Genomic DNA, 72,089 nt, shown 5'->3' on the forward strand with positions numbered 1-72,089 from the left:
AAAAAAGTGAAAGTGAGATGTAACCATCCGTTTTCAGATTATTTGGCATTATCACGGTTTATCTTAAGAGTTACATCCTCAGGACCCACCATAGGCTTTCTTTCAGGCTCTTGAACCACAGCTGCTACAGTCCTCTGCAAGTGGACCAAGGAGAGACATGGAGGAGATATTCAGAGCATCTTCTTCCGCATCCTCCTCATCACTTTTCTCATCGCTCTCCTCCAGGACTTCATCAAACAGCTCATTTATCACCTCAGAGTTAACGGAACCATCCACGTCCTTCTCAATCTCACACACTTCATCTGCTTCTTCAATGTCAATGAATGTTCATTATCAAAACATGTAATGGGAATTAGTGATATAAAGTTTCAAAATAAATCCATCATGATTTTGGTGGTAATAAAATTCAGAACAATTGTGAATATCATAATGTTCAAGAGATAATACAAAATATAATTCACTTTTACTCAATAGATATTCAATATACAAGATGCATAATGAACAATTATTTTAAAAAGGCTAAATAACATATACAGCAAAAATATTTAATAAAGCCCGGGACGGGACTAGTTTTACAGGAGGTCCTTAGAGAAATCGGTGTTTCACAGATGTACTTAGTGATTGTAATCCCGTCTGAATCTGCCACGTCTGTGTTTTTCTCACACAACCTCTGTGATATTTCCAGAGCAAATTACCTACTGTTTTTCAGCAAACTCAGTGATCCTCTGAGAAAACTAATCCCGTTCGAATGCCAATGTCTGATTGCCAGTGATATATTTTTTTTTCACAACGCGTTTCCTTGGCCGTGTGTTTTGGCCAATATGAATTACCGTAGATGCTCTTACCACACGCATGGTTGATACGTTTGATTCCCAGCAAAGAAAAAAAATATAACTATAATAAAATCAAGAGCTAAATCATGTAAACTGTTAAGACTGGTTATTGTAATATCAGCGTCAAGTGAGATCACTCATGCTCATTTCTAAACTCAATTACATAATTGTTTATTACATATATACCATTTATAAAAAAAAAAAAAAAACACAGTTAAACTAAAGTAACCACACATTAACATGGTTTTGCTACTAGCGTAACCATGATATTTGCAGTAAAACAAATTATACTAATAGTAATCAGTCCAAATTACTATATGCAATGCACAAATTCAGAGGGTGTGATCTCGGAATCACCCAAATGTACAAAACGGACCCTCCCACCTCTGTAATAAACACGTAGATGTTAGTCCCATCCGAATTGGTACATAAAAATTACAGACCTCGGGTGATAAGAATCGAAACTCAAACGTAGTTTAGAAAACTAGTCCCATCCGAACAGGGTTTTAGTCTGGTCTTTGACACTAAAGAGTGCTAAACAAAACATTTAAAACTGTTAAAGCAAACAACAACATAAATATGAAGAAAATAAGCAGTCTATAGTACAACTGAACAAAAGTCTATAGTTTTTCCCCATACCTTTCACTTCCTCTTGTTCTTTTACAATAGGAATCTCTTCTTTAAATTCAACTTCCTTTGCAGGGCTTGAAAGAGCACACTCCTTCTCTAAAAGATGGAAATCTATTTAACTATGCATATTCCAATAAATTTAAGGACCACTATAATGTTACTGTGAATAAAATGACAAGAAAAGGCAGCATATGGCAGATATGGCTGATAAAACATAACTGAACAGAACAAAGAAAAATATGAGTGGAATGCTGCTTTAGAAGAACACATTTAACTATATTATATGGTTTTTATAATAAAATACCTTTTTCACTGTATTTAGAAGGGCTGTTGAGTACTTCAGGCACTAGCACAGAAGGTTCATTATCATACACTGGCACAGAAGTCTGACTCAGTACTGATGGTTCACTTTCCTGAGGATTTTCAGGGTCATTCTTGACCTTACTAAGATCATTGTTGCTCCTCAACATGTTGCCTTTTTGAAATCGATTACGAATTTGTGCCAGTTCTGCCTCTCGCTCCTATTGATAAATAAATAAAACATTAGTGCTGATGTTCATATGCAATTCAACAAATACAGTATACCCTTTAATTAGTTAAGAATACATGCCAGTTTCTGCTTCTGAGTAAGGACAGCTGTGGTGGAGGTGGACTGGGCACACCCCAGCCTCTCCTGGAGCAGCCTGGTCTTGGGGGTGGCAGAGGGAGTAGCCACAGGTGTGTGGCCTTGACCTCCTAATGTAGAGGGAGAATTCTGGTTGCGCTCCTGGCACTTTTCTCCAAAACGCTCCAAAAATGACTTAACCCCTACTAAAGATCAACATAAGCAAATAAATAAATTCACAGATGTAAACTTCAATGAAGAAAAAAATGAGCAGAAGAACTCCACTGACCAGTAGTTCCAGCTAGGTCTCTTTGCTGTAAGAGTGTCGTGTCCTTGGTAAATCTCTCACAACTCTGATGTGTGACAGTCACATCAGCAGTAGAAGAGGGTTTAGGGGTCAAAATTGGTTTTGCAGGGCCTGAATTGAGTGCTGCTTCAGAATTCAACTTAGATGGGCCCTGGTTCCTCAGGGGGCTCTGAGAGACGTAACCTCTGTGGGGACTGGAGGCAGATGCATTCAGAGATTTAAGTGGACTGGAGGGCTGAGTGGAGGAGTAAATCTTCAGTGGGCTGGAAACAGGAGAGGGATTTGCTTGAGCCAGTCTTGACTGAGGAAACTCGGTCTTCTGAGGACTAGGTGGAACCGCTCTGGTTGACTTGACTGGAGAATAAACTGTTGGCTATAAGAACAAACATATTTAAAGAATATTTGAAGAGCATATTTAAAAACCATAAGACCCCCCCCCCCCCCACTAAAGACAATCAAACTACTGTAAACCCTCAATACTACCTTACATTATAAAAAGGATAGAACAGAATCGGTTGTAGACGTGACTCACCTGCTGACCGCTGTTAACAGACTTGTGTGGAGCTGGTTGGGCAGTCTGAGGTCGTTCCACAGCAGGACTTGGCTTGGAAATGTTGCTCTTCACAGTACTGACTGGTGGAGCAGGATGTGATAGTGCATTGTCCCGGCGAGTCGGCGGGTGTCCAAGGTCATCTTCCCAGGAACCAATTGTGGCAGCAAGGTTTGCCAGTCTACCCTTTCTTCCAACAGGGAGCTCAGAGCTTGTTGGAGTAGCAGGAGGGAGATCCTCTTTGTGAGACTTCAGAGAAGATAAAACTACACTCTCTGGGATTGCGTCGGAGGTCACTGAAAGCACAATTTTGTGTTTAATACATTGATTCTTATTCATCACCCCAAGAGTCATATTATTCACTCCGATCACATATTGTCTATATTTTTGTCAGCTTTTTTAATGGATGATGATGATATCTTCGAGAGAAATGTATCCAATGGCCGAAATATAGAGCTGATGCATTTGATATCACATAATTCAATATACAATAACACATTCATAAGTTTGCTTATTTTCTGTTATATTTAAAAAAGTATAGTTTTTCCCTTTCTATTATTCCTTTTCAGAACAGAAAAGCCTGATATCAGCCCTGATGATATATCAGTTAACCTCTGTTAAATGGCACAAATGTCTGATGCAGTCACCTCAAATACAGACCATTTAAAAATGATCCTGAACCAATATATCGGTCTTATCACGTTTAAGTCAATATAATGAATGTAACTAAGTTCTGTGCATTCAGGATGTGATTGGGAGCTGCCTACCCTCAGAGTCCCAGTACTGCCTTTGCTCAGCCAATCTCTGCAGTCGAGATCTCATACTGGTGATTCTGGGATTGGTGCATCTTTCGGTGTCTCTTTGGCTCCATCTAGAGCGGCATGCTTCATTAGATTATCAGTGCATTTTGCTGGAGACTGAGGAGGGCGCATCAACTTTTCAGTGTCTGAAAGAGGTTGAGTGGGCAGCACCTCTGGTTCTGATGGACAATGAGCAGACGTTTGCTCCATGCGCCTAGGACGAACACTGCTTGGCACCAGGGGTGGCTTCTTGTCCGTCATGGGCTCAGAGGCGGTCACATGCGGAACCACTGTTTGTTTGTTTTCTTCAGAAAGGAGAGCATTTTCATCTGAACAGCGACGCTTTTGAGGGGGATGGCTTGGAAGAGGGAAGTGCTGTCCAAACAAGAAGAAAAACTTACTTTTAGGATATAGAAGTAATGAAAGATCTAATGTTCATATGTCAAAACAGGTATGCAACAAAATAACATTTCAACAAAACAAACCTTTTTCAATGGTCAGCTCACTTATGACACTGTTTGTGTCTGTAAGTGGCTCCCTTGTCCTTTTAGCCACTGGCAATTTGGCTGTCGTTGGTCTCTCCGCCATCTTCCTCTGCAGATTTTCTCTACGAGCACGTGTGCGCTCTAACAGTTTCTGAACGAGCAAAATTACATATTAGCATTGCAAAGTGCTCATTACATTACTAAGGCCTATATGACAGTGCTAAAGAGAAACAGATCTCTTAAAACACAACATTTCAGTTCCTTTTTGCACGCATGGGCCCCATTTATCAGCACAGCTCATGTGTGAACAAACCAGTAGCTAATTCTCCCAGAACATCTCACACTCATGATTAACAGCCTTGTTACTGAGCAAGACCAAACACATTCCTCCAGTGTGGCTGTTGGTTGGCTGTCTCCCAGGGAATGAGTGGAAATTTCAGTTAGTGAGGAGTTCATGTCCATGGAATTTTGTCATGTGACCCCCAGGAGATGAATCCTATTGGCTACAGTCAAACCAGGCTTCCTGTATACAACCAGCCCAAGTTTTTTTTTTTTCTCTCCATTCTGTCACCGATGGAGTTTTGGTTCCTTGCCACTGTTGCCTCTGGCTTGCTTAGGATACTTAATATCCAGCGATATCTTCGACTTGATTGCACAGATAATATTTAAACTGAACTGAGCTGGATGACGACATCATTTAATTCAATAATGAACTGCCTTTGACTGAAAATTGAGTGTTTACTATTGTCATTTTGCATTATTGACACTATTTTCCTATAACACTGTGAAGTTCCTTTGACACAATCTGTATTGTTAAAAGCGCTATATAAATAAAGGTGACTTGACAAGTTATGGGCGCAGCCCTGACAGCTATTCCCCTCCCCCTCCTCCTATTCAAAAGTATGACATATAACGTTTCATGGAGAAAGATGTTAAATTCAAATATCATAAGGACTGAAAGTAAAGGCTTTATTAAGAGCCGACTTTGCATTTTAAGACACAAACGTTTAAAAACGATATTTTAATGATATTTACAGTCAGTCAAGCACCGTAGATACAGAAATACAAAACAGACAAAAGAGATTATAAAATCACACACTCACACACACACACACACACATAACAGATGTAACGTTAATTTTAAAAAAAGGCAAGTACGACTGGACTCAAAAACAATAATGGTCATAAAAAAAAGAACAAAATACATCTAATATAATACATAAAGCAACAGTTTGTTTAAATTCTGCTGAAATCTAGTAAACGTAAGGTTAAAAGTAATTCTGGCTTATGACGTTATATGATAGATTATGAGCAAGTAACGTACAGAAGAATTAGCTTTACACAAACGTTAAAATCTAAATAAAAACTCCAAATCGATATTGTATAACCTGATAATTAACTTAAGTAAATAAACAATAAGTTAATTAGTAACAACAGAAACCAGAACTTTAATGCTATCTAAAGATAATGGCAGTTGGTGCACAGTGGACCAGCGTTAGTTTATTTCAATACCTCCTTAATTAACTATCGATTAAATAAGATGTTATAAAGCGCACTCACCTCCGTGAATGGGTCCATCGCGACTTAAACCAAAGCACAGACCTCTTTGTTTTTCCTCTTTATTTGTCTGCTGAGGGAGCAAAGTCTCTCCACTCTCTCTGTCACGCCACGCGCCCCTCAGCTGTTTGAAATTTTTGAATTTAGCGCTTGCTCAGTTCTCGCTGTAGCCAACGGTCACGGACACGTCACTGCACACGAGCTGAACCAATGAGAGCATAGTCCGTTAACTCAGCCACGCCCACCCACTCACTTCACAAGAGAGTCGACAAAGCGCTTCCATTTAAAACTAGCGAAGGTGTTCAAGGAGTTTACAGATTTGTTCATTATTTGTGTGTGCACTAAATTTAACAGCTCTTAGTGTTTACATTTTTAATTTCATTTGGTCTTTTTTGTACACGTTTAGGTACTATTTTTTGTGACACTGATTGATGACATTTAAGGGCTGTTACTTAATGTTTACTTTGTAGTGAATGTTACAGACATAATTCACCATTGTTAAGTGTAGTTCTGTACACTGTGTTCTGCATAACTGTTCAGGGATCGTGGTCCCTTTAAATGATCGGAATGCGTGATGACGTAACACGCCGGTCAGCGCCATTATTCTTTTATTCTGTTTTTGCTCAGAAATAAACGACACACGCATTCGTGTGCTCAAAGTGAGAAGTTGTCTCTTGCAAATTACTGCAATTTCCACAACTTTATAAACTTTTTTTGGTTTGGCTACCTTACAGTTAACATTTCATGTTCCTGACAATGTAAATCAGTTGAATAATACGTGTATGAATAAGTGTATGTTTTATATGGATAAATGAAGACATCTACAAAGTGTTTTTTTTTTTTTTTTTTTTTTTATTAAATGACACACACACAAACACACACACAGCTGTTAAAAAGTTTGGGATTGGGAAGATTGTTTTATGTTTTAACAAAGTCTCTTCTGTTCATCGTTGCAGCATTTATTTTACTAAAATACAGAAAAAAAGTAATATTGTAAAATAATATTACAATTTAAAATGACGGTGACCCTGAACCATAAAACCATAAGGGTCAATTAAGTTTTTATATATTTACGGTAGGAAATGTACTAAATATCTTCATTGAACATGATCTTTACTTAATGTCCTAATGATTTTTGGCAAAAAAAAAAAAAAAAAAGTTGTCTATGATTGTCTATGAGTTGTCCATTGGCATAAATATATAGCGACTTAAGATTGGTTTTGTGGTCCAGGTTCACATATACTTTAAAATATAATTTATTTGTAATGCAAAGCTGATTTTTTAGGCTTCTTCAGTATCACATGATCCTACAGAAATCACTCTAATATAAGGATTTATTATCAATATTGGAAACGGTTTGCTGCTTTGTTTGGAACCTGTGAAACTTTTTTCCAAGATCATTTTGATGAATAAAGTTAAATAGAACAGCATTTGTTTAAAATAGAAATCTTTTCAAACAGTATAATTCTTAAATATCAATTGCACACATTCTTGCTGAATAAAAGCATTAATTTCTTTCAAAAATAAAATAAAAAATAACTGACCCCCGACTTTTGAAAGGTAGTGTATATTGTTACAAATTTTTTATTTTTTATTTTGAACAAATGCTGTTCTGTTTAACTTTTTATTCATCAAAGAATCCTGAAAAAAGCAGGCAAAACTGTTTTAATATTAATAGCAAATCAGTATATCTAAATGATTTCTGAAGGATCATGACACTGAAGACTGGAGTAATGATGCTGAAAATTCAGCTTTGCATTAGAGGAATAAATTATATTTGAAAGTATTTTACAGCTGATGTTACTCTCTGAAGAACATAATTAAAATGTAAAATTATAAAACCAGTTGGTAGACGACTGCAGTTAAATGCTTTTCCAACTCGTCATTATTTTCTAAACTAACCAGCATGATCCAGCAGATGGCACTGCAGACAACGACAGACCAGCCCAGATTTGTGCAGTCTGGATAATAGGAATTACATCTTTGTACTAAAATCACTTAAGAGATCAACACGTAAGGACTGTGGCTTCCTATTTATTTAAATTATGCATTAGAACTCAACACATAAATTAAGTCTGGAGTATAGGCTTAAGCTAATAATGGCTTCATAAATCACTTTCTGAAACACATATTAAATACAGATGAATAACTCATGAACTAACTCAAATAAACTAGATTAATTTAAAACCAGAATTAACATGGCAGAAGTTGCCTATCGAACATGGAATGAACCAAGGCTATCCCCCCACAGGGATTAAAAAGTAGCCTACTCCATGTGTACAGTGAAGTATACTGCTGTATATTTAATGTTGTTGGCCTATTTTTCTGATAGAGGTCCCGAACGTCTTGTTCAGAGAGATGGCATCATGGATTCTAGCAAACACATAAAAAAAAATCAAACCTTACCAACTCTACTAGAAATCTTACAATGGGACCTGGGAGACCTGGATAGATTGTGTAAAGAATAATGGTCTGTTAGGTGTTTTCCAAACTCATCAGCCATTATAGAAGAAGAGCGGTTATCTTGGCAAAAGGTTGCAAAAAGTATTAAATGAAAGTGTGCATTAAATTTAGCCAGTGTGTATTAAAAAACAAAAACAAAAAAAATCATAATCTAATTTAATTTTAGGGTTTGGTATTCGTTTATTTTATATATATATATATATATATATATATATATATATATATATATATATTCGAAATGATTAACAGTGCAGATATATATATATATATATATATTTACAGGCTTTTTTCATCATATTTACAAAGGGTGCAAATACTTTTGATATATAAAGACTAAAAACACAATGTTAATCTGAAGTTAAACCTGCCTCCCGGTAGGTTTAATTTAAACCTCAATTTAGTAGCTCTAGTCTTCCTTCGGGAAATCATTAAATTTTAGACTAGACTAAGTACAAGACTATTTAAAACCATGACAGAAAGCAGATTTCTGTTAATCTGGTTTAAAGGGCCATTTTAGTTTAGGACTAAGCTTAATCTCGGTCCTGGAAAACTGCCCCGTTGTGTCCTACATCTGACTCTTCATATTACAGACTCCAGTGGATTATGTCAGCAGGTGTAGAGATGGAAAATAAATAGGTCATTTCCACCATGTGACTGACTTAAATATTTCAAGAGTTTAGTCATCTTCCATCTGCACTATCACTCTTCACATTAGAAATGGGTTTCCTTTATGCACGAGTCAGGACCTTTCTGGCCAGAAAATCCTCAGAGTCAAATAAGTCATATTTGGTTTGTCTTTAAATGACTATCAAGGGCCGTACATTCTGGGTGATGTACTGTTTGACCAGACACGTTTTTTTCTCTCACCTTTCTCTTTTATAGAAATCTCAAAGATTGATTGATTGATTTCTTTTTCAGTTGCAGGTGTAAGTACATGTCACTTGCGCCAAATTATCTTTCACATTATCTTCCGGAATGATTTCGGATGTTATCTTGAAGGCGGCCGTAAAAATCAGTCATCACAAAGTGACTCATCTACCAAGCACAATAAATAGCTAACATATTACAGGAAAGAACACAATGAAAATAGGCAGAATCAATTGCAATTCATTTATTTGTCTTCAAACCAAGATGAAGTGGGGGTGTTTTCAAAATGAGCACAGTGATTAAAACAATAACAATAAAAAAAATGTAATTAAATAAACCCAGAGCTGACAGGTCTCCTGCATCTCACTTCCTTCAGTGTTTGTGGGCTGAACAGTAGGGTGACAGATAAAGTGTACACTTTATGTGTGGGTGTCACAGCCAGGCCAACAAATTAAGCTTTTTACGGAGCAGCCAGCAAAAAGCAGCTATAGAAAGCGAGTGCCTAAGTCAAGCCAAGTATCCTCCTGTATTTGAATTTGGATGTAGGACCGTCCTACGGGTGAGGATTTTTCTAAGCTGGACTCAATATTGCACTCCCCAAAGATTAAGATAACTAGAGAAAATAACATGGCTCCACAAAAAAAAAAAAAAAAACCCCACCCACACTCCTGACAAGACACTAATTATGGAGAATAAATGCAGCTGACATATTTAAAACCTAGGCTAACCCTAAATTAAAAGATTTCAAAGGGGGCAATTGCTGCATTGGAGAGGAACTTCTTAAAAATGATGGCGCAAAAACACTTCAGAGTTGTTTCTGTAACAAAATTGGCTGTTGTGTGTGGAAATTATAACAAAAAGAAAAAAATAAGATAGATAAAAGATACATGCCAAACAATAAAAGTCTTAAAAAAAAAAAAAAAAAAAAATCAACATTGACAGCAAATGTAAATCTTTTCATCATGGTTCAAAGTACTCGTTCTGAAATAACACAAAATAAAAAGTCATCAAAGGATTGGAAATTTGGGAAATCAGGGGAACTGGTGTATATTCTTGCCCATGACTGTTAACGCTGGTTAAGGAACCAGGTTGTGGGCTCATCTGTGTGCTTTGACCCTTCTCATTGATACTGCTGGTGAATCCATAGATTAGCTATCATTCATTACATCCCTGTGATTGATTAGCCATGATTCATTTGATAAAATCACCACAATTATAACCCACAGCTTTTGCTCCCCTTTACCCTGGTTCAACTTCCCACAGGTGTTTTGAAGGACTGACAGAATTGACGCATTACTGGACACAGCAGTTGGGACCGTTGGGATCCTTGAACCGCAGACGCATCTTGGGTCTGTATTTTTCAAGGTAAAGAAGCTGTTTGGAGTTGAAGGCTCCACGTCTCTTCCTTAAAAAAAAAAAAAAAAAAAAAAAAATCTATTAGTGCAGTTTAAATCCGCGAAAGGCTGGAATATATTTCTTTTTATATGATTTATGTGCTAATTTTGAAGGAGTAAATGCTAGTTGCAGGTAGTCTGCAAATGTTGGGAAATTTGAGTTGACAGATCATGCAGAGAATGAGGGGCACATATTTATTAATCTAATAGCTAATAGTCTAATAGCAGCGAGGTATGTATTTCTGTGTATGTTTATGTTCAGAACTACTTCAGAAAGTTTAGTGTATGATGTCCAGTTTTTTATTCTAACCATCTGCAAGTTGTCAAACGTATGATGTCTGGTTTTTAAAAACTGTTCAGATTTAAAAAAGGTGTGTAGTGTATTCCAACCTTAAAACAGAAGTTAGATTGTCAAATGTATATCAATGAGAAAACATACAAAATACTTACTGTCTAATAAACTGCACCGCATCTTCATACTTCATCCCACACTCGATTAAGGCTAAAGCCACCAGTACAGGTGCTCTATGAAAACAAGATAAAACAGATTCAATACAATGCAAGTTTTCAGTGAACAAACTTACAGCTTGATGAAAAAAACAAAAAAACAAATATAAAATAAATAAAAAATTATAAAAACGTTTTTTATAAAAATGTGTATATTTTTTAAAAGGTCATTCATTCTTCCACCTGCATCAACAATGATCAAATCAGTGTCCCATCTTTGGGAGCTCCTAAACAAGTTTGCTTGTGTTCACAGAGAAAACTGTATTCTGAGCTGCTTGTTTATGTAAAGAGGTCAAGAGCTGAGAAGGCAGTCTGTAGTTGAGTTCACACACACACACACACACACACACACCCCCTCTCTAAAAAATGCAGAACAAACAACAACAACAACAAAAAACACTTCTGCGCTTGGAGAGCAGAATGACCACAGGCTCGTTTAAATGGTGCTGCTGTTTTTTTGTTTGTTTGTTTTTTCGCTAAAGGAACTGGTGTAAACTGAGCTCAGGAAAATGAATGCAAGAGTACAGAGTACACTGTACTGCCCACAATGTTGGTTACACCAAACTAACACAAGCAGGTCACAGACCTTTACCTTCTCAAGTTTAGACTGGTTACTGTTTTGTGTGTGTGTGTATCAGCAGTTGTATACAGAGGTGAAAGAGGCTGAGAGTTTGAGAACACAAGTGGAGCTCATATGCAGGTTACTTTTTACACAACCACACAGTTTCGACTGGTCATGGGTCGCTTGAGCAACTAATGGACTCAACTATCTTAACTAGAAGTCCAGTATAATGAGGCAGGTTTCGGATTCACCTGACTTGGAGTAAGCCTTTACATAAGCTGCTTGGTAACTTTACCATCATGAGAATCCATTACATGATAAAAATAATGTTCAAAATGTTACAGTTTTTTGATCAAATATAGAAAGTTATTTCAAGATGATACAGATGTCCTATCATTTGAGCTAACAAAGGAGGGACTAACACTTGCTCAAATCTCTCAAGAAGCACATTGACAACTAAAACACTAACCGGCCCAACCCTGCAACACAGTGAACAGCAATGCAGCATTTTGGCTCCTCTCTGAACTTAGTCTTCAGCAGGTTTAACCAATCATCTACAATCTGGGTTGGGGGCGGAGCTCCGTCATCAAAGGGCCAGTCCTGCAGCAGTGAAAAAAAAAAACAACAACAACAAACTCACAAACAGCAATTTAATGTCTTGTGTATTGCTCAGAGCACTAGAGAGAACATTTTCAAAGTAAAACAGCTGAAGAACTTGAAATGTTTCACACTAGGCCTTGCAGAAATTGCCTGTGGAGCAAGGCATTGTGGGAGAGCAGAACATTCTCATGAACAGTTTTTGGGCAGAAGGCCACAGAGATCTGGCCTCTTCCCAGACAAACCACACAACTAGCGAAACAGGGTTAAGAGGAGAAGAGAGAAATATGAGGAGACAAAACAGGAGAGGACAGACCAAGGAGAATAAGATATAATGTGAAGCCGGAAACAGGATCAATAAGGAGAGCCATCAGGAGGAGTGAAGAATACAGAGGAGTTCAGGGCACGATGGATCGTGTTCACCAAAACAACGTGAAGTCTAATTTCATCCTAACGGAGTATAGTAGTTTTCTGGTAAATCCATTTGCATCACTAAACACAGCTCAGGACAACATTAATTATCAACCGTTTCTTGTAGTTATCGCAGTCTGCTTTGCATTTCCTCTTCAAATATCCCTAGATCTGAGCGTGTGAGAAGATTGGTGCTTGGGAACACTGAAGAGAAAGCGTGTGTGGGCGAGTATGACAGACAATGGAAACGTACTGGCTGGCAGCTCCATGTCTACGCAGCTGTCTGGACCGCCGTGCTTCTACTGACCCGAAGACAACTTCAGCTCACAGCAGTCTCTCACTTTCTATGCTACTCAAACATGCAAACCATAGTTCCAAGGTGCACTGTATTGAACAGTAGATATATAAATCTTCACTCGGGTATAGGGTTACTGCAGTTAGACAGATGCCATGACTGTAACCACCCTAACATGACAGTGAATTTTTAACTACTCAGTACCTTCTCTTTAAGGAAGTAAGGATATTGTTCCCCTTCTAACACCTTTCCTTCCTTATAATGTCCAAATAATAATCTGCAGGTCATGGAAAATGATCAAATACATAAAAGGGAACAAAGTCATGGGCTGAAATTTCCTCTTTTAAATGCGAAACTTGGGTTTGCCTAAATCTCCAGATATAGTGGCGGTAAATATATCTTTTGTTTACCAAACTAGCATGTAGAGTAACAGGTGAGCAGAGAGGGTAAATAAACTGTCAGGCCTATCTAGGCTTTTCCAGTAGGGTCAGAACAAGATAATTTTGAGTATAAATAAAGACATAACACGCAGAGTAAGTTTTTTTTCCCACAGGTCACTAAGGAGATGTCTTTGTTACACACACACCCGCATACAGCACTTGTTGGTGACATCAGAAGAGCTATGGGTGAAACGACTTGCATGATCTGAAGAGGAAAAGGAGCATGTTTGAGATTTTGCTTGTTCAGTTCCCCTTTTGAGATCAGATCACAGAAAAGACCACTGGGACAAAGCAATATATAAAATTTGCTGCACAGTTGATGCAACCCACAATATCATACGATACCCAATTTCACGGGAAAAATTTTAAGAAGCTGAAGCATGAATGTTTTTGTAATGTGACAACAGTGTCATATACTTCAGAAATGCTTCTCCCATGCTGACTGGATGTTCAAGAAACATTTATTATTATTATTAATGCTGAAAACAGTTGTACTGCTTCATATTTTTGTGAAAACTGTGACTGGGTTCTTTGATAAATAAAAAGTTTAAAATAACAACAATAATGTTTTACTATAAATTTGTATGAATTTACTAGTAAAAATATAATAAATGTATTTAAAAAAAAAAACTTTTGAACTGTAGTGTATAAGAGTTCAATATTTACCATTTAAACATGTAAAGAATAAAAGGCACAATAAACATTAAAAAACAGGGCTTAACAATAAGTATGGCTTGGGGCCAGTGTGGGAGTTTTGGACTAGCTGAAAAAACGATTAGTTGCCCTTTTATGCTAGTGAATTACTACCAATGGGAGTTCCCAAGAGTGCAGCACAGGCATACATGTGCCTTTTTATCAACCAAGGGCAGCTGATCTTGCAGAAAAGCACTGTGTCATTGAGTGTGGAAAATGAGTGCCTTTTCTCCCCCCCCCCCGCTAAACACTGTTCACCTCAATTAGATTTACTCACCAGGACCTGTATGCCCTCCTTCTCCACTGGTGCTTTGTCATAGGTGGCTTCACATACTCTTACCAGTGTGTTCACCCCAAACTTCTTCAACTCCTAAGGACAGAGGAGGCAGAGTGAAACGCGTGAAAGAGAATATTTGGGTTTCCCCTTTCAAGCTCATTCACAAAAAGAGCATCTAGATGGCTCTCTTACCTCAGTGAACTTGTTGAGAGTGGAGTTGGTGGGGTTGTGTGTGATGAGGAATCTCATGCAGTCATAGGAAATCTCAACAGCGGCAGGGCGGTTCATGTTGGCAAGACGTCTTTAAAACAATTACAATGAAGTACTTATAATTCCTGTTCCTTTGTTTCTTTAAAAAAAAATCTTTGGCTCAGTTTTCAGCAGTATGAAAAAATAAATAGACAAAAAATATATATATATATTGGGTGAAATGGAGGGTGGACACTAGACTACTAGAAGTACAAACTAAAGTCAAAAGGATGGTGATCTAGTCCACAATGTTCAAAGGATGCATAAAAAAAGGGATGAGAAACTTGAAAGGAAAACTAAAGAAAAAGGAGACTATCCCTCAGTCATCCAATTGAGACAATTGAGATTACCCCATTCAGGAGAAGAGTTTCTGATTGGCTACAGGGAGAAAAAGCTGTAGGGAGGAAGTGAGGCGGGTGTGTTTGCGGACTACACGGGATCACAAAAGGGTATAGAAGAGACAGACTGGGCCCAGTGTGCTGGCTGTCAGGGAGGCTTCTGGGTAGCGTAGTCCCGCGGGTGGCTAACAATTCACTTGTCCACGAAGGTAAGGTGCTGAGCCTGGCAGAACTCTCCGTAGATGGTCACAAACGCCATATATGTGTGATCCGAATCAACACAGAAATGCTGGAGAGGGAGAAAGAAGATAAAGTTAGAGCAGAACGAAAACATTGAATTAACAGTCATTTAGACATCCTTTTAAAAACCCTATCAACATCTTAAGAGTACTACTGCTCAGCTCTGAATGATGATTCATCCTTTCTCCTGCGTAAGCCAGTGACTCGTCCCATTGAGTGATAACAACAAGTCTAGGACATCATGACACCTATGTCACAATGCAGCACAAAGTACAATGTCTTGTGTATTGCAAATGCAACATTTGCCTCACAAATGCAGTCTCTCAAATCAAAAGCTGTGCACACTCGAGAAAAACAGAAGGGTAGAGCAAAAGAGAAAGCCTGACATGAAAAAAGCACAAAAAGGACAATACAGTGAGGGCTTGTTCCTGAGTTTCTGAAAACTCTAAAGTAGTTGCAAGGATTAAAGTCAGGCAAAGCTTCAAACTGCCTCAACTGTTTCACGGTCCCACGCATCTCTACTCAACACGCCACCCCCATCCATTCTTAAAGGACACCCATCAAAGTAACCAAGTCATCTTGGCTCCCTGTTCTTCAACAGACTGAATAACCACATTAAGAAAAAACTAAAACAAATAGGACACACAATGAGAGTCTTCACGATACGAGACTTGGACATGTCGAGACAGACACGGTTTAAAAAAAAAAAGGAAGATCAGAGGATTTGGACTGTCAACAAGTTGCAATTCTCAGTAGGAAAGAGGCAGTCTCGAATGCTAGATCCAAAAGATGAAGCTAAATAGACGGCACCAAAAGGAGAATAAAGTGGCCTCTTCAAAAGAGAAAAAGCAGCAAGACTAGGAATGTGATTATCTTATCAAAAGAAGACCAAAGCTAAAAAGCTCTTTTTTTAAACCATCCCCAGGGTCCTGATGGTAAACCAATGATTCGGACAGGATAATTGAGCTGGGCAAGAAAGCACAAGCACACAAAGGAATAGGACGAGTGGAAAGAGATGCTACTGTGACGCTGAAGTGCAAATAAGACAATGACCCCGTTTGCACCTGATATTTATCATCAGATCAGTCTTGGTTGAGCGGACCATAGCGTTTACATTAATATTAACATCTGTCTCTTGTGGAGTCTGTGTGATAGACAAAGTTTGGGAGTCTTTCAACTGATTTGAAAAACAAGATTAATAAGAAACAGCTCAGTGTTTGACCTGCTTCTTTATTAAACAAGGCTCCAGACTTATTCTTCCCACTTGTCGCTCTTTTGCGACCAATTTTCTGTCTGAGCACATGATTTGGTTGCTATATATATATATATTTATTTTTTTGCACTACAACATGGGATTAATCAATGCATGCATTATCATAGTTTATAGTATTTTGGAAACGAAAGTGGTTAACATTTAACCCGTTCTTTTTCATCAGTATTATCTGTGATTTTAATTGTGTGAACGGGAGTTCCTCTTTTGCGGTGTTATAAGCTGGGCTTTGGCAATTTGGGATCTTGTCATGTTTTACAAGAAAAGATAATTGTCTGTTTTGCTTAAAAGGGGGGGGGGGGGGGGGGTGAAATGCTCCTTCACAACTCCAAAAAGTCATTAGTTTTATTATATTCATAAGAGAAAGATAGTCTGTACCGATTTTTCCCGGAAAAACACGGCCGACTGGAGGCGTGACGTGTGGGCGGAGCTAAAGAATCACGAGCGCCAGAAGGCTTTTGCGTTGAAAGCGTTTGGAAGCTGTGACTTTACCGTGAGGAAAAAACCAACCAAACCAAACCATGGCTAACAGTCAGATTCAGCCGTTTATTTATGATCCAGAATCAGATCCCGAGGCTGAAACTGAACGAGAGCAGCAGCAGCAACGACTCGCTTCGAACGGGGCTCGAACCCGGGTCTCGGCATGGGAGGGGACGCACTAACAAGAAGGCAGAGATGTTTGAAGCAGTTTTACTCACAGCATGCGGTTCCAACACACGATCGTGGCCCTTTTCGTTGGGATTGCATCATCCTTAAGAAATAAACGATGTGCAAATCCGTCGTCAAACTGGGCCTTGTTTGTAAAACAAGCATCTTCGAAATGCAGGGAACAAACACAAACAATTGCACAACTCCGTTGATGCTCTGTAAAAATAAACTCCATTCACTGGTCCCTTAATGCTGTTTTTTTTTTTTTGGTAATCTGTGCAGGGTTGTCTTGCCCTGGCAACCAAAAACACACTACTTTTGTGACATTTCGCGACACTCTCGCTCTGATCAGTGAATGCCTCTGCTCTCAGTGCTCTGCTCTACGGGAGCATGCGCTCTTTCGACAGAAGTGCCCTCAGGACCCATATAAGGAAATTCCGCTCCATCTAACGTCACACAGAGCCATACTCGAAAAAAACTTTCCGAAACTTGTGACAAACCGGAAGGAGTATTTTTGGAACAGAAATACTCCTTCAAACGTACAACTTAATTTTTGAAACTTTGTCCATGTTTAGCATGGGAATCCAACTCTTTAACAGTGTAAAAAACTCAGTATGCATGAAATAGCATTTCACCCCCCCTTTAAATACACCTTTTCACTTTTTAAGACTAAAACAAAAGATGGATTCGTTGTTATTCTTAATTTAAAAGCACAACAATAAAAAACTAAGATACAATGAAAAACTAGCTTACAAAACGTTTATAAACAAAAACAAATAGATGAGGCATGACACACAACGCATGCTGTACCGACTAATAAATTACAGAAGGTTTAGCAAACAATCATAATTAAAAGAGCCTCCTCTGGTTGAAGAAGCGGTCTTTTACTGTACTTTAGCTTGAAAACCATCCATTGTTTCCTCAGTGTGTGTGTCATCTTTGCTGCGCACACCTTCACAGTCCTGCCGATGAATCAAACATAAACCAGGCTCTACAATTGAAGCGCTGTGCAGCTCAAATTAGTAGTGCGGTTTTATTAAGCTTTTCACTTTCGTTACCATTTGATGTTTCTCATATGCAACAAATGACAGTGCTTACGAGTTGAACAATGCAGAGGTCGCAAAATAGGCAGAAAAAAAAACAGTTGCAAAATGTGACCATTTGGTTGCAGTCTGGAGTCCTGTTAAATGCTGATATTTTTAGACGAACAGTTTTCAACACTGATCTCCAAAAGGCATGTAAAAACCAAGTGTAAGCAATGCACATAAAAGTTCTATAAGAAGCCATGCAGTCAGGGATGCAGCTGTGTGATACAGCGTTCCTATCAAGGCCCTACTTCCTCCTCTTGCTCTACTTTTACCAGAAACTCATGCAAATCAAACCACATTCGCAAGCCACTCCTGTAAATACTACTACAAGAACAGATGGGGGGAAAAAATGAGTGCAAAGTAACAGACGTTGAGACAGAAAGAAAATAAAAGGCAGATAGGCAGAAAAAAAAACAAGTTTTGCTTACAGAGCACAAGGGGCTTTCTGCCATTCATTTCTCTTAGTAATCGCATAGCCAGCACTAACACACTACTCAATCTTCTCTCACAAGACCTATCTAGTGTTTAGAAGTCACACGTTTAAACTAGGCAGAACTGGAACTGTCCGGTAATACATTCAGTTTCTCTTTAACACCAGAGGCGAGCCAGTGTGAAGCCTCTGCTGTGTCACACGTACACCCTGCTCAGTTCCCCTGCCGCTTATACAAACACTCACACACATCAGCTGCCTTGTGCATGAACGAATAGAGCACTGGAAAAAAGGAAGACTTCTCAGAAATGACAGTTTCATGTTGCCCACTGTTTTGTGAAATACTGCTTCTTGTTATCTGGGTCATCTAGGTCACTGGGTACAGAGCTCTGTCTGTCTGTCTGTCTGTCTGTCTATCTCTGCCATGCCTTACTCCATCTGAGCCCTCTTTCCCTCGACCCTATGCAGCTGGGAATGTCTGAAAGGCCATATGGCTGCTCTTTTCATAATCTAGGAGTGTCATGTACACAATGATAATGAGCGCTCTATCTGAGAACACAGCAGCCCAAACAGGTGATAGAAGCGGTACGGACTGTTTTACGTAGTGTGACTGAGCAAATCCCATATTGTAAGAGCAGAAGTGAGGATCTTAATCTAACTGAATCTGATTTGGCTAAAAAAAAAAAAAAATTTAATAACAGGAACTGTTGCACGAAATTGTGACTTATGTTGTGATATAAACCCTAAGGTAATAGGGGTCTAATGAGTGTGAATGTGCACATACTGTATAACTTAACTATTTATGGCTTTTTTAAAAAAAAAAACATCTAAAAGCAGCACCTGAGCATGCTAACCCAGCCAGTGAAACCGATTACGGGGCTTTAGAAAGGTTTATATGCCAACAGCAAAGCACTGATCCTTTTCAGATCCCTCTGATTTGAGTAACAAATTCAGCTGGGACATTGGAGCTGTTTTCATTCTTCATGATAATTTTAGTCTGAAACCTGCTGTAGATATGGGCCAAAAGGTCTGTGTATGAATGCACATAACACAGCATGTAAGAACACAGAACTAGGCAATGATTAAAGCAACAAACTGACTCACTTATGAGAAATGAATCTGAAAAAAAAAAACTGAAAAATACAGCGATACATATGCTACCTTCATTTATTTGACTGGTTATTTATTTCTACTTCTTGTAGCACTCTTTTCTTTCTTTTTTCTAGAGTACAGTCTGAGCTGCTGACCAAAAGCTGGACCTGTATCAGAGTCAGTTGCAAGGCTCTCTCCTTCAGAGCTGTCAGAGTATGACTCTGTGAGATCACAGGCCTTGGGCTGAGGGACAGAGAGAGAGATGCAGAGAAAACCAAAGATAAGAACTGTGCCAGCTCATGCTTTGCACAAACCTCTGGCTGGCTATATCACACACTAGGGTTATATTAACAAGTTACAGCAACTGCATGTAGCCTTCAAGTATATCTCAAATAAATAAACATTGCATCACATTTTTTTCCAGTAATTATTCAGACAAATTATATAAATAATACTACAACATCTAACAACCGTACTATCAAATACACTAAGAAACATTGAGAAACTGGAGAAATTTCATTAAAATGATCAAAAGAGGCCGTAAAGATTGTTACAAAAGTTTTGTGTGGTTCTTTTGAGTTTTCTATCCATAAAAAAATAAAAATAAAAAAGAAATTGTGGAAACCATGAAACATTACAACAGCACTGTTTTCCACATTGATGGTAACCAATGTTTCTTAAGCACCTAATCACCCTGGAAATCAGATTGGAGTGATGACTGCCAGAAATTCAGCTTTGACATAACAGGAATGAACCACATTTTTAAATATTAAAATAGAATCATTATTTTAAATTGTAATATTATTTCATGATAGTGTTTTTACTGGATTTCTGGTCAAATAAATGCAGCCCCATGCTTTTCAGACTTCCTGCAACAGAGACAGTGTCATGTTCAACTAAGCATCTCATCAAGACATAATTGACACATACACATGTAATCCACCCAGCTGAGAGCAAACATCCACCCATGAATCGACAATTCACAGAAAAACTCCCCCGCCTGACGCATGCTATTCCCAAAAAACACAGAACGGATGCATGCGAGCACAAGGAAAATGCCCCTCAGGTGACAAGGATTCCCTGGAGATTTACCATCGATTGCTACTTCAGTCTGCTTGCCAGTAAGGTGAACATGAGCATACTGATCATCTGTGACTCCTGCACGAGAACATGAGAATGTGTAAGTGTTGACACTTGCCACTCTTCACCACAAATGTGCAAAAGTTTCACTTGTCATTTCAGTCTCACTAGAACTTCCGCAGCTTCAAACATGCACCGCTGTTACACACGCTCTACTTATTTTTAGGCATGGAAATATTGTATTCAAATATTTTGGCTCATCAAAAAAATTCTATTAGAATAATCACATTAATATAATTAGAATAATGTTATTTATTGAAAGATGTTATTTTTTAATAATCAAGTGTGTGTCACCATTTCTGAACTGAACATTTGTGCACAACCCTATTCCTTTTCCACAACAAAGTATGCGGAAGATAACAAACAGTGAGGGAGTAAAGTGTGAGGATACACCTGCTCAGGCCTGCATGATTTGTTGGTGTGACCATGCTGTACTGACTCAGTGGAGGCCACATAGTAACAAAGGTCAGTGGCAACTCAAAAAGCAAGAGCAAAAACATCAATGCTCCATCTAGATAAAAGAAGATAAGAGCAAGTTCATCCTAAGCAAGATGGCAAAGAGGGCATTAAGCAAATACCACAAGCAGTAAACTTAACCCCAGCTCCAGAAATGTTCATACGCAGTCACGCAGGTTTCCACAGGCTATGCCACAAGCAATAACATCATAACAGCTGCCAAGATGCTTCAATTAAAATGGTATGACGTGTAATAGAAAAAACAAGTTGGATCATGTTGGGCCACCACAAATGCACACCTGAGAATGTAAGTACACATTCCTTAACTGAATATTGTAATATGCAAAAAGCTTTGAATTAAATTCCCTGAATTGAAACCACCAATGAGTTTCACACAGCTTTGTTTGCTGCATTCCAGGACATTACAGATGAAAAAGGTGGGTCTATTGACACTCTTATGAGATCAGAAAAAGAGGTTTGGCTGTGCAGGTGTAACTAGTGCTGGCACTGCCATAAAGAAATTCACATTGTTTAACAAGTAGTAAAAACTGAATGTTGTTCGGCTGATAACATACAGGTAGGGCTGAGCAGTACATTGAATATTCACAATAATATTCCCAGGAATATAAAACTGAGCAACAATGAATATGCTGTTGACCCAAATGCACCTTTTAGTTGGCTATTACGTTTCCGGGAAAAAAATGGTTGTGCCATTTTTTTTAATGTTAAAATGTTCTGCTAAAATACATTTGGATTTAGTATTGTCACGATACCAAAATTGTTGTTTCGATACCGAGACATAGTCAAGAATTGCGATTCTGATACTTTTTCGATACTTTTCCTGAATTTGAGATACACTCTCAAATATCATTGCTGTGCTTTATATTATAACCAGGACAACATTCTCATCATATAACACACTAAAAAATGAACTTCTGAACAGCAGATATATTAAACATTTGAACAAAATATGATATATCAAAATATAAAAAATAAATTAGAGCAATGACATTTAAGGTAAAGAAAGAATAAATTTAGCAGCATTATCTCAGTTATCATAAGAAACATAAGAGTAATAAATTTATCTTGACTCTGAACTTTGAATAAAAATATGAACTGCGATTATATTAAACAATGTTTCTGAACTCAGAAGATTAAATGCCAAAAGATAAATATCAACTTAAGCAATGGCATTCAAGTAAAAAAACAACAACAAAAAAAACAAATAAAATTTAGCAGCAATAACTCAGATATTGTACCTCATTCTGTCAGTTGTGCAACCTTTTCTTTCAGAGGAGAAAACTCAGCCAGTGAGCTTTAGTGAGCGTCATCTTTTTCTACCAGTCGTGGATCGGCGGCCACAGTATCACTTGTACTCGCACATGAAGCTAGTGATGCGCGGATCAACCAGCTTTTTCCAACCAGCGGGTCCCGCTTTTATGAAATTATTTGGCCCGCCCCTGCCCGCAAATAAAGTAACATTTCTTTACCCAACCCGACCCTCGCTTCACGGAAGATACGTTTCTACTTGGACCTTCGTATTGTAACCTTATCAAAGAACCTAATAAAATATGAAAATATATATTCCAAATATTTCTCGTTCACTGAAGTTCCTCCCTCCACAGCAGCACGCGAGCAAGGCGCTATTATCAGCGCATGCGCAAATTGTTAACAGCTCTGTGAACTGTTTCATCCTGTCAGAGTTACTCAAGATGTGATGGAGCATGTGATTGGTTGAATGTAATGAACCCATACGCCCTTCACTGAACGAGATCGAGAGATCTTCTCATTTGTGAACGACTAGAAGGAACTGATACATCTCGTTTATGAACGAAATGAATGCGTATACAGGGTCAGTGAGCCAAGCATGTAAATCTCGATCAGCAATCAGCAGATACAAAGCGCAGTTATTGGGGCTGTGCAGTTACGCTCGTTTTCATATTTTGCATACAGAACACGTTAACTCCACATTTAATCCCCGATTAATGTGAATATTATATATGAAACCTCGTGCTTTGTTCATCTGAACAACTTATTTAAACTATTTAATGCTATTATGCACACATTTTTAGTAAAGCCAAATCAGTTTAGTAAAGCCCCTAATGCAGCCATCTCGCTGTAGTGCTTTTTTGCTGCGTGCATGAGGAGAAAAAAAACACAGACGTCCACAGGGAGGCACTGGAAGCGTGCGTTGCACACACCATCATGAAATATGTCTCTTACAAATCTGGAACACAGTCATTCTTTGAAGTATCGATACTAATAAATTTAGGAATCGTGACTTTTTAATTTCCGAGAATCGCGATACTTTTGAAGTATCGGTGCACGGTGCAACACTATTTGGATATAGTTATTGCGGTTTATTAAGTTTTGTTTCAATGTAGAATCACTGAATATTAATGAAGCATTTTTTGAAAAGAAGAAAACCTCTGAGAAAAAATAATTCTACTGCAGGGTTTCCCACACATTGATTTATTTGTGGCGGGTCAATCAAAATTGACTGCCACAAATAGATTTAGCAAAAGGCTTTAACTTCATTAGCCGCGTTTCCACTGTCAGGTGCCAGGGCCAGTCGCGTTTACACTGTCACTTCCAGTGCTTGATCGTGCCTTGTCGGGGCTAACTTTTTTTTTTTTTTTTTTTTATCGGTATCGGAATCAGCCATGAAAAATCATGATCGTGCATCCCTAGAATTAAGAAACATTAATAATCCTGTTTCATTACAGGATAACACAGTGTGAGAATAAATGGCCCATCTCCCCAGGTGTTTTTTAAGTTGCTAAGAGGAAATGTCAAAGTAGCTCACTTTCAAATAATTAACATGTCTGAACCACACCATGTAGAAAATAAAAGACAAAGGACATAAAATAACCAATGGACCATAGGGGTCCATAAATAACACTTCCAGTTCAGAATACAACACACGTTATGCTATAAAGGCCAGAAATATAAATCTGTGTGAATCATACTTAATGGCCTATAAATACACCCGAGGTAAACCCTGAATGCCACACAGATACTCAAGGCCTGTCTGTCTGCTGAAGAATGCTGGAGAAGGGCTCATTAAATCATAGTTTCATTTCCTCACCATGGATAAATGCTTTGCATTTATGCATAATTATAATATGGCATTGAAGTTCAGCCAGCTCACAATGACAAAAACCTTTTTCATTGAAATGTAATTTATCATGCTTGATAAATTGTTTTAAATTTGTTTTAAAAGTTTGATAATTAGTATAAAAAAAAATCCAGGTATTAAAAAGTTATTTTGAAAACAGCCAAAAACAGTGGTTGTTCAATAAATTCATTTATTTTTATTTTTTAATATGCAGGCCTTTTGGAATATCCTATCAGGATCTGGTTAACTGAACTACAAAAATACTCTATAATTGATAATGAAAAGTGTTATGTAAACTATAAACAGTAGATACAGATATATAGTAAATAATCTACACTACAACGGTTGTCGTCTAAACCAATTTATAAAGGGTCAAAAAAGTTGTAAGGTACCATGGTAGAGCTGCACGATTAATCGTTAAAAGATCGCAATCTTGATTCAGACACCCTCTCGATCTCATTTCTAAATGACAATGATTACCTGAGTCTATTAAACCTTTGACAAAGTCTTACCGGATCGTTAAAAACCATGTTCGCACTGGATTGTATGCAATTTATGTGTCGATGAATGAATTTTTCATTCAAGAGAATCGTTCAAAAACGCTGATTCATCCAGTAATGAAACAAGTAGGGGTGTCCATGGTTAACCGGTTAACCGATTAACCGTTAAAAATTGCGTAACCGAGTGAAACATTTTGCTCGGTTACGTGACGTCAATGGCGTGCATTGAATTTAGTTGTAATACATTTTTGCACCACCAGAGACCGCCAGAGCGCTCCCAGACATTTGTAATGTCCACAAGAAGAAGTCATTTTTCTAATATGAAGCGGGCAAAAAAAAAAGTACAGCGTTGGAGCACTTTAAAATTGAGAGTGACGGGGCAAAATGCAAGTATTGCAATACAGTGCTTAGATATACTTCAAGTACAACCTCGTTGTTGTAATCTCAACAGCCAACACCCGGGCATCATTAGGCCGGTCAGGACTCACTGGATACGTGGCGATGAGCGAAAGCATCTCAGCTGCGTGGCATGTTTGTTTTTAATTCGGCTCCCATGTTAACAGTTAGAGCTTGCCGACTGTCTGCGTGAGACGCGCGGCTCAGGCGCGGCTCGACGCGTGCATGCTAGAAATAGAACTGACGCCTTGTTGGAAGCGTTTCCAGGCAAAATATAATAGGAAAATATGTTTATATGTCATTTTGTACACAAATACATATTAATTCATGACATTTTGATATTTGAAAGTCTATAGGTTGACATAAATTCAGATATAAATGTAATTAAAAAAAAATAATTATCGATTTTCAAATATTGTACCTGTCAAACATATAGTCATAGCCTTAGCGAGGCGGCCGCGGAGCCTGCTTGTTACCTTCGCCTAAACACGGAAAGTTACATAACCATTACTAGAGCCTGTTCCTTTATAACATAGCCAAAGGTCGGTGTATATTTGCTTTATACATTTTAGGCTTATTCTCAAATACAGATTGTGTTAGTGGGCGGGATTATTAGGTAGTTTTAATAGGACAATTTGACCGGAGAGATTAAATTTTGTCGGACATTTCTTTTTTTTCATTTTTTTGGCCAATGTCTGGAAATTACCGGACAACGGAAACACTGGCGCACACTATGGTTAACCGATTATTAACCGCTAAGGGCCTCGGTTAACGGTTAATGAAAAACTTGAAAACGTGCAGCCCTAGAAACAAGTGAAGTAGGTTTTTGAGTGAGTCGTTGAACCATTTAAAATTGGGGTATTAAATATACTATATATACAAACCTGCATTTATTTGATCCAAAGTACATCAAAAACAGTAAAGTTGTAAAATATTTTTACAATTTAAAACAACTGCTTTCTACCTGAATGTATTTTAAAATGTAATTTATTCCTGTGATGCAAAGTGGAATTTTCAGCATCATTATTCAATGTCACATGATCCTTCAGAAACTATTTGAATATTCTGATTTGCTGTTAAAAATGTTTTTTTTTTTTTTATCATTGCAAATTAAAAGTATTAATTTATATACTTGTGATAATGATAATAGTAGTAATAATAATAAAAATAAATATTTCTTGAGCAGCAAATCAGCATATCAGAATGATTTCTAAAAGATCATGTGCTGTATTTTGGATAAAATAAATGTAGGCTTGGTAGGCAGAAGAGAATTATTATTAAAAAATCTTACTGTTCAAAAACGTTTGGACTGGTAGCCTAGTGTATATTAAAATGTTTAAGAATTCATTCAGATTAAATAGACACTTTTAAATAGACTGCAGCAATAATATTTTGTAACACACATATTTTATTTAGTTCAGAATGGTGGGAGAATCGTGATCTCTATAGAAGACCAAAAAAAATCGTGATTCTCAATTTATCCAGAATCGTGCAGCTCTATACCATGGTTATGCTTTTTGTGTCTCTGTACACAAAAAGAAATGCTGGTTTATACACAGAATCTTATTTGTGAATTTGCACGCTGTAACAGGTATAGGAAAACTGACTGACGTGTCAACAAGACTGCACCATGCAATCACACAAATTAAACTTTGACAAAACACTGTGTGACTTTTGACTGCATCAAAGTAGTTTGATAAGCCATAATATCTTACAAATCGGATCATTTTGAGGTCAGCTCCTTGGTCCAGACACAAACAGGGGTCTTCATTTTTTGATGCCAAAAGCAGGTGGTATGAAAATGTGCATAATATTAATAATAAAAAAAACTGCAGGGTGCTGGGAAGGGAGAAATCTGCTGCCAAAGCCAGGTGCTCAGTGCAATGCTAATCTCCATCAACAGAGAAGGCAATACGGTATAGCCAGAAGCCATCATCATTCTTATTTTGTGCTTTGCCATAGTCACAATGTTCCTCAAACAGCCATTTTAAAAGGGAAATAATTAAATAAGGTAGGCTATATATGTTTAATGCACCTGCTGCTTTAATCTTCCCATTCAGATGTCAAACAATTAGATTTAAAAAAAATGGCCATGAGATAGGAGTGATTGCAAGTTCAAATGCACCTTGAAAGCTGCCTGTGGTCAAGTTTAGAGACGCACAGAAATGACTGCTTTGGCAGAAATGTGCTTTGGTAAGCTTATGAGCAAAAACAATGTTCTTAATTAGGGGTGCTCTGATTGATCAATTACCAATCACTATCAGCCGATAATCGCTTTGGGATGTTTGATCGCTGGTCTCTATAAAGGCCGATCTAAAAAAAAAAACGATCTCAAGCTAATGATGCATCTGCCTCGAGAGATTTGGCATGACATGCAGCGGCACCGTCACCATCTCAGTCCAGCGTGGATTAAATAATTATAATGCTGAAGGTGAGGTACAATTTATACTTCTGCAATAAATAACTTAAAGTAATTTGAAAACTTTCTGAGAGATATAATTTCACAAAATATTATTTATCTGTGTAATCAATTAATGGCAACTGCTCAGTCTTCTATTTGTACATTTGTAAAGTTGAAAACTCAATACAAAAAAGTAATTAAGTACCATCTTTTTGCATTTATTATCAATGTTGCAATTTTAGAATTTAGATTTTGTATTCACACATTTAAACATGTCTATAGTACATGTAGAATTTAATAAAGCAACTTAGGTTTACCCAACTCTTGTACCAGAGACATAATGAAATTGCTTTAGATTTTTATTTGCATAATACCTTAGATTTATACTAGCATTAAGAAATCAAGTTGGTACCCTTAGCCTTGGCACAATGAAGTCACTTTAACACAATCATGAATTACAAATAATATTTTGAATCAACATGATTATTTTTAAGTAGTCTAACGTGAATGAAATATTTTGGTTTGGCAAGGAATAAGTCACTGAGAAAGAGAGGAAAATTATGTCAGTAGAACACATTTTGATCATGCGGGACCGATGTACACATTCAAATTCAGTAAATTCAAAGCACTTTTTTTTTTTTCAGTGTAGCAGACTCCTGTGTGAAAGCACAATGAGAGTTTGTGCCGCTTCTTCACCACTTACATACCACACATGGTCTACATATACACTGCAAACGGAGTATGTGTGAACTTGGTGTAAAAGGCCGCCTCATATACAGCTCACGAAATCAGGCTTGCACGGAGTGTTAGCTATCGTGAGATAAATATATTTTTTTTTTTTAAATGTCTAAAAAATGCCTTTAAAAAGGCCTACACTTTTTCTGCATGTTCAATTCAAGTTGCAACAATGGATGACAAAACTAATGTGCAAAATAAGGTAAAACCTAATAACCCATCAAAAACAACAACAAAAAAACAACAACGTCATCAACCACCATATTAGCGTTTTGAAGAATCACTCAATGTAGACAAGAAGCTGCTCGGTGGAAACTCCACTAAAAAGGAGGGAACTCCTATAAATGCTTCCACAAACCTGCCCATTTCCTGTGAGTCTGATGCTAATACCACTGTGACTGTAAACCAAACAGAATGACTCAAACGACAAGGCAGACAGTTCATGTTATTCAAAACATAAATCTTGATGATTGACTGTCTTCTCAAAGGCCACATCATGCAGCTTTTATGGAAGCCATGCAGAGGGAGCAGATGTCTGTCAGGTCAGGATGAGACAGTGTTAAGCACTGTGCTCATTCATCAAGGGATAGCATAACTCCTGCTGGGCTTGCAATGCTGGCTCAAAGGCTATAACAACTCCTTCAATATTAAAGCAGACAAGCAGAAAAGACAGTGGGAGGAATGGGAGTCATGCTGTTGCCAGTTGTGTAGATGTTTTAGAAGAGCCTGCTGTGAGGCACAACTCAATCCATGTTTGTTAACAAGCTGTGAACTTCTGCTACCAGTGACATTTACCACGCTGCCCAGTAAGAGGGGCTACTGACAGCTCTGTTCATCCAAAATGCCAAACAAGCTATAAATATGGTCTAAACAGGTCTAATGCTGATCAAAAAAGCCAAGTTTGTACTTCAGTGTGTTGAAAAGTTATCATGGCTTCATATGACACAGTCTTTATATTAGTTAATAATGAGAAAGAATTCAGCGGACTTGCCAAAAAATAGGGGTGCTCCGGCTTTACTGACGAGATGCACATTAACGATCGGCCGATCGTGATCGGAGCACCCCTACCAAAAAAGCACCAGGTCTCTGGAGCAAAGCAGAATCATGCTGAAGGTCAATTTATTGTGGCAATGTTCACACAGCAGCAGAATACAATCGTACTGTATTCGAGTTCTGTATTCGAGTCATTAATACACATGCATTCACACACATTCAGGTTATTTATTTACAACCACATTCTATATCCATTCCAAACTCACAACAAACCATATTTTATGCAAAGCCCTGTGATGTAAACACAACCATACTAGGCAACTAGAGCCATGAGTATACAGGGAAGCTCACAGAAAATATCAGCTGTGCATAAGTATAGATCAGCGGTTCTTAATTCCAGTCCTCGCGTCTCCTCCTCTGCAAATTTTGTATGTTTCTCTTATGCTTCAGACTATTCAAACGTAAGTGCCCTTCGAAGTGGACATCACAGGATATTCCGCCAAGATTCCAGTTCGAAGCGAATGCATGTGTTCCACTCAAAAGTGCATTGAAGTGTGCGAGACGTGAATTTAAATTGTATTTATTTACAGAGGTATATGATGTCACACTTGTCCGTGTGTGAAGATGTTGCAGCACAAATCAATGAATGAATGTTCCGAAGTGAAGTATCTTCAACAGATGTCCCCTGCTCAGGGAGTAGGGAGCAATGAACACTGTGTAGGGACCATGTCAATGGGAACACAGTTCATGCACGGAGCTTACTTCTACCAAGCTGATTATCTGAATCAAAATATGCAGAGCTGGGGGGTGCGAGGACTGGAATTGAGAACCGCTGGTATAGATAATAAAGCTGAATTCACACGCTTTTCAATTTAAAGTCTAATACTTTCCCAACTTGATCTGTTCTGGAAACCAAAGTAGAGCTGCAACTAACAATTATTTTTTCGATTAGTGGACTACTCTAGATTAATTATTTATTTTAATAAAAATAATCGTTAATGTCCTTTTTTTGATTAGCTAAAGAATACTTTGGATAACTTTACAAAAAAATATAAGTACAACTTCTAATATAATATTCCGTGTCTTCATAGAGAAAGCACGTCATGGTTGCTTAGCAATGGCAGTCCATCCCAGGGGTGCAACTGCCCGAGCGCTTTGGAAAAAATGAGAAAGTGGCACGACTAGCGTTTTCCACGCATTTTTAGCCGCGATATGTGAACGCCCCTAACGTGTGTTCGAAACCCAAGCCAACACAGACTTACTTTATTTTTTATTTTATCCTTACTTCAGCCGCTACGGGTGATCTTACCAATAACTTGTAATCTTTACAAGAATATCGGAATCATGCAATGAGCAAGACTGCATTTATTAGACACTTAATAATATCACATCAGTTTGTACTTTCAGAATCGCCGAATCTGCTCCGGTCATTTCATCACATCTGCAGCAGAGACATGAACCAGGAAGTTGGTCACCAGATCACACAGTAACCAGTTAAACCGTAACACCAGAGAGCACCAGGATGTTTCCCTCTGAGGTGCTGGTGCATCCCAGTTGTGCTGCCTTGGTACACCATATCGGTTTTTCAAAGGGAACAAATGGCCATTTTATTTGGCTATTACCATACTTTTGATAACCGTGGTCTCTGTTTTTGTGATAGAATGCAACTTTCTCCATTCCCTGTATGCCATTACGCGAGATGTAAACAGTGTGACTCGTCGAAGCATTTCACGCACGTCAACGTATTTTAGTAGTCGACGTAATCGATGACGTCGACGTGTCATTGCAGCACTAAACCAAAGTAAGGGCAAAACTGTAGATAGCATCCAGCTTTTATATATATATATATATATATATATATATATATATATATACACACACACACACACACACATAATGGCCCATTTAGTATGAGCGGCTTTTTTAATTAACCAAATTCAAAAACAGTCACACTGGGTATCAGTTTGAATCAATCTGATAGATCCTTCACTGAATTAAATCACTGAAACAAACAGAATGTTTACTAAGCTAAGTCAACATCTTATAGCAGCAGGCGATCATGATTTTGTGATGTGTTGTGTATTACAGGTGCATGAAACTGTAAATACTGACTGACTGTGAATATCACAATACATAGCCGGGTTATTGAACTTTTTTTTTTACTAATCATTTTATAAAAACATTCAAGTGTAGATAAATAGAAAAATAGGTAAATAATGCAAATACGATTAAGACAATGTATAAACATTTCAATTATACAGAGTGAAGAACTCAATTTTTGATATATTTTCATCACCATATCATGATATCATCTAGATTTGATTAAACACACACACTTCATAATGATTTAGTTGGTCCTTAAAGAAATGATTTAAATTAAATAAGAAATTATTCTATCAGAAATGTAGTTGTTATTTTAAAGTTTATTTTAATATTGTCCCAATGTAGTAAAAACACAAATTCTGTCAAACGACCAATGAAATGTCCATATAGGTACATTACGTTGATCATTTGCTGATGAAATACATTGCAGCATGATCATAACTTAGCCAACTAAATAACACCAGCATCAACATCAAACAACTAAGCCATCAGCAAAAAAAACTCATGCCAGGCAAAATATCTCACCTTATATTATGCAAAATCAGAGGATACCTCAAGCCCTAAAACATGTCCTGACTTGTTCCCACCTGGCAATGTTACAACTCCCATCAGATTCTGGCAGGAATGCCTGCATGTCCATCTCAAACGTCAAAATATGGCATAAGCCATTAACCCACTAACCAACACCTATCCTTTACAGTTTTAATTAATTACACAGGACCAGGATGAAAAAGGTGGAACATGAAACCAGGTGACTCATCAAATACTACACATGGCATCCAAGCACGCATTTTTTGGATCATGTCAGCAATTAGCATCCTTCTCGTTTAGAGAACCGGTTAAAATCAAATTCCACCTATACATCAGCGTACCTGTTCTTCAAGCATGCCATTTAAATACTATTGGCTTAGCAGCCAGTTCACTGCGCAGGTTAAGTCTAATGCTGGGTCATCAGCTTACAGTTTAACCATGTATTGGATACGGGAATGATCGAAGACACGGGTAGACTTTAAAGGGTAACCATATGCCAGAGTCACAGTTAAAATAAAGCAAACATTAATATGAAGAAACCAGTTAACGTTACATGTAACTACGTTAACCAGCAAAGTTTGTGTGACACATTTTGTGGAAACGTTACACTAAAAAGAAACAAAAATTAAGGACCCTAATCATCCACGCTTTGCATAACCACTGAAGCACTGAAATCAGGAACATTCTGGAGTGTGACGATAAAGTGATATCTGACTGAACTGACAGTTTTAACATTAACATTAGCTCGCTGGCTAACAATTCACGCTCACCCTCTCTGACCCTCACAGTCGGTCAAACGATGAAAAACGTCAAAGTAACCATTATGTTTTACATCTATATACAGAATCAAACATGTGTCTAATTTTATACTTAAGGCTCAAACGACAAATAAACTGTCTGAGTAACTACGTTAACTTCTTGACACGGTCTATGGGTGATGCTGAGACCGCTAGCAAGCAGCTAGCCAGCGCAGTCCAGGACAGACTGAGAACTCGTGCCCCTTCATTTATTGACAACGAACTCAGGAATGATCGGCAAACTGTCTCTAACCTCGCTAAAAACCGTCTAGTTGTCAAAACGAATAAATCAAGCGAGTATGGAGTTTCCGTTCAAACGTACGCGGGCAAATGGCTGCCACCCTCGCGAGCTCCTTCACCGGCTGAAGCGCGAGCTTTCACAGCTATGACGGTCAAACAGACGACTCGGATAGTCGGTATTAACGTCTTTCTGGAATATTAGAGTCGGAGACCGAGTGATAATAAGGGATACTTACAAAGAACGGGCCAACCATTGAAATCCCTTGACAATCCCCGGAGAATGTGCACGTTGAGCCGTAACCGCGGTGAGGGTGAAGTCGTGTTTGTCGTCATCTCAGTAAAAACTGAATTGAGATGAACTGAAGAGGGAGGAGTCAGGCAGTGACTGCGTCAGCATTGCGCAAGAGCCTGTTGACGTTTTACGAGGATTTTATTCTAAGAAAAAAAAGACTTTATTCCAATACTTTGTGGAACACTAAATATTGTTTATTCAATCCAGTAATGTATATATATTTACGAGGAGTTAGTTCAAATACTTTGTGGAACATTAAATATTGATTATTTAATCCAAGAGAAAAATGTAACCACCTAACTTGGAAATATAAGATTTGGATATTATCAAAATGTAGATCAACATAAAGGTGGATGAATGCTTATAGGTGTGACATTTGAGAAGCCTTTGAGCCACCGTTATGTGATCACAGGTGAAGCTTCAAGCAACACTAAATTGGATGCACACTCCCCCTTGTGTTAGTTGGATATTTCTGTACACTGACTTTATTTTATTTATGAAAAAAAGTTAGCGGTTTTACTTTAATTGGTTGATATCGAGTTTATGAACTGAATTTATTAGACTTGTCTGATTAATACCAGGCATAATTAATTGCCCTGCTCTTATTAGTAACGGAGAACAACAAAAGACACCCTTGTTAAAGAAAGTCTTTATTGATGTTGCATCAGTACTGTCAAGTACTTGTAAATTTTGTATGAGCTGACAAAATATGTTCAATCAAAGAGTGCATTTAATACCCAAAATGGATTGCATAAAGTGAATGCAATACGACAAAGTCCTATAGATTGATAGATACATCATAAAAGAAAGAAATAATGATAGTGTGTACTACAAACTCCTTGATGCTATTAAATATAAGGTTATTTGTACGTTCAGGGTTTCGGTAGTTAGACATTCCTTGCTGGACTGTCAAAAATGTATAAATATGCCTTAATCAAGTTCTTGTGCAAATAGGATTGGCTGTTTCTTTTAATTTGATTGATAATGAATAAATATCCCATGGAACAGAATCAAGGCTTTTTTCCCGCCTAGTTTGAATGATAAAAGGAAGCAACAAAGTCTAAGCAGTTTTGAGATATTGCAGCACAACGAATTCTTAAATCTTCAATCCATTGCACACAAACAATATACACTCATAGAAAATATTGGTCACAGTGTTAATATACAACAAAAAGGTCATCAAATACATGCTGAAATAAGAAAGATCTGGTGCCAAAACATCATTCAAAAGTAAATTATCTGAACAATGTCATGCAACAAATGTCATGAAACCATGTATTGAATGGGCAATCTGGTGCATTTAAGTACTGACACTCCTTTAGACTGATTCAGGTTTTATCTTTCTATGTACTGTTCAAACAAACGGAAATTAGAAAATATCTTTCAAGAGGGACTCCAAGCCTCATTTGCTATTTTTCTCTCACTTCAGTATGTGCAATTTCTTTGTTTGAAGATGTTTACATTTTTAAACTTGTATAAACAGCACTGGAGCAGTGCTATTACAGTGTGATGTATCCAAATAATGTAATTTTTTTTTGTCAAAAGGTAAAAGATTGGAATATGCATCGACTCATGTTTGTGACAATCATGTCTGTGTAATTACATGTCTAAAAAGAATGTAAAAAACAAGCAGGAAAACGTGTCTTTGTTAAAGCAACAATTAAAAAGGCATCAGAGAATGTAAAACGTTTAGAGTATACAAAGCAGTAGTTTGGATTTTGTGTTGGAGAATGGGTTTCTTATAAAAAAAAAAAATCTGAATTATATTTTCATATTTTCAGTCTATTAGTAGTCCCTTACTCAACAATGTACTCTAGGATATCGTAAGATTTTAATGAGAAGCTGTACGCTATGTATTAGCTTTGATTTCATGATTTTTTTTAAGTACACTCTTAGAAATAAATGTACAAAGCTTTCACTGGGGCGGCACCTTTTTAAAAGGACTAATATGTACCATTAAGGTACTAATATGTGCAATTTAGGCACTAAAATGTATGTAATAAAGCACAAAGTTGTAACTTTTGAAAGGTTACCACCAGTGACAGCTTTTTTTACCTTTTTTTCTGAGTGTATGGAATCAGTTTCACAGAAATGTATTTGTTATATTTGTTTTGTTAATGCAGGCAATGTTGTACAGCAGTCCTCTAGAGGCCTTCAGGATTGCTACTGATTTAAACCTGGCATGTTTTGAGCAAATGACTCAAATAAGTAAATCATCAAGTAATTTTTGTCTTAATCACTCTCCAACACAATGTAGTCGTTGCAGAAACAGACAGATTAGCACATCATTTTTGCTCAACACAGTAAATCAAATAAAACATATATACCTAATGACTAAAACAGATAGATATTCACCTGTTTGGCATTAATAAGAAAAAAAAAACAATGTGGAACTGAGGATTATTCTTTAAATTATAGATGTATTTAAACATACAAATACAATAACAATGTTGTATAGAATGTCTGGATTCTAAAATGTGAAACATGGCATGAATCAAGTAGCCTGTGTTATATGAGGGTAAGATACAGGTAAAATAGACTGCAACCAGGGGAACACACAACCCCAGAGTCAACATGATGAGCTCAGTGGGAGTCAGAACATTTGGCAACGTGTGCAGTCACATGGGTAAGTCTTCAAACGGTTACCTAAGCATTGCAAAGTACTTAATAGTCTGATTGTGATAAACAGGAACAACTACAACAACATCAATAAAATAACACCATTATATCAACATCAACAAAAATAACACAACAGTTATAATAAAATTATCATATAGGCAGAAAATGACAATGTTTGTACTTGAAAGTACAAATCAAACATTTGAAAGAGAGGGTGAAAACAGAGACACAGCATGAAATCTGCTTCGAACTCAGCCTCTCCGTCATTCAGCAAGTCTTTCTTGTGATCTAGTCGCTGTTATCACAGATGTAACTGCAGGCCACTTGAGCAAGCAATTTTTCATTGAGACGGAACGTTATGTGGGACACAGGAGGAACCCTGAGAAGGAAGAATGGATGTACTCAGTGGAGTAGAGCCCGTTTGCTTGGTCAGAGGGCATTTGCACCCAAACTTGGTCGTTCTCTTTCAGCTCTAGAACCGCACTGCCTGATGCCTGGTCCATATAGCCCTTCTTGTATTCATCATAGGTGTATGTGGCCGGCACATTGTTTTTGTACAGTGCCACCCACAGGCTGCTTCCCTTTACATGTACATGATAAGCAAAATAGTAGACTCCAGGAAGTGGGCTTGTGAAGATGCCTGTGGCAGGGTTGTAAGCATTTTGCCCATTGTGCAGAATTCTGTCAAATTTAATCGGCATTCCAGATGGTGGAAATGGTGTTGTCAATATAGCGGTGAAAGCAGGAGCCACGGAGGCAGAGAGCTCAGCTTGACCAAAATAGGGTTTCTCACCATTAGGCTTTGGAATAGATTCTCCTACAATATTTGGTCCTCGAACAGCTAACTGATTGAAATCACCATTTGGCGGGCCAGGAGGTCCAGGAGGTCCAGGTGGACCCGGAGGGCCCTGCATACCATTTAGGCCAGAAGGGCCAGGTTTTCCCGGAGGTCCTTGTGGACCAGGCATACCTTTGTCTCCAGGCTTTCCAATTCCTTGGGGGCCCGGTAGACCTTGTTCACCTTTCAATCCTGGAATGCCCTGAGGTCCCATATGACCAGTGGGGCCTGGTAGTCCAGGAATCCCTGAATTGCCACGTGGTCCAGTGGGTCCTGGCAACCCATTCTCACCTTTTGGACCTGGTCCCCCAATCAAGCCAGGATTACCTGGCAGTCCGATGTGACCCGGTTCACCTTTAGGTCCAGGTTTACCTGTGGCTCCATTGAGACCAGGAAGGCCCTTATCCCCTGGGAAGCCAGGCTTTCCTGGGAGTCCACTGGGACCTTGATCTCCTCTAAGTCCTGGCAAGCCTGGAGGCCCTTGTGGGCCATTCTCTCCCTTTAGACCAGGCATCCCATGTTTCCCTGGAAGACCCATAGGACCTTGTGGACCTGGAAGCCCTGGCTGTCCAGTTGACCCTGAATCTCCTGGTAGACCATCCATCCCAGTTTCTCCTTTGTCACCAGGGGCTCCTTGTAAACCAGCAGGACCTCTGTCTCCTTTTTGTCCTACAAGACCTGGTTTACCATAGCCAGGGGAACCAGGAAACCCAGGAGTTCCTCTGGGCCCAACATCACCCTTTGGACCTATTGGGCCTGGGTTACCTGGAGCACCATCAAGTCCAGGTTTTCCCACACCAGGTGCCCCCGGCTGACCTTGTAGTCCAGGGGGACCAGATTCCCCTGGGACACCTTGAACTCCTGGACCACCTTTATCTCCTTTTGGCCCTACTGGCCCGGGAAGTCCACCAATCCCTGGTTTACCCAACCCAGGAATACCTGGAGGTCCTGGAGGTCCTTGAAGGCCAATGGGTCCCCTTGGACCTGTTGAACCGGGTTTTCCATTGCCGTTTCCCCTTTAGGTCCTTGTTCACCAGGAATGCCACGTCCCCCTTCAGGCCCCGGATCACCTCTTGATCCCGGTGGGCCTCTAGTCCCAGGTAACCCTGGTTTACCATTCAATGACAGACCTGCGGGTCCAGGTGGTCCTGGCTGACCTGGAATTCCACGTGGACCCACCTCTCCACGAGGCCCAACCTCACCATTGAGTCCTGGAGGTCCTTTAGGTCCTATCTTTCCTGGTAAACCTGGTAACCCTGGTTTTCCAATCCCAGGGAATCCTGGAGGCCCTGAAGGACCTGTTTGACCATTTAGACCTGGTTTTCCTATACCTGGTTTCCCTGGTGATCCAGGAGGCCCAGGTATTCCCCTTGGTCCTGGTTTCCCTTGAGGACCTGGCTCCCCTTTAATGTCCATCATGGGTGGAAACTCTGCAATAAAAAAGAAAAAATCATAAATTCAGAATTAAATAAATAAAATAAGGTTTTGCCAATGTGTGAATTTAAAGAAGAAGAAAAAAAAAGTTAAAACAAAGTTCCACTGAGACTACATTTGCGATGTGCTTATCTCAGCATTATGCTCAAGCGCCTGCTCAATGGCAGCTACGCAGGTGTGCAACAAAGGCTTATAGAGAAAATTGAATGTGTTTATAGACAAAACATTAAAAAAGGACATTGAAAAAAATCAACAGCATTTTACCTCACTGGAATTTCAGCAAAGGAACTACAGTGATGACATTTGACAGCCATGTTTCTACTAGGAGCAACCAAACTATGCAAGTCAGGAAAACACTGCAAAGTTGCATTCACTGTACTTCTCAATAAATGTTTTGAGAGATGAGTTCAGAATTAACAGTACATTAAACTTTGACTTTAAAATGGTCAATTTCACTGACCTGATGTCCTGACAAATCCCATGTTACATTAACTCAAATGTTTAGCATGATCTTAAGAAAAATTGGTCAATGTTAAAATGTGCTTAATTCTTATGACATTTCTAAAGTTTTTTTTTTTAAAGTAATATTTAAAATATTTGTAAAAGGAAATATAATCAAGCATAATTTTCTCATAGATTTTATGGCTCTTGAGTACCTATAATATATCTATCCATCCACTTCTCTGTACATTTTTTCTACATATTCTCAACTGTATGCTTTGGAATGGTATGTTCTATTTGTGAAGCGCCCCTCAAGTGGTATAATGATTTATAGCATAGGCCTAGATATTCAACATGCCTAAACTGGTTTATAGAGGAATAATTGAGATAATTACACTTTACATAAATATACAAATTACACAATACAAAATCGCTCTTGTTCAGTAAATTCTATTAACTTAAAGGGTTAGTTCACCCAAATATAAAAATTATGCCATTAATAACTCACCCTCATGTTGTTCCAAACTGCACCACCTCTGTTCATCTTTGCAACACAATTTAAGATATTTTAGATTTAGTCAGAGAGCTTTCTGTGCTTCCATTGAAAATGTCTGTACGGAATACTGTCCATGTCCAGAAAAGTAATAAATCATCTTCAAAGTAGTCCATGTGACATCAGAGGATCAGTTAGAATTTATTCAGCATTGTCTTCTCTTCTGGGTCTGTTGTGAGCGCATTCACAAGACTTCAGTGACGCTGCTGACGTATGACGCTGCTGACGTGTTATCTTTGTTATTGGACGCACCAAAACACATCAGCAGCGTCGTACGTTAACTCTCACAGCAGTCCCGGAAGAGAAGAAAATACTGAATAAATTGGTAAACCCAAGTCGTAATTTTTCTTATTTTTGGACCAAAATGTAAATTCGATGTTTCAACAAATTCTAACGGACCCTCTGATGTCACATGGACTACTTTGAAGATGTTTTTATTACCTTTCTGGACATGGACAGTCTACCATACATACATTCTCAATGGAGGGACTGAGAGCTCTCGGACTAAATCTAAAATATCTTTAACTGTGTTTAGAAGATGAATGGAGGTCTTATGGGTTTGCAACGACATAAGAGTGAGTCATTAATGACATCATTTTAATATTTGGGTGAACTAACCCTTTAACCCATCTGATACCATCACTGTACCACTTTAAACTTCATGCCCCTAAATAAACAGACAACTACATGGAATCTACTATAACAACTGCTATTATAAAGAAGTCAGTGGAATTTAGATATGGTCAGCGGGAAATAAATAAAATAAAAAAATAACTGTGTACATATGGTTCTCAATATTTTAAGCACAATATTGGTTTTAAAGAGGGTGGCTCTGAATTTTATAGAGGTTATCTATACCCAATTGCAAGTTTTATTTAGTATGTTATTTATTTATGTATTAATTAATCAATTAAAATTGCCTTAGGTTTCAACTGGATAAGCAATGTGTAATATCACAGACATTTTTCACACAAACTCTTTGTTTGTGCATGTCTTCCATTGTCCACTAGATGGCAGTGTGCACACAGCTTTTCTATGTTTTGAGTCTCAATTGATCTTGAATGTCTCCTACTCTTTAAATTGAAGCGATTCAAAAGAACTGTATGCATGTCCAAATACCAAAATAAATTAAATTACTAATATTAAATTACTTTTATATTAGTTGTAACAAAAACTAATTTGCATTGTACGGGCCCAAACCATAGGCCCAAATACACAAATTCACCGATGCACAAAAACTGAATTAAACACATTGAAAAAGTTACCAGATGCAGAGAAACGCTATCCTTTCAAAACTGTCAATCACATGCAATCTTTGTCAGCAGACCACAGACAGGCCAAGAGCTCACTAATAATCAGTATGTAAATATAAAAAGCATTCAGTTCAATGGTTTTGGTCATTTAGAATGCAGGACAAAAATTGAACACTTCTGTGTTTATAACTAATAAAACTATGTTATAATTGTATTCAATTTAACTGATAAATACTATCAGTCTCTCTATACTTATAAAAATTAATTGAAGAATGTCAAAAAATAAACGCATGTGTGCAAAATACAAATTCAGTCATAATTTACTCACCCCCATGTTGCTCAAACCTGTATGACTTTCCTTTCTTCTTAGGAACAGTGTTTCCACACAGGTTTGGAACAACATGAAGATGGGTAAATGATGACTGAAAGTTCCTCTTTGAGTGAACTATCCCTAAAAGGGAGGCAGCTGTGACCTAATGGTTAGAGAGCCGGACTAACTACCAAAAGGTCGCCGGTTCGAATCTTGGTGCTGGCAGGAGTTGTTGGTGGCGGGAAGTGAATGAACAGCGCTCTCTTCCACCCTCAATACCCATGGCCTTGAGCAAGGCACTGAAACTCCAGTTGCTCCCCGGGCGCTGGATATAGCTACCCACAGCTCTGGGTGTGTGTTCACTTCTCACTGCTGTGTGTGTGCACTTGGATGGATTAAATGCAGAACACCAATTCAGAGTATGGGTTACCATACTTGGCAATTGTCACGACTTTTTTTCACTTTCAAAAGCTGAACTAACAGTAGCAGGTAAACCAATTAATCCCAGGAACATCTATCTGGCCGCTCTTTGCTGTATTTTATCCTTCTCTTTTTACCTGTGAAACAGAGACATCCTATGTATCTGAAGCACATCACAACAACTTCCATTTGACACCTACCCTGGATTTCTCATCAGCCCACGGCTCTCTTGACCCCTCCTACTTGTTTCTGACACTGTTTTGACACACCCTTTGAATCCCTTCTGGTTTGGACCTAATGGACCTGTGATATACTGCTCAGAAGGGAGGTGACTTCACCCCATCCTGTCCTCTTTTTCTTCTTTCTCCTCTTGTGACATACTCACAGCGCCCTTTCTTATATCACAGAGCGGAGAGGAATCTGTGAACTGCAAATCAGTCTTGTCCTATCTTATAGTTCATCTCTAGCGCTTTTTCAGTCTGACAGACTTTTGGCTCAACTCCTTAACTCTTTCTCTGCCTGAAGAATCTCAGTCATCCATGGCATAAAAGGGTGAATACACTAAACCACTGTGTCACTTCAGTGCAAAAATTAAATTATATTTTAGTGCAAAAATATCTTACTAATTACCTTCCTGAAATCCAGTTTAACCAGCTAAATTATTGAATTACTTTTGTGCCAATAAAACTTAATTTTTCAAGAAACTTATGAAAATATATACTGAAACTGAATAAAATATCTTTTGAAATAAAAATAAAATAAAATAAAATAATCAATACTTACAAATGTGCTTCCAGAATTTTAACTAAACAAAATGATCAGCATGATAAAAACAATTGGTAGCAAGAACATTCTTTGTACCATCTGACAAGTCACAAGCGTAATTTAGTTTGAATTCTTCAAATTTAAATGATAATTGATTGTGATGGTGTAAGTCAGGGGTGTCAAACTCAGTTCCTGGAGTTCCTCAGCCCTGCAGAGTTTAGCTTCAACCCGAATGAAACACAACTGATCCAACTAATCAAGTCCTTCAGGATTATTTGAAAACTACATGTGTGTTGGAGCAGGTTGGATATAGACTCTGCAGGGCTCCTGCTCTCCAGGAACGGAGTTTGACAGCCCTGGTGTAAGTGCATATGCTAAGTGTTATGGCCAGGGTTGCCAACCTTGATTACCTGGTTTTAGTGAGACTTTCTTGACATCTGATTAAATCACACACATATGATACTATCTTAAAATGTTATCAGCACAACCTAATTAGACCCTAAAATGCAAAAGAATCATCAGCAATAAACACATTTTCTAGAAAACATTGGACGTGATACATTATTTCCAGTATTATATACAGTACATCTAATTAAACCTCAATAGACATTAAATTTTCTCTCGCGTTTGATCTCTCACACTCCTAAAAGCTTATGTTGACAGAGTAATAACAACAGATAAATAAAGATTAAATTCAAGAACAAAACTCCTAAATTGATATCACTAAAATGATATAGAAATCCGTTAACAGACACTCACGTCCACAACAGGCTGTCAATCAAAATCCAGGTAGCCAATGAGAACACACTGCTGCTAGCCCTGCCCCCACGAGAGGTTTGTGCCAGAATAGTGAATAAAAACTTTAGAAACTTCAGTAGTGCAAAACATGCAGTGTATTTCTTTTTTTTTAAGTTTTAGTTTCAGTATAAAAAATACATTATTAAGTTTAACTGTCTTGAAAAAAATTCTAGCTAATTTTTACTGGCACAAAAGTAACTCCATACTATATTAATTAATAAACACACACAATAGTTGTCTTTATGTGTGAGCAGCTGTTTTTTAAATAAAGGTAGGGTAGGTGATTTGGGTCATTTTTGTTATGCTGGTTGAAAGTCTCTTCACATCCCAAAAGCAATCACTAAGTTAGAGGTTTAAATGTATTTACATCTATTTATATCATCTGTGAAGGTGTGGGACCATAACATGTTTGTCCAATCATATCCCTCGGTCCAAGGGCTATGTCTGCCTGTGTGCATTCATGTGTTTTGGAGGAGGTGTGGCTTTTGAGAGTGATATGCAGAAGTCACCTATACCCTTTAATTTTGTGATTTATTCAAATGACTCATTCATAAAGACAGTCAAATATTTTGTTACTGAATGAATTTGTATTTTTGAACAAATCAGCTGAATAAATGATTCAAATTACTTACTCAAGACACTTGGTGCCACCTACTGGCGTAACAATGTATCCTGCAAGAAAGAGTCACTGAAAAATCCCCACTAAAGCAGGCACTTCAATTTGGATAGATGGATGGACAGACAGGAAAACTAGATAGATCTAATGAAGATGGATTACAAACACTTACCAAGATACTGGCCCTTGCCTTCTCTGAAGGGTGGCCCAACAGGCCCCTTCATCATGGGCTGCACATATTTCATCTGAGGCATGGGGGCATAACCTCCACCCAGGGCATGATTCCCCAACGTGAGCAGGACACAGAGCACTGCCAGCATTGTCACCGTCCTCTGTGGTCACAGGCTTTCAAACTGCAAAGAGAGAAAGATCAATGATGCACTGCTTTAGGATCTGCCTACTAGTCCTTTAGCTAACAATACATTATACAAAAATAATAATAATATTTTACAGTAATATTTCACTGTAAAATACACTAGAACATTTAAGAAAAAATATAATAATAGTATTAATAATAAAAACAAATATTTATTATTTCTGTAAAGTTACAATACTAATATTTATGGCTGTCTTAATTTGAACTTTTATTTTGATGGAAAACCAGCAGTGGAAATCGTGCAGATAGAAATGTTATCTTTTTACTGGGTGTTTCAGCAGGCGTCTGTTACTCACTGCATAATGTTTTCATCTCCTTACAAAGACTAAGTTCTTTACTCCATGTTCTTTACTCCTAACCGTTTTTGGATACCCGAATGAGCATTCAGTTTCCCTTCACGTTCCCGTTTATGTTGGCCTTACCAATGTGCTCGGTTGGATTTCAAAGTCCTATGCCAGTCAGCACTATTTCCAAAAGGTGTAATACTGAGTGACAGTGGCATACATAAACAGCTCTCCATGTGCGAGCCTGTTCAGCAATGCCTGGCACGGGATACAACACATGAACGTTTTTCTCGGCTACCACAAAGGCTACAAAACACTGAGAAAATAACCCCTAACACCAGTCCAAAACTGAAAAAGCTGAAATAAAGCCCTTCCTTTTAAACGTTAGAAGTGAGATGCTATTTTAGGCCTTGTTTCAGTACTTTGTGGAAAAATGACAGAATCTATGGGTTCAGTTTTTTGGTGTAGACAAGCAGCCTTTTCAGAGGTACATGTTTCACTTGAGGGATGCTTACAAGAAGAGTCAAGCAGATCTTCCTACACGGCTTGCTGTCGGACGGGTCACTGGGTAGAGTTATTGACCCCACACAAGTTCCGCCGGGGCGATGAGGTACGGATGCCAAAGCCTAGCTCAGTGCCTCAGCGTTTGTTTAACCAGTCGATCCCCAAGACAGCTGCAGGTGTTTGCTTTAATTTACTGCAGGAAGGAATGATAATTTCATCCTCATGTTACCCGCACCAAATATTTATACAGATTTGATCAGGTGCATAGGAGAGACCACTGGCTCGGAGAAGAGGGGTTTATTGACTCTCTTTTTTTAAATCTGCTTTCATGGATTACACAAGTTGATCTTAATGGGTGCTTTCTCTTTCATTTTAAAGGCTGACTCATTTTCCTATTTTATTTAGGCTTATCCATGATTATACACATAGTTGCATTTCATTCTTTGCATTTAGCATTTTTCCTGTAAACCTGTAAATCAGAACTGGGCTGATTCTTGAAACAGTCTTACATGAATAGTTCAGCCAAAAAGTAGAAATGATAACAAATAAACAAATGATGTCATTCCAAACCTGTATGATATTCTTTATTCTGTAGATTATAAAAGATGTTTCGATATGTTTCCTTCCTTGAACTACGAGAGCCCAGTGTTGTTTTGGACCCCATTGACTTTGAATGTGTATAGCCAAAAACATTCTTCAAAATATCTTATTTTAGCTTACTTTAAGACACGTTTGGAACAGTTCCCCAATTTTTCTTAAGAAAAAACTTAAGAAGAAAACTTCATCACAATTAACAAATGTAACAAACTAACATAACCTTCAATTTTTCTTGAATCCCTTATTTTGAAATTATTGAGTTGCTCAAATATAAAGCTATAGCTATACATAAAACAAAATATTTATTTTGCATAAAATAGCAAAAAAAAAAAAGAAAAAAAAGAAAAGAAAAAAGGACCTTCTGTGATAATTAATTTGATTATTTATCTTAAGAATCCGGCCTCAGACTTACATTTATGGCCAGTTGTGGTCTGTTCTAGACTTGACATCACACCTGACTGAATGTGGCAGATACTTTATTGATTGAAATGTCTCCCAGACTTTAATTTCTGCACTCTATGTTTTCCCAAGAGAGCTGAACCTACGAAGCCTGAGTGATGGTGCTTAAAGTCTGCTGATCTTAAATTCAGTTCCAAAGCACATGGACATCCGTGGCCTTCACAGTTCACAGGTTTTGGTTTGCTGTTCTCAGTGGACCTGGCCATGCCAAGACACATTCATAACCTACCTCACTTCCTATTTCAATGTGCTGTGACAGCTGAACTCTCTCTTGTAACCGCAGGTTTGAACACAGAAACCCACTAGTCAGCCCGACTGCATCTGCAAGCATGAGACCCACAGGTCAGATCAACTTTCTTCACAGTGCCGCAACTCAGCAAGAACCTCTTTAAATTCTAACCAAAGGTTAATGGTGCCCCTTTCTCAAATGTAAACCCTTTTCCACAGTTTAAAAAGAGACTCCTGCAAGGGCCATATCAAAGACTGGAATCATTTGAGACACTTTCCATGAGTAGGGTACAAAATAATGTCTGAAACTTATTTTATTTATGGATAAATTTTATTTTGGAAAGGAATGAAAGGTGATGCTTAAGCTTCATAAATTGGTGATCATCAAGCTTAACTTAATATTACATAATGTTTTTTTATTTATTTTTATCTTTAAAAATGTTTTAGAAGTTATGAATGTCTAAATAATACTTAAAACATGAATGTGTGTAACAAACACACACACACATACACACACACATATATATATAGTATATATTAAATTAAATTTTAAATTAAATATTAAATTTAACTATGTATTTAATGTTAAATTATTGAAAATATAATACATTTGAAGCTATCATTTTGGTCACTAGTATTTTAATTAAACATTTACAATAAATTAAATATTTACTATAAATTAAATGTCAATTTAATTATGTGAAAATAATATGAAAATATTTTTTAATTATGTGAAATAATGATTTTGTGAAATTATAATTTTTGATTCTGACAAATAAGTCAAGACCTTCATGGCCAGACAGACCAAAATCAATCAGTCCAAAATCAATCAGTTTACATAGGGGCTGATTTTGATGCTAGCCTCATGTTTTTTTTAATTAAATAACAGTTTATTATTATTATTATTATTATTATTTTTACATATATTCCTTAACAATCAATAATGGAATATGTATATATATATATATATATATATATATATATATATATATATATATATTAATAATGGGAGACCAAAGTTCACTTGTATATTTAAATAAAGTGCAGATAAAAAAATGCCTATCCTGACTTCAAATGGAAAGATAACAACATTTATTGTGTGCCTGTGTTGCATCAGTGAAAATCAAGAAAGAAAAGTATGGCAGAGCACATGTCCATGTTAAACCACATCTGCAGAGATCCTGGTCCAACTTTAGCTCCTGCACTAGCTGGCCAGAGAGATGAGGAAAAAAAGCCAGACATGCTCAGCCTCGCTGTGTTTTCCCAATCAGCAAGACTCCAAACGGGGCACTCTGTGCCTGTCTGCTTTGCCTAATTCACTGTGGTTCACTGGTGCTTCCCTCTTTTATCATTTTTGATTTTGGTTTTTATTGTTATTCTTACAGGAATTTCAGTTCTGGACTCTGCTGGGCTCCAGTAGGACAATTTTGGGCTTTGCTCCAGCCTTGAAGCCCTCCTATGGTGTATAGCGTGTGGTGTGATGCTTTTTTGCCACTGTGAGCTTATAATGTGGTTGCCATATTATTTTACTGCTGCATTAGGATGCACAGTCCAAAAACCATGAGCAAGCCTGTGCAATTAGTCACGTCTGTGTGAGCATCTGTATTTGCACTCGATAAAAAAAAAAAACGCTTCCTCCTAGTTCTCACATGTAGCCGATTCCCCCTCCAGAAAAAACACGATCACAAGTCACATGGAAACCATTGAGGCCAAGAACGAGAACGAAAGAGTCAGACAAACACAAACTGGGCAAAAACAGAAAGTGACAGAGCATTGGTGGTACGGCCAGTTTGGTTAGTTGTTGAATAGTTGGATGTCGCTGATGGTGGTAGGGGGGCGGGTGGCTAAGCCTGTTTTGGGGGTTGTGGTATTGTGGGAGGATAATTTAAACATTCTTGACCATGTGCCCCGCTCTGAGCAGGCGTCTTAACACTCGAAACGATCAGAATCAGACATTACCCCTGTTCCACAGGCCGGCACAATCTGTTTATCTAATGTTTTTCTTGAAAAGCTCTGCAGACGCAGTAAAAAAGTCTCACGCAATCCGTCTGGCCAAGCGCTCGGCCGTGCATGCACACTCTCTGTGTTTACAGCGCACAGCTGAGGACTAAAACATAGATATGCACATAAGGATGGGTGACTGCCAAATGTCTATAACACAAAAAATAAGGAGCTTTTGAGTAACTAAAGCCAGTCACAAGCACTGAAGGTAAAACCATTCGAAAGAACAATAAAAAAGGAGCAATTTGGCAAACACTGGTTGTGGTTTATCTTAAACAGATTTAAAAAGAAGCACAGAAGTCAGCTGTTCTAAGAGCAAAAAGGGAAATTAGGGAAATAAGCAAGAATTCATCCAAGGCATTACATACTTTATGCCTTTCCCATAGTAAATTAGTCTCCAAATCAGAAAATAACAGACAATAATAATTCACCAAGACCGAAAATGAGCTTTAAAAGCATATCCATGTAATTTATGTCTAACCAGACCTGTGAAACTCAATCAGAAAGTGGAATGTTCTCATAAGGTCCTTGTACAAAAACAGAAAAAACAAACACATAACACATTACTTTTCACCACACCACTTACTCTTATGCATTGCATGCTGCACGCTGGCCGAAAATTAGGCAAAACACTGGAGGGGCCAAAACCTACTAGCAGTAATCTCTAAAAACAACATGGCAGCTCAGGTGGCAACCAAGACACCAAAATTGAGTGAGCCACAAGTAAATAGCTCAAAAGAAAGCTATTCCCACTTTTCATCACCTTAAAACAGATGGCTCTTTCCATGATGGTTGCGAAATGTATACTTTGGTTCTCCACTAAAGCCAAAAAACAGCACACAGGGCCTGGGGTAAGACCGCTTAATATTGTTTTTATTATTGTTGACAGCTTGAAAACAAGACAGATATCAATGTTAAAATTAATATATCTAAATCTTTATTTTTATTTTTATTAATAAGCAGTGGAGAAAATAAATAAATAATAATAACATGTATGGATAATAATAATAATTATTATTATTATAACAACAACAAATGATTACATTTACATTTTTTAATTAATAAATAACAAGAAAGGATAAAACAATTTAAATATTAGTGTATTTTTTTATATTAAATAAATATATAAGTAAATGATAAAAGTAAATACAAATTGTAATCATTTCTCACATTTAAAAAAAAAAATTAAACATGCTCATTATGCAAGAGGTGTATTCTAGTATGTATGGATAGCATTTTAATGCATTAGTGAATAAAAAAAAAAAGACTGGGAATATATCAAGCAAACACAATTATTGTGTTTTATGAACTTCAAGGCATGTAAATGAAAGTGTGCCTGTGTGTGGCTTGTAAGAGCATATGCTGTTTCCACAGGCACATGTCTGTTTGATAGACACCATGCTTATGGAGTCAGTGAGAGAGGCGGAAATTGGGTCTGAGAGTTTTACTCCATAAATCAACTTTTCAGCACAAGTTAAATCTCAGAAGGGAGTGAATGGTGCTTAACCTGTAATGGCCTCCCCGTCTGAAAATCTTATATTGCCCCCCGCCCCCCCATACACACTATATAATTGGCTACCTTAGTAACTACAGAACTGCACAAACATTTAGGAGATTACTAAGGACTCATTTTCAACACTCTGCACATTTACTCTCTCTGATTGCATTGTGTATTAGCAGCCATCGTGAACCGAGCCCATGTGGATATTAAAAAGGAGATTTGGCTAAATTGGCTCATAGACAGCATTTCTCAGAGACTTTGACCTACAGTGCAAGTCTCAAAAGCCAATGGGTAATACAGTATGTGCCGTAACCCCGCTGTGACAACATTTAACAGAATCGTTCAATAAATCACCCGTTTAATGCTGTCAGGGTCCTGCTGGGGTGTGACATAAGCTGTTTACGCTGCAATTTTGTTCCTCACCCTTCACTTTTTTCCATCAAAGGGGCCTCAAGCCTACGCCAAGGGCCCCATAAACGTTATGCAATGGCCCTAAAGCCAACACTCCTGACAGATAAACGGTGAATTTAAGTGCCGCACTTCTGTTGTTTAATGTCTTCAAATGGGGTTTGAACATGTTTTTCTCAGGTAGTTCAGATGAAGCTCCCTCTAGCTGCCCTCAGAGGAAATGTTATCTTAGACCCAGTAAATTACAGACACTATTCATCGTAGCTGTCTCGATTTCTTGGTTGTGCGAATGATGCACATACCTTTCACAGGTCTTGGGAATACAGCAATGTGTTTTCTTGTACATACACACATGTAGCATGCACAAGAAGTGAGTGTTTAGGTTACACCAGCTGGACCATTAGCCCAGGTGTTCCTATAGCTTGAGTTATTACAGAGAAATGGAATTCTGTTTAGGTTTAATCAGAAATGAGCCACGAGGGTGTCTGGGATGCCTAGTCTGTGACCATATTGAACATGTTTTGCAGTATCTTTAATCGCTCATAGATTTAAAGCTTTAGCATGATAAACAAAGGAATTCATTGCTTAAGCATTAACCACAAATTACTAACATTGTATACTATAATAATAAAAAAAAGCTTCTGATGTTATTATGCTTCTTGCACGTTTTGCAACATTTTCAGTGTGAAATGTCCAGTGAGTGACGCAAAAAGCACATTCGGTTTTATCTGAAAGTAATGATTGTAATTTTGGCAGTTTTATTATGTTGGTTGTTTTATGTATCACAGCAGTTGGTGAGTGGCGCTAAAAAGCTAATGCTCTGACATGAAAATAACATACTACTTAGCCGAAACCGACACAAAAGTTTTAACTAAAGCCAGGTATTTTGCTAATATTCTTATGGGGAGATAGCATTCCACTTTGCTCTGTTTTGTTAGATCAGCCCACTATCTTTTTTTCCAAGTACTTGTCTTTTTTTTTTGTCTTCATAATTTGATTTAACCCCACTGAGCAGATCCCAGGGCTCAGTCAGATATGTATGGTTTGTGAACATAACTAATGCCCCTCTCTTTTTCTCTGTCACTGGTGGACCTGTTGTCTAAGATGCATTGCTATTTTCCCAGCTCATTCTCATGAATTCATTAACTATTCTATATTTTAATCCACCATGATGGAAAACAAAGAAAGGCATTTGAGTTAATGTTGATGTTGAATACTTTAAGAGACAGAAAAATGGCTGTAGAGAAAGAAATAGTAATAAGTACAAAGCCCAGTCTCAAACTGAGAGGTACTTTGTTTTGTTAATTGTGGAGAAATATCTGATTAAGACAGCTCCAAATACAATCCAGGTGTTAGCTTAAAAAAAATCAGCTTAGCTTACAGGAAAACGCTCACATTCTTTCCTATTCCACAAGAATATGAAAAAAAAAAGTGTTTTAAAGGCGCCACGATCAGGACTGATACCTGCAGGGACAGATTTCTTAGAGCATAGAAAAAAACACTTTGAATGTACAGTATGTACAGTATGTGTGCGAACAGACAATTGAGAGGAAATATATTCTTAATTAGGATAGGTATTTTTAAATAATCTAAAGTCAGATAGTATTGTCTGTTTGTCCCTATGATGTCTGTATAAAAAAAAAAAATGGACTGATATTCCTCCTGAATAATGGATGCGTATCCCAAATAAATATCAATAAATGAAAAAAAAATTGTATTGTATTGTAATTTGGTTTAAAGCTAATATATATATATATATATTAATGTAATGCTAATTTATATATATATATATATATATATATATATATATATATATATATATATATATATATATATATATATATATATATATATATATATATATATATATGAAGCTTTAAAATCTAACTGGTTCAGGAATTAAATGACAAAAAAAAAAAAAGACAAAATATACTTGATATTTGTAATTAAAGCTATTCCTCTCCAAATTCTTAAACTGAACACACAAATAAATTATATGCAAATAAATTCAAATATAATAACACACACACACACAAAACTATAAAATGAATACATTTGTAAGTAATAATAATAGCAGGAGAACTGTTTCACTGTTTGTTTCACTGGCACGACCTGCTCTGGCTGTCTGGCTGTATCCCTGCTGCTTGTGCTGTGTGTCTGGGTCTGTCTGCCCTCCTCTCTCCCCAGACACAGACACAATCTGATCCCCACGTCCCTCCACATCTGCTCTGTCAACAGTCTCTGTTTTTCCTCTTACCACTTTTTCTTTCTCACTTTCTATCTCCCTTTTCTTTTTCTCTCTCAACATCTCTCTCCTCTTTCTTCTTCTTCTTATTATACATCTTTTTTTTTTTTAGGTTAATCTGGCAGTCTCTTTCCCATGCTCTCTACGTCATAGTTCTCTCATGTTTCTCTGATTTCTCTCTCGCTTTTTCTCTTCAAAAATAATTCTTAGTAAGTACTTTTGTGTCATTTTCTGTTACAAATATCTAAACACCCTTAAACAAAATAAAATTCTGTGAGAGGGAAATTTGTGCAAGATAAGATTTTTTTTATTTAAATTATATTTTTTTCTTTTTTAATCTATTTTAAGTACAAACCTTATTTTTTTAAATTTATGCTTAAAACAAGAGTAAAGAAACTTAATTAAACTTAATTCAAGTTAAATTGCCTTAAAACCAGAATAGTGCACAAAGATAAATAAAAAAATCATCATCATTTACTCACCGTTGTTTCAGTCCTATGACTTTTCTCCTAAATTTTGCATGCAATTACGTTTTTAATAATTTAATTTGAATACATTTTTCTAAAATTCAAGAAGAACACAAAATAACCATAAAGTAGTCCTTAAGCAAATGTATTTTGTTGTAAAAATATTGAAACCGGACCAGAAAAAAAAAAAAAAAAACTGAGTTCTGAGTTCTCTTTCACGGCACAGCACATTTTTTGTGTGCAAATGCTCTTATTGTAGGTTGCCAAGGCCTGAAGATGCAGGAGGTCTTTTCCTCTTCACGTCTCTCCCATTAAACCCAGACACATGCTGACAGTTCACACACATAGTCTCTGGGTGGTACAGAAAGAACAGAAGCAGAGAGAGAGAGAAGTATCGAGGAATAGATGGAGGAGAGAAAACACTGGAGTATGTAGTAGCAGACAGTACAGAGTGTTCAAAGAGCAGCCATCAGCTGGTTGTGTTTTGTCTCCGTATCCTGTGCCATATATTCAGCCCGAATGACAAATGGCCCGCTCTACTCCTCCATGTGGGTGGCACTCCTCAGAGAAGCAAGACCTACATGTGTAGGTGAACGCCTTGATGCATAACATGTACATACCTCTGTCTGATGTGGATGTGGGGCCCCAGGATTCTGTCAAGCTAAAATTACACTGGGATTCATACAGAACAAGGAACAGTCCTCCTCCTCTCCAGTGTGCATTAGGAATGATAAATGAGCACCGTACTTAAATCTCGCCCTTTCCTCAGATCATCCAACTATTTTTAATTCAGCTCATCCAGTCACAAAGGATACGGTTTTCTTGGTATAAGGAGGCACAATTAGTCGTTGGAAAACAGGCCAATGGCTACATGGATTTAGACTTGTTTTAGCTGTGCAGGGTGTGAACTTATGGAGAACCTAATAATTGGCTTACACCAGGGAAATCACACTTAATCCAAAGTTTCACTGTTCTCTAGGACTGGAAAAATTCAGACTTGGTCGCTTGTGAGAATGACTTCCAGGGGAGTGAATGACCTGCAGGCTCATTTCTATTGTGAAATGATTATCCATTGCTGACACACTGTTAAAGTGCTTGCTAAACTATCATGACTTATGTTGCTCTGAGTTGTTGCTGCTGCATGAACTCAAAAGGAGATTCTTTCATGAATGTTAACACTATTCTTTTGCATAAAATAAAAACAAATGGGGACCATGGGTTTTTAAGGTCCGAAAAGATCCCAAAAGACTACATTTTAAACTAAAAGCTTGCCTGACAACTGTGACCAAATGTATTTGTATAATTACTTGGGATGTAAGGCAGATGCAGGTTCTTTTATTTTTAGTACTTGGCTGCCAATACCAATATCTGTATTTTTATTGCATTTGTATATTTAGAAAAAAAAACTGGGTACAAAAAACAAAAGAATATGAATGAAGTTAGTAGATTAGTTCATTTAGCAATCAGATAATTCCTTCAGTTATTTCCACACTTAATTGTGTCCATTAAAATGTATTGTACAAGCTTTTGTTTTTCATTTTATCGCTGTATCCTATTTCATCTTTAATTTAATAGCACATTAGAGCTGCTCCATTGGAAGCACTGCACCATTGACTTTAGACCAGGTTTCAGTTGGTCAATGATGCAGTCGTTTTCATTTTCTTCAAAATAGCAATGCTACAATACAACAATGTGCCAGAACACACATCGTTTTCAGACCAGCAGGCCCATGGGTGAACAGATGGGCCCAAGTGCATTTGTTATTTAAACAATGTTGCGCAGGACATGAAAATGATAACTGCATCAGGCTAAAACTGGCAAAAAAACCCTGCTTGCGTCCCATTGCACTGGGTGTATGACAGGGCCCTTAGTTCTTATCCAAATTATGCATGCGCTTGAGCAAACATCAGTCAAGATCATGTTCTCCTCCCTTCACTTAAGTAACTTGTGTATTGTTTTACTTAGTATATTAATGTTTACTCATATTAATGACATAGGCCTTACGGGATGGATAGAAGTGTCGGTTAAATGGCTACTTACAATCATGGATATCCAAGACACATGGAAATCCTCCACTGTGTTCTCACAGTCTGGATGGCAGAGAAAATGATCCAGGCTCTATGAGGAGAGTGAAGGGTGAGAGAATTTAGGGATTATAATTTAATAAGAGCCAGGAAATCTCTGTCAAACCCCCTGAAGGGTTCTTTGGCAGACAGCAGGATCTCAGATGGTGAGACAGGTCTTCTCCTCTGACACAGGGATGAGGGCCAGCTATATTAGCATCACAGGTCGCAAACCACAGCCAAAGCCACTGTCTGAGGTGGGGATACACTGTTCAGAAGCCTCTTCCATCATTCCCAGGGAGAAAAATATGGGAAACCGCACATTGCAGGATGTTGACACATCTTACTACTTAACCAATGCTTCCTGGAGCCCAAGAACTCATACAATGATTTTTCAATCTGCTCAACTGTTTGTCAGTGCACTACAGTGTACTAAAAAAAGGTCTCCAAGAAACATTCAAACATGAATATATTTAGTCTAGGACCCCGACGCAGCAAGCTACAAGTATAATTGTAGAGTGGATTCAAGATTAAGCAGATTTAAAATGAATAGAAATTAAAATAATTTAGCTGTTTTAGGATGACAGAAATATAGAATGATAAAATAATGAATGACAATGACAAAAACTGATGGCCTGAACCATAGACAGAGAGACTTAACAATAGAGCGATAGGTAGAACAATAGAAAGAACAACAGAAAGAACGACAGATCTCTAGCAGAGCTCTAATGGTTCACATTAATTCTACACACAAGGGTTTATACGCTGGTAACTTGACTGACACCTTCCACCCCACCCATCTGACAGAAACTAATGTATGAAGGATTATTTCACCAGACTGTGAGCCCCATTTCTCAAAGCGTGTGTTAGGGGTGTTGTGGTTTGGGGCGGGTCTGTGTGCGTGAGCATTTGCTGTGAATTATAGTTTGCACATATACACTATTGACCAAAAGAGTGATCAAAAGGACTTCGGAGGTCCATGTCGGACATCTTTCGTTTGAAGCATGCCTTTTAGTGTTTTCTGGAGAAAGGTTTAGCCATCCACGTGCCAAACCTTGATTTAAACATGTTTTCACACGTGTGTGTGTGTGTGTGTGTATGAGAGAGTGTGAACTGTCAAGATTCTGTTTTGGGAATCTGATCATTGACACTTTTGTCCGGATCGGGCTGTAAGAGGAAACTTCAAGTTACGGTGTGGGATCAACATCTCATTTCCCCAAGCTTCGGGAATCTGCACTCTCTCCTCCATTTCCTGGAGGTGAGTTCTCTATTCCCTCTCTGCTCTTAAACCTCACCCTTTCACAGGACCTCCAGTTAAGATTAAATAGATGCAACTGAAAGCACAAAAGTCCAACTGCCAGTACAGATCCCGAGAGGCCGGTATCCCACACCAGACATTACTGTTCCAGCTCTTTAATTGTTGGTTGGACTTCCATTTAGCTTAAACGAACCCAGCAGTACAATGCCAGGCTTCTTCAAGGACCAACTTCTGCAATAGTGCAATTTCCTCAACAGGCTTTAGCTATTTTGACCTATTGTGACACCAATACATCATTTTAGTTCAGATTAGGGATTCCCCTTTGACCGGTCCTGTCAAAAGAAAGCCAGCACCCCTCTGAAGATTATGCATCGTATTGACTGAGGCACACATTGTGTAAAACAACACGTCTAGCGCGGCTTCACCCTGATTCTTAAAGGCCTGTAAAATCTCTGTGTAACCAGCGAAAGGAATGAAATCTCACCACCATCATACTCAACAGAAGGACAGACACAATGTGGGGTTCAAGCAAGTGTGAGGAAAAAACACTGTAGTGTAGCAATGGGGGCCTGAGAGATGAAGAGGAAGATGGAGAATGAAAAATATTCAGGGCTCATTGAAAGCACTTTGCCATTTTGGTTATTTACTGAATATTGTTACGATGACAGGCGGAACAGAGTCGCAATGGGAATATGTAAAATGTGGAAACATCTTTGCTGGAAGAAAGAAGATGGTGGGATCTTAATCTTTAACTGTCCATTAGGGAGGGAGTAACAATTGTGGACAATAACTCCAGCCAGCATGTGCAGCCATTTTGGAAAAGAGTCATGAAATGGTAATAAATGTGCTTTCTACAGGGAATCATGAAGTGTTTACAACATTTAGGCCTTCACAGTGGGAATCTATACAGGTGTACTGATAATAAGAACGGCTTGATTTAGAGATCCACAGCATTCAAATAAATATGAAATAAAATAAGTGAATAAAGTGACAGTAAAGACATTTATAATATCAATATAATATCATATATAATAAATGATGTTGAAATGCTATTGCGTTTGAACTTTCTATTAATTAAACAACCCCAAACAAAACTGAACAAATCAGCATACTGTATTAGAATGATTTCTGAATTAACATGTGACACTGAAGACTGAGTAATGACTGCTGAAATTCAGCTTCACCATCACAGGATTAAATAATAACATTTTATAAAACAGTTGTTTTAAATTGTAATTATATTTAGCAAAATTATTGTTACAGTATTGTTTTAAAAACATCTTAAAAAAAATATTTGATGCTTCAGTTTTCAGGTGTGTCCACTAGATGGCAACACTCACAGACAGCCTTTGCTATCAAAAACTAGCTGAATAAGAGGAAAAAAACAGAAAATCCTCCTAACACAAATGTAGTTTGGCATTGGGTGAACGAAAAATTAAGTTTGGGTGAACTATCTATTAAATATTTCTGGTTTCAAGAAAAAAGATGGATAAGTGAAACAGCAATTACATTCAATGCAGAGTCTCTGAAATGTATTAAAAGAGACATAACTGATATATAATGTAGCAGTGGAGAGAGGGAGCAGGTTTTTCCCTTCACTATCATGCACAGAGCACCAGATGTGCCTAAACCATGAATATGAGAAAAGATGGAGGGGAAAGAGGATAAATCTAAGCCAGGCCTGGAGCCGGACAGGTGGGGTTAATGCAATACTTCCACCCATACTTTCATCTGCATCCTGTCCTCCTATTTTCTCACAACCTTCACATCTTTGTTTCCTGCCCCTCCTCTACGGTGAGGTCCACTTCAGCCTCCACCTAATGAGGGAATGAATGACGATATAAGCCTGGAGACACTTTATCATTGGCAGTGGATCATTTCAGCTGTAACTCACAGCAAGGAATTCGTGTCATTCATTGTGGATGAGAAATGGAGCGGGACTGTCACAGCATGATAGGATTCAAGTCACAAGTCTGACATCCTGAACGCTGATTCCATAAGTGAGTTACGATGTAATAATGGACCATAGTTATTAAAGATCATAGAGAGGGCGAAGTCTGTCAGAGAAGGTGAGAAACGCTTGTTTCTAATTACTACAGAACTCATAAATATGATTTACTTAGAGGAAGGGGCAGACGTGGAATGATTTTGATCTGTTCCAACAGACCGAGTTAAAGCTAATTTAAGGCTAATCATTTGTTTAAAGATCTGGAGCCTTCCCAAACACCACTGAAAAACATGGAAAGATGGACTAAACCCAGGCAATTACACCTTCAAGAACTCAGTTCCACCTGTTTGATTGCATTCCTGCAAATCATGCCAAACCATATAAAAGGGCTTGTGAGTCTTGTGTGGCCCAGTTAGACGTAATAACTGTCTGATTATTCATAAATATCCAATAAATATCCAAATGTTGACAGAAAACAATGAAGTGAGTAGAAAGCTTCCAAAGAATAAGATTGTATCGTACAAACAAGTACAAGGAGCAAAACTCTGACCGCTGGCTCAATTAAGACCGTAAAAGCATCCACATTTATTTGAACTGAAGTCTGGAAGTCTAAAGCTAACACCTGGGATGTGAAGGCTGCACTCGAGAACTCATCACTTCAATGTGAAGACGCCTTTACATGACAGATACCTGGTTTTAAAATGTAGAAAAATCAAGTTTTCCTATAAATTTTCATTGATTTCAATGAGGGATGCAAAAATCCTGAAGCAGAGCCAATTTTTCCTGGGCCAGATTTTGTGGAGACACACAGTATTGTTCCTGATTGGGCACTAGCACCCTGGAAAAGGGGACACATGTGGTCTGTTTTTAATGTGTCCTGTGAGAGCAGCAGTAGCTATGGTTAAAGATAACTAGACAAAAGACAGGACAGTATGTGTGCTGTTTAAACTCAAAAAGCTTGTTGAAGTAATTCATTTGCCATCAATTTAGGTGTAAAAAAGCATGTCTGTTTCTGAACAAAGAAACAGTAGGAAGAAAAAGAGAAACTGAGGAGCACAGCCGACAAAGTGCAGGCTCTGTGTGAGAAACACAAGCCTGTTTTACTGACTGTGGGCAGTGACATGAAATGAAGCCATTTTGTTTGATCTTACAGCTGAATAATACTTCTCATAACTTCTGCACCTCTTGCATTTCCGAAATTTCCATCTTTGATTTGATCTGAGGTATTTATATATTTGAATACAAATTTAATTCATTAATTAAAAAATTGCTCGTTACAGAAGGTGTATTCAAGTCACTGAATGTATTGGCATTGATGTTTGCCTACAAAACTACCACTGGCTCTCCACCCATTTACCTAAATTTGTAACTTCAGACTTATGTGCCCTCTAGAAGCTTGCATTCTGCAACTGAACGTCGCTTGATTGTGCCATCCCAAAGAAGCACAAAGTCACTTTTACAGACTTTTAAATTAAATGTTCCCTCCTGGTGGAATGACCTCCCCAACTCAATCTGGGCAGCTGAGTCCTTAGCCATCTTTAAGAATCGGCTTGAAACATATCTCTTGCATCTTTATTTGACCCTCTAACTTTAAAACTCACTATTCTAATTCTATTCTTAAAAAAAAAAATCTAACTACCTTTCTAATCTTTTTGTATTCTATTTTCTTTTCATTTATTATGCAATTGTGTGTGTGGGTATGTGTACTAGCTTGCTCTATTCTTTTTTTATTCTATCTGTTCCTTTTTATTTATTATATTATTTAAAATCCCATTCTACGTGTACTGTGTTAACCTAACTGAGACTTGTTATAGCACTTATGTATCATTGCTCTTTTTGTTGTTTTTGATTGCTTCCACTGTCCTCATTTGTAAGCCGCTTTGGATAAAAGCATCTGCTAAATGAATAAATGTAAATTTAAATGTAAATATATATATAAAATAGATATACACATATATATATAAAACACATGTGGCCTATTTATGCAAGTGTATTTTTACCCATACTGTATTCTCTGAAAACATTTCTGAGAACTTTGTGAGTTTTATGAGCTTGTGACGGTCAGAGGAATGTGACCTATAACATCTTGAGAGGAGCTTGAGAGGAGCTCTTTTTTTACACATTATTTGGCCTGGCTTCGACTGTAGATATATACATCACTCCCCAGCTCTCAGTGAATAAAACACCTGTCAGCATCAGACCATCACGACAGCACACCACCCACTGAACACACTTGTTGACATAAGCTGACCTGGGAAATGGGACTAATTATACAAAGCACTTACAGAAGTCAGCAGGTCAGCTAGCACCCAGGAGGTTCTTCTTCCAATAGAAACTAGTATGAAGCAAGTATGAAGGATGACCGTAGACACATACATCTTTAAATAACACAATTTCATGTTTAAATAACAACATTTTATGTTTAATAATTTGTAAATGTCCAATGAAGCCAAAAGGAGAAAGTTCTTTATAATACAAAATAAAATGAATATTCATAATATATAAATAAATAAACAAATAAATAAATAATGAAAATTGGATAAAGATATAATGTGTCGTTTTTGTTTTCTTGTAAAAAATCCACATTAAAAAATTATTTAAATGATTTAAATACATATCTATGATGAGCATTTTTTTTTTTTTTTACATTTAAATTAATATATTTAGATATTTTTGAGAGCATAAAGTAAAAAATGTAAGGGTGTCACAACTGTCGAAAAAAAAATAAAAAAAAAAATAAAAATCAGGTTCTGAAATGTCATCTGGTGCAACTCTCTAAAAACGTATATTAAGAAAATATTTACTAATAATTACTAACTCATGACATGTCATGAACATGTTTTTAAATTTATTTTTTAACTTGACTTTTTTGTACCTTTCAAAATAGTTCTTTTACTTTGAAAATACTGATTAAGATGTGTACACTCACATGTGCACAAGAACAATATGTTATTACTTATAACTTAATTGGGGGCATTTTATTTGTCACTGACCCTTGTTAAGTACTAAAATGTAAAAAATGTGCAATCAAGAAGACATCTGTTACAAATAATAGATTCTACTTGGCTGTTTTCGGGCACTAATTAATTAATGACACCTTTCCTTAATACTTGTGTTGTCAGACACAGTTTTATACCTGGTAAAGTTGTCTGGGTTCTTCCTCTCACACAGACCTGCTCCACTTGGTTTTCACTTTATCTAGACAGGAGTTTTAAAACAATGAGGCCATAAACGCACCGCCGTTACTCAATGCCGACACCGCACAGCCAATTAAAAACAAATCAAGCCTTCACTCCTCATGTCAAAATCCGCTCTGTCTTACACAGTACAGCTCTTAAATTCCCTTGCACAGCCTCCTTCCTCTTCCTTGCATTTTCTTCTCTTTACTCGCAGTCTGAGAAGCCTAAGAATAATTGAGCTCCTATCAGTGCAGAGAAGCAATTGATAAGCCAGAAGATAAAATGTCAAAGACACGTTTCCACCCAAATAAAAGCTCCAGCCAAAGCACACCTCTCAGGGGAGGGATGAATAATGGCTGTAGTGCAACTTTGGGTGGAGGCAGACTGCCCTAGAATGTGCAGGTCAGTCACTATTAATGAGATTGTGATCAGCCTTATTCACTTCAAAAGGTCCTGGCAAGACTGTGTATCTCTGGCTTAATGATTTCCGAGGCATGGCCTGTTTTCATCATAGATGACAAGATTCATTCCAATGTAAGCTAAAGAAAGGCCTCTGCAATCGAACCAGGTAATAGCATTTTCCGGTAGAGAGGCAAATTGGGCAAAACATCTTGCTTAAACTAGTTCAGCTCAGTGTGAATTGCAACTTTTATGCTTGTTATGACTAGTTTGCAGGGCTCCAGACTAAACAAATGACTAGGAAGCTCACAGAGTCACAGAGTCTTTTCTACCTTTTTTCAACATCAATTAGACCTTATTATGCTAAACAATCACCAACAATATATTTTCTAAAATATTTTATATTCAGTTGTGAATATTATATTAGAATATTTTCCCTATTGATTATATAACACAGCTGCTGCTGTTACAAAAAGAAAGTATTATATTGTTGGAATATAACGATAACATTTTTTACATTTAATCGACGCTCCACAGTAACGGTTCCTGGTTTAATTATAATTAAAATCTGAAAAATGACTCCACTGACAGTTTTCATTTTGGTGAAGGAGTCATTTGTGAACTTGGTAATGGCTTTGAATGATTCATTGGCTGAGCTAAGTCTGATTCAATCTCACTCAGTTTATGAGCAAACTGAATCTTTTTGACTGACTCATTAAAAAAGAACCAGTTCATAACAGTCATTTATTCATGAATAACCATGGACATCTACCAAACTGAGGACCATCCATCTAAAACACATTATTTTCAGCAATATTGAATGGTAAATTATAAATGTTTCAGACTGTTGTAAATGCTGGACAAACTGATCCAAACAGATTTATTGGAGGCGGATCTGTGCCACATGCTCATAATAAACACTAAATCTATGGTCTAAAATATAATAAATATAAAAGATAATACAAATTTCAGTACTTCTTAAACAGTTTATATCACTTTATGCTGAAAAGACTGTTGTATTCGTTCATTAAGGTGTGAAAATGACATGTGGACTCTCTCTTGCAGCTCTCTGATTTGGAAGAGGACAGACAGCCCACATATGAGCGGAGAAAGAGAGTAGAGTGAAGGAGTTGAGGAGAAAGATGGGATGAGGAATAGGTGAGAGGGGGTCAGTTCTGCTAGAACAATTATCTTGTTCCTGAAACCTGCTATTTAATGGAAATCCTTGGTCGCTGCCAAACTACACGCCTGCATCTTGGTATGAGCCGTTGTGCAGACCTTCTTTCACTCATTCCCTTTCTTGCTTTTCATTTCTGGTTGGAAACTTTACTCAGATGGTTGCTTTGTAAGTTTCAGAGATGCAACAAAGGGGGAACTCAGTTAAAATTCCTTGCACACATTCCTTCTTTCTATTTCTCTTTTCATTCAGTGTGTTTGCAGTGTATCTGTGGACCAGCACTGGGGTCAGCCTCATGCTCACCCCGACAGCAGGTGCCTATAGAGGGGAATACAGTTGAGAAAGTCTGTTGTCAACACCATATCAGGGGCTTTACTTTGTGCCTTTGATCAGTGAGCCATAAACAGTTAGATAAGTTTCTGCTACATTTCAGGAGAATTAATCTGGATGATCACTTTTTCAAAGTATTCATTTGGATTCTTGAATTCTGGGTTTTGTAATATTGAATACTGCGCCACTGGGGTCTCTGGCATCTGTTATGAACAGTGGCACATTCCTTTAGAAGCCTTGGTGGGCACTGCTGGTGCTCCATTAAATAGACAACCCATTGTTTATCAATGCAGCACAACAGCTATAGAAAAGCTCTTGATGTGGACTGAAACATAGACCAGAGTTGAAAAAGACCACACATAACCTTCCCAAACAGCCTCTGTGAGATTAAATTCAGTCTGTTCTTATTCATCATTCTTACTTGTACATGTAAAACATTAATCAATATTTACTCACCCTCACAACCATCAAGATCTGTGCAAATGCTTCTGTATATTAGACATTTTTAGGAATCTGCATGCATGCAGTTCATAGTGACCATTATATATATATATATATATATATATATATATATATATATATATATATATATATATATATATATATATATATATATATAATGGTAATAAAAAAAAAATAAGATAATTAAAAAATAATAATGCCGTTAAAGATGTTACAAACCACAATCTTACACTGTGTTACTCACTGATAATCTTCCAAGCTTAACAACTGGGGTTACTATAAACTTTATGTAAAAGATCTACAACAGAGTCTTCAAAGTATCTAACACTATCGGTCACAGAAATAAATAAAAGATGCAGGTTTGGAATGTAAGTGTCACACTTCACTTGGAGCAAGGGGACATGAGAAAACATGGGAATTACAGTAAAGTAAAAGTATAAAAACAGTTACAGTCTTTAATGGAACAACACAGAATAACACTCAGGAAGACCGTACAATACCAGGAGCCAAGCTAAAAACAGGGAACACTATATATACACATGACATGATGAGGGGATGATGAGGCACCTGGGATCAATAGAACGAAACTGGGAACACCTGGAACAAATGATAAGGACAGGAAGGACCAGGTATGCACATGGAAAAACATGGGGAACGAAACACACAAAAAACATGGAACAGAGTCTGACAGTGAGTAAATAATGGTATTTCATTTCCATTCACAAGTGAACTGTTCCTTTAAGATCTACATCTGCATACAAAAACCTGAAATCACTACGAACACGCACATTTTTTTTTTGGCAATGACATGAATGTATGTACTAGCTGAGAGCAGGAAAACACAGTATGTATGTTCCATTTATTCAAATATATGAAAGAAAGCAGAAGGTGAGAACGTGTCGCTCCATTGAGTCTAAGGATAAATAATTGGCAGAAGTCAACACCACGGCCTGTAAATGAGCTCTTCGTGACACAAAGTAAAGTACATGCAAATTACCCAAACAGTCCTTTCTCTAATCATTCACGAGTTGCTGACCAAGAGCTCTGCTCTTTAGTATGGTTTGGAAAAGAATGTGTTTACTTAAGTTTAGGGAAAGGGGGCTAAAATCAATGGACCACAGCCACAGAGGGAAAAAGCTATGAGAAAACCACTCCTTGCCACTGAATATGGCGCAATCCATTTTTACACGCAGATGGGAGAAGAATTAATGAAATGAAACTGGATCTGACAAATTAGCAGTTTTATAGCAAATTGACCATTTGCTTCAAATGAACATCATGGCAGAAAATAGCCTTTTCCATCACAAAGACCTACTTTCAAATGACACAAGGGTAAAACTGGATGTTAGTAGACATATGAATTATAAATCTAAGCATAGCCATCTAATATTCCTTTTCCTGTTTTAACAATCTGCAGCCTGAAGATGAAAATATCACACTAAATAACACCATTCCCTGCTCTAAAGCTCATGGAAGATCGTATGAACTGAAATGGCTCCAATCACGGAAAGCTTAATAGCTATAAGCAATTTTTTAGTGACTGCTATGTTTGGTCTTTTAAGCAAAGCCAACAGTCAAGTCATGGATGGGGCATTCCAATTTGATCCATGCAACCACCATTTTCTGGGTTCTGTGGGGTGGCAGAGGAATGCCATTTTAATCCTTGTTGGACTCGTGCCCCTTTTTTTGGGCAAGACAGGGGTTCTTTGGTCCTCTCGTCTGGCTTTGTAGATCTTTTCAGGCTGGGCATGCATCCATAGACACCCTGGAGCTTGACAAACCAACTACTGAGACGCAGACTAAGGAGTCTCCATGCTTAGACATAATATATCAAAGTAAAGCAGACCACTGCTTGTGTGCGCTAATCTATGGAGCAGATGTTAGGTCGACACCTCATTGAGGACAATGGCTACAAAACAGCATCCCACATAACATTTTGAAGCAAAGCAATGGATATGCATAGAAATGTGTTTGATTTCTATTTCATATATTGTGTTTCGCATGATAGAGTGGTAGGTATGAAGTAAAATTCTGTCATCCAATACTCACCCTCATGTCGGTCGAATCACAAAAGAGGCAGAAAGCTTTGTCTACATAGTGAAAGTCAATAGGATCCAATACAACATTAGATGCCGCTGACTTTGTATGGAAAATAAAACACTAAGGTATTCTTCAAATTATATTTCTGAGAAGAAATTAATACAGATTTGGAATGACATGAGTATTACTTTAACATCATAAAGACTATATAGGTTGAAGTATTTGAAGGTTAACTGTATGGTTACACAGCTAGACCAGCACCAATAAAGGCCTCAGCATATACTTCAAGAAAAATCATTTTGAACAAAATCAGGCCAAAAGTTTGTTTGGAGATTGTGTCAGGAATTTGATAGTGTTTGCCAAAGTGAGCTTTCTTGAAAAATTCACTCCAGCTGGTAAACACTTTCGAACGGCCATTGATCTGTGGCGAATACGTAATAGTTAGGTACACTGGAGCTCTGCCTTCTTTGACATGGAAATCTTCTCCGGTTCATTTCTTGTATTAAAGCCATCAAGGTCAGGTATGAGTAAAAACATGCCTCAAGTAAAACAAATAAAACACCCTGAAAAGCTGCTTTATAGTAGAAATTGAAGTAATATTTCTAATTGAAAACAACACTGACACTGTTTTATGTTTAATACTGTAAAGCTGCTTGCTTTAAGCAATCTAGCTTTAGACATCATGATGTTTCATTACAGTTAACTGCTGCTCAAAACGTATTTTTAAAAAATAGCAAAAAAAATAAATTGTCATGAGTATATCAGGCCGGTATATCAAGGTGGTCCTTTCATAAAGGATATGATAGACAAAAAATTAGTTATCAATAGAAAATTAGTTACTTGCTAATGTATAAACACTGCAAAATGTGATGGAACCTCAAGATGAAGAGAATAGTAGGCTGATTTGTATGGCGTGTGGAGCTAATGGAGCAGATAACTGCCTCTGTCTTTCAAGCAACAGGAATATAATGCAAAAACAATAGTGCTGGAATGTTCGCCTCTTCAATTGTGTGTTGTTACTGGGTTTGGAGGAGACTTTGGGGCCATGAATCAAGTAGATGAACCCCACTTAAAAACTTGCCTGGTCTAGACAAGACTCCTCCATGCAGTTAAAAAAAATGCTTAAAAAAAGTGGGGGAAAATGATGTTCATATTCGTGTTCCCTGACGGAAAAAAGGCAATAAACACTGCATTTTTAAGAATGGGGAAAGTATGAACTTTTCACACCCTCCTACGCAGACTAAATCCTTAAATTCTAGACAACGACATCCAATGCCTTCGCAAAACTGACAGGAAATAGACACAAAGGACAGACAAGAAAACAAACTCTTTCTCGTGCTGGGTGTCGTTTGGTGAATTGCAGGCTGCCTAATAAGGAGACTGTGGTTTCTGCTGGAATGACTTAACTAGTGCTTAAAATGCTATTTTAATGATTTGTGTGAGAGTCCGTGATGGGAAAGTGAAAGAGAAGCAGGCAAGAAACGATTGTAGTGTCTGTGGGCACCACAGTTCAAAATCTATTTCCATCCTCAATGCCAAAATCACTCTTATCCCCCATATCTCCCCCAAAGATGAACAATTCTCTATAAATGGCTCTAAAGGCCCCATCGAGCTGCTTAGTTTATTAGCACAGTGTTTGCAAACTTGTTAATGCCAAAGACCCTCCAGAATGATGATCCTCTTGTTAGGACCCCCTTCCTAAAATATGAAGACAGCTATATATTTTCATATACAAAGACATATTTATATTGCATGAAAAAAAAAGGTTACTATAAAGATGTGTTGTTTCCAAAATTAAACATCATTGTACTGAATCCAATATGATTAATCAAAACTTTTTCTGAGGGAAAATATGTACTTTTTTTTTTTGCTTTATCTATCCAGCATTTGAATATAAAGAAAATAAGCATACACACACACACACACACACGCACGCACGCACACACACACACACACACACACACACACACATATATATATATATATATATATATATTAGGGGTGTAACGATACGCGTATTCGTATTGAACCGTTCGGTACGACGCTTTCGGTTCGGTACGCGGTACGCATTATGTATACCGAACGGTTCGTTGGAGTAATTAATTATATTTGAAAAAAAAAAAAAAAAGAGAGAGAAAGAAATATAATGATATGCGTTCAACAAGGTAGCCCAATAACCCAAACAACGTAACAGGCAACGCCCCTGACACTCCCGAAGAAGAAAAAAACACCATCTTATATGTTTATGTTAGGCTACTCAGCAGGCGCTCGCTCACTCAGTACGCGCTGAAGGCTCGTTGCAAAATAGCCAATGCGTTGAACAGACTAGAAATGAGAAGATCCTCCAGTAACCAACAGGTCTGGTGTTTGGGTGCACTTTGGATTCCCTTTAAGCTATAATGGTGATGGCAAGAGAGTGGTGGATAAAAAAACAACGGTATGTCGCATCTGCAACATGACAGGGTACACCAGCGGGATTACAAAAAAAAAAACAAAAAAAAACAGCGGGAATATCTGGGATATATGCGTCAGTACTATCTGGGAAAAGACGAAAAAAAGGAGAAACATGCACGCAGCAAACTATCCCTGCAGCATTTAGAAACTATAGCTTACAGGGAATCCAACCCAAACACCAGACCTGTTGGTTATTTTAGGATCTTATATTTCTGGTCTGTTAAATGCATTAGACATTTTGCAACGAGCCTTCAGCGCGTGCTGAGTGAGCGAGCGCCTTAGGGGCCGTTCACATATCGTGCCTAAAAACGCATGGAAAACGCTAAGCGCGTCTTTCTCCTGAGGCGTCTGTCTTTGCTAAGCAACAATGACGTGCTCTCTCCATGAGACGCGGAAATTTCAGCGAAGGATAAATGGATTTGCAGCTCTAAAAATCGCTTGCAGTAGCTCTGCTACTGAATTTATTTCAAAATTGCAATCCATATACAACTATGATCAGCTGTTCCTTCATCTTGGCTGAGCTCTCAACGTTGTTACGGGAAAGGATGAAGCTGATTGGTTGGTTCTTGTCACATGACCCGCGGTGCGCTTGCGGCATTCTGAAAAGTTGAGATGTTTTTACATTTTGCTGTATCTAAAACGTATCGAACCGAACCGAACCGAACCGTGACATCAGTGTATCGTATCGAACCGAACCGTGAATTTTGTGAACCGTTACACCCCTAATATATATATAGTTCTAAAGTATAATATTAGTGAGTAAAAGGAGATAATAGCAAGGAAAAAGTCCCTAAAAATGTTTTTTAATAATTTTGTCTCAACGGCTGCAGTTATGTGTGCAGTTTGTGGGTGGCTGACTTAAATTCCAGTATTTTTCAGAAACACATGGCTTTGTTTGGGTTACTAAACTTCATCAATATGTCCCTAAGAGGACACTAGACAGTCATTAATACTGCAGAAGAACATTTGCAGTCCAGGCGATGATCATTTTTATGCAGCGGTATTTCAGTCGAAGGACAGCAGATGTACTGTTTTGTCTGATAGCCTTCAAAACGATTTAGTCAGCAGTAAGGCATGTAACCAATTTTTGGTCTTTTTTCAGTGAATAACCAGAGTTTTTGGAAGCGAAAAGGGGAAGTTGTTTTCGTGAAGAGAATTTTGTCCCTGTCAGATCATCTCCATGTCTGCAAATCTCTTACCTATGGACGATGATATTATACAGTTGCAAAATAATAAAAAATAAATAATAAAATAATGTATGATATAAAATAAAATTATATAATAAATGAAATTGTATTTCTTAACTATTAAATATATGATATACATATATTAAAATATTACAAACATGTACAGTACTTAACATTCAGTCATTCTCGTTCATTTTGCTGTATTAATGTTAACAACTGATCATTAAATGTAAAGTCAAGCGATTACAGATATTTACTAAAGTCCCCAAACCATAAATAAAAGCTCTTCCTATTACAGTAATAACACCAATAATGTTATTTTAACAACAACAGAATTAACAGGAATTACATTTTCCTATATTTCTCTTTCTCTCTCTTTCTTCTGCAGTTGAGGGTGTTGCAGTACCACTAGCATTGTTTATCCTGCATGATTACTTGTGCTTTTCCTCCAGCCACTTTGGTTAAAAGCCTCTGCTAAACAGTAAATGTTAATATGTGTTATCCGTTTTGTGCATAACTGGAAAATGAGGCTAAATGAAAAGATTCCCTTGCAGGCTCATCTGGATTCCATAAAAACCGAATAGAGCGATTTATGTGATGATGCTATTGGATGGTGTGACCAACGCAGCCTTGTGCAAACAGAACGATTCCTTATTCAATTAAAGTTAAACCCACATACTCATATGAGCTGCTAAATGGTGGCATTCTCATCATGCTCACCGCCTCTATTCTGCAGAGCAGGACGGGATGCAGGAAGTGTGTTTGGTTGCTTAAGAACTGCCACACAATACCCTCCAAATTTAATATCCTCTTATTGAGTCTCAGGCTGAATGTAAATGGATTAGCAGTTGCTATTTGGACTCAGACACACTTGTCCATTACCCACAGTGCATTGGGAAAACTCAGATACTGGAGGCTTTCCTTCTCTGGCTTCACCTACATTTGGTCAAAGCAGGTGGGTTTGTCCTGCAGGGGTCAATCTGTGTATTGTTTCGAATGGGCAGTCAGATAGAAACCCCCATAGGGAGCCTTTGCAGCGTAATGAGCCAATGAAGGCCTGATCATGTTCATAGAGACTTGAGTTCCACTCAAATGACTCTTTCTAGCCACGCCAGGAAATTTATCTGTGACAGGGATAACTATGTTTGGACCAAAGGGAACCTTACATTGTCTTTATAGTTGGGTCATCTTCAAAAAGGACAGTTTTCAAGTGAAGATCTGTATTTCAGACCGAGGAACAACACGGTCTTTGTCTTGTCATGGCTTTGTATTACAGGCTGCTTTGAACTCAAGACCCTCCTGGTTTAATTTCTCATCAATTCAACAAGGTTATGACGATGACATCTGGATGTCAGGATTAGTTATCCTATCTAATTACCAGGTAAAGAGACACACAGTAATGAAATAAACGAAAATGACTTCCTCTAATACTTTTAGAGATGATTATGAATATTCTGATACTTTCACTTACTTCGTGGCATCATTTAGATTTATGTGCTTGCCAGAGTGGAAAATGGCCATCATAAGATGAGTGGATAAGCTGAGGATGACCTTCATCTTAGCAGGCATGAGTTAGCAGCTTTTCCAGACATGTGGCTCAGACAGGAAGTTCAGAAGAAATCCTCTTGTAATTATTTGAAAAAGGTGGCCTCTCATTTTACTAAAACACTTGAAATGAGAAACATGAGGGATGTCTGTCTCCACATCAGAGTAATATAATAATAAAAAGTAAACTCTCATTAGTGATTTTATATCTAAAAGTTGTGACCCAATCTTTCACAATTGCAGCTTTGTTTCTCACACTCACCAGTATGAAAAAGATCCAAATAAATGCAGTAAACATAACGTGGAAATATTATTACAATATAAAATATTGGTTTCAAATTTGAACATATTTAAATGTAGCCTTTATTTTTCATTTATTTTTTTGCAGAAACAAAATTTAGATATGTTGCCTATAATTAAGTCAAAATCTCTTTTTAGTGTGAATCTATTGATCAAACAGGAGCCTCCTGAGAAAGGATGTGAATGAGGATGAGGTGTCTCTGAGAGTAGCATTAGCAGGGTAATGGGATACAGTGTACCTTTTACACAAAGGAAAGAAAGTGGGCCTTTTGAGATTTAGTCAAACAGTACACTGATCTTCATTGCAAAACCGGTACAAGGCACGGGACATTCTGAGACGAGACAAACAAATTGCAGGAAACCAAGTTTGCAGGTAGGACAGTCTCCTTAATCAGGCAAAAATCTCCCAGTACAGGCGAAACTAGCGAGCCTGATTGTTTCTGTACAAACCTTTTAAAAACCCAATGCTGATCAAAGAACTAAAGCCACTCCAGCAAAATTATTGCACAGGCATCTTGCCACTTGTCACGCAGTCTCATAACACATGCACAAGTTTTTTTCCTTACATTTCTGTAAAGAATAATAATTTAAAAAAATACTGACCAAAGGGCAGGAAGTGCTGGTAAGCTGTACTTGGATCAGGTACGACAGTGTCACTCATTGGCAAGCCAGATTTAACTTATGCTCTGGTTTGCATTAGCAAAGCAGCAAAAGACAGTGGTTTAATGGATAAATCTTAATGAAAGGAAAGAGGGAATGAGGACAGAGAGTTTAATCAGTTGTAATTCTAACTAAACAAAGTAATTAAAAGAAGAAACCGAAATCCACATCAAACTGATTGAAGCAATAGCACTCTTCTAAATAAACAACTAAGAAATTACATTAGATGACTTAAGATTTTCTCAAACTTTTTAAGGGATCATTGGATGCACATAGTGACCAACTTATTTATAGTCAACATGTTACATCTTTCTTCAACAAGGGCTAGCATATGTGAAAGGTCAACCACGCTGCATCAGGAGCCAGTTCTCCAAGCTAACACGAATCTCTTTCTTGCTGTGGTTTAGGGAGAACACAGGCGCTCTGTTGTGCTTGGGAGTTGGATGGTGCACGGCCCATTTGAGTGCTCTCATCTTTGGCCAGCTTGTCAAGCTCCTCCTTCATTCTGTCACACCAAACTGCCCGGAGATGCAGAGGTTTACTGGGCAACGGTAAGGCATTAGGCAGGGGTAAGGGGGATTTAAAATGATAATTGTCAGCGTCTTGGATGTGTATGAAAGCGGGACTTCTAGAAAAGGATG

The 72,089-nt window shown here is 37.7% G+C and overlaps 1 protein-coding gene and 2 pseudogenes across 1 annotated transcript; all 3 read right to left on the reverse strand.

Moving 5' to 3' along the window:
- Positions 1-74: 74 nt before the first annotated feature.
- LOC113071266 (anillin-like) lies at positions 75-5,919 on the reverse strand (annotated as a pseudogene).
- Positions 5,920-9,325: 3,406 nt separating this feature from the next.
- Positions 9,326-33,419, reverse strand: LOC113071267 (protein tyrosine phosphatase type IVA 2-like). The gene is made up of 7 exons (XM_026244633.1): positions 33,274-33,419; positions 14,872-15,148; positions 14,465-14,573; positions 14,273-14,365; positions 12,029-12,159; positions 10,941-11,015; positions 9,326-10,501 (listed from the first exon to the last, which is right to left on the reverse strand). The coding sequence occupies exons 2-7, from the start codon at positions 14,874-14,876 to the stop codon at positions 10,390-10,392; spliced, it is 525 nt and encodes a 174-aa protein (XP_026100418.1). The 5' UTR covers positions 14,877-15,148; positions 33,274-33,419; the 3' UTR covers positions 9,326-10,389.
- A 542-nt stretch (positions 33,420-33,961) lies between these two features.
- On the reverse strand, positions 33,962-43,725 carry LOC113071268 (collagen alpha-2(VIII) chain-like; annotated as a pseudogene).
- Positions 43,726-72,089: the final 28,364 nt, after the last annotated feature.

Source organism: Carassius auratus, unplaced genomic scaffold (assembly GCF_003368295.1).
Source record: "Carassius auratus strain Wakin unplaced genomic scaffold, ASM336829v1 scaf_tig00006726, whole genome shotgun sequence".
In the NCBI taxonomy this organism is placed as follows: domain Eukaryota; kingdom Metazoa; phylum Chordata; class Actinopteri; order Cypriniformes; family Cyprinidae; genus Carassius; species Carassius auratus.

Excerpts from the sequence above, each read along its gene's own strand:
- LOC113071267 (XM_026244633.1), bottom strand. Across the intron at positions 11,016-12,028 it reads TGTGTTGCAGGGTTGGGCCG|AGCACCTGTACTGGTGGCTT; the intron begins GTTAGTGTTTTA and ends TTGTTTTCATAG. Across the intron at positions 10,502-10,940 it reads GCGGTGCAGTTTATTAGACA|GAAGAGACGTGGAGCCTTCA; the intron begins GTAAGTATTTTG and ends TTTTTTTTTAAG.